Source organism: Lathyrus oleraceus, chromosome 5, assembly GCF_024323335.1.
Source record: "Lathyrus oleraceus cultivar Zhongwan6 chromosome 5, CAAS_Psat_ZW6_1.0, whole genome shotgun sequence".
Lineage (NCBI taxonomy): Eukaryota > Viridiplantae > Streptophyta > Magnoliopsida > Fabales > Fabaceae > Lathyrus > Lathyrus oleraceus.
In genome coordinates, this window is record NC_066583.1 from 220986769 (window position 1) to 221058857 (window position 72089).

Here is a 72089-nt window from a genome sequence, read left to right on the forward strand (position 1 = left end):
TAATCAACTGACAACTAACATTTAATTTCAAGCCATTTACTTTTATGCACTTTAAGTTTAAGTCTTTATTCATTTGCCATTATTCATACCATTTAACTTGTTAACTTTAATGCCACTTTCACTTTACTCACTTGAGCTATACTGTGTGATTATATTGTGATTGTATATACTTGTTTGTGTTTGTGGTCCTTTGACTTTAATGTATATAATAACAACAAAAAATCCTAAAAAAAGATTTGTGTGGACTGTTAGTTTTGATCTGAGCTTTGGACTTAGAATTAGGCAACATTCCCTATGCAAAAGGACTTGGCCAATGCCAACATTTCTGAAACCAAGTTCTTGTGATTTGAATTTTCATCTGAAGAAAATATTGAAGACCCTTTTGAGTTCATCTGCTACATGGTCTTATTGAAGCTGTTACTTTGAACTTGTGCCTAATGCTTATCTCTGATTTCATCTGATACATGGGAGTTATGAAGAAGATCATGGAGTTACTAGGCTTGGATGTGGCTATCTTTATTTTATGCCTTGCTCTTCATCTTGCCATTTGTGTATTGATATTGCTTGATTCTAAAGTCCAAGGGAAATTTGGGTTTCTATATGACATTATTGTCTATTGGATTGCAGCTCATTGGTCAAATCTTTTCAACTCTTAACTTTTAATTTTTGCTTAGGATTAGTCTCTTCATCTCTTCGCCACTTCTTTAATTTCAAATATCTCCTTCCTTTTAAAATCTTTTTTGCTTGTGATTTCTAAACTTAGACCTTTTTGCAAATTAGAAACTTTGGTCTTATGCCATTGCATTTTTAAACTTCTTTTTCTTAATTAAACTTGTAAATAAACTTAACTATACTTGACCTAAAATTTCAAAAGACAAAAAGAACTAACGCTCATTCAAATATTTTTAGGGCTTTTGTGCCTTTGTCAAACTTAAATTTTTGTTAAAAGCAATGCATTCATTTTGAAATTGTTACCACGAACTACGAGGTTTTGATCCCTCATTTTCATGTTGGTACGTAGGCACAAGTCTGAATGTCTTGTCAAACACAAAAGTATAATTAATGAATTCTTTTCTCATCCCTCCACTCCATTTATTGCAAACATCATTTTATACAAAAACACATATGCACACAAGAAAGGGCTCCCTAGGAGTACCTAGGACACTTTGGGTGATAACACCTTCCCTCTGTGTAACCAACCCCCTTACCTGTAATCTCTGGCATTTTATTAGTTTTGATTTGAAAAATCCTTATCTTTGGGTTTTGTTCATACTTTTCCCTTTTCCCTTGGAAACAATAAAAGCGCGGTGGCGACTCTGGTTTAATTGACGTCTAGCTTATCCATATCTTGATGGTCATGAATTTACCGCTACAACCACTTGCCACCGAGCCTTTCTTCCACATCCGTAGGGAACTTCGTGTTCTCGATATCTTATATCGCTTTTAAATTTATATATGATGCTTTCTCTATATTTATGCATGTTTATTCCTTGATTTACAAGTGTGGGCTATGTGAGGGCACTCGTCGTTTATCATCATTGGAGGTAATTTTGTTCCTATCTATTTGAACTATCTTGATCAATTATGTATGTGTATATGTGTTATATGTAATTCTTGATGTTCATTTTCTGGTTTGATCTAAATTTGATTCATTTCTATGCTTGAATTATGTTTGAACTTGCTTAGGTATCATATTTAACATGCATTCATCGTTAGGAGCATTTTTGAATCTCATGCCTTCTAATCATTAACATGAGTCCCAACTGGTCGACCTATGATAATTGATTCATTCAGTGCATTTTCCATTTCTCTATGTTTGCATGTTATTGTATTTACTTATTTGTCTTAAGGTTTATGTTAAACAATTGTGGCAATGTTATTTACTTATTTTCTTTTGCTCCGTGCAATATTTATGCCTATGATTCTTACATTGACTTCATGTTATGTGCATGGTTGTTAATGTCTATCTGTTGCAAAGTAGTTGACTAAGTGCTTATGAATATACTTATTTCCCGTTGACCGTATCCTTGTTTATTTTTGATGTTGTCAAAGGGGGAGAAGCAATGGAAACACACACAGCTTGACTATAATAGCAAATTTATAATAGCAGAATTTTTAAAAGGCATGCATAAAATCAGGGGGAGGATGTCTATCAAAGTACGCAATTGTTCCACGGTTTGCCATCATCAAAAAGGAAGAGTATGTGAGGGCAAATATTCTTAGTCCCTATTTTAATGATGTCAAACCTTTTTAGTTGCTCATAATGTGTGCTTTGGATGGTGTCATCATATCATAGAATGCATTCATCCTTCAACTTGCTCAAAGTATAAGTGTAATGTGTCCATGCATATAAAAGCATCTCATTGATGTGAATAATTCACTTTTTCATCATTCGTACCTTAGGTTAATAAAAGAATGGTTTGAATTGATCAAAATACGTCTCAAAAACCATTTTTTAACAGTCTAAGAACTTTGAGTCGACTCACGCCTTGGAGCGGTCGACTCATTCATACATATTCCAGTACGTGTAACTCTCGAGTCTGAACAGGTCGAGTCATAGGTCGACTAAATCCTGGGAAAACTAAATGCGTCGACTCATCCACATGTTGCGTCGACTCATTGCCTGTTTCATTTGAACCATGTTGCCACGGGTCTGAACAGGTCGAGTCATAGGTCGACTCAACTCTGGAAAAACCCTGTTTAAGTCGACTCATCCCCTGTTTGAGTCGACTCATCGCCTGCTTCACTTGAGTAGTTTTTGCCTCGGGTCTGAACAGGTCGAATGACCTGTGTGAAAAGGTCGAGTGGTCGTTGTTGGCACTCAATTTTCTGTTGTGTATTTTTGCAAAATTATTCTGTTATGTCTGTTACTTGGTTCATGCATCATATATATATATATATATATATATATATATATATATATATATATATATATATATATATATATATATATATATATATATATATATATATATATATATATATATATATATATATATATATATATATATATATATATATTCTAGAGTCTCTTTTTCAACAACAACAAGAAAAGTGAAAGATATACACTAAAGTTCCTCTTCATCTTCATTCTTCATTGCATTTCTCAACAACTACACATAACAATTTTTGTTGATCATTGTGCATTGTTGTGGTGATAACGTCCAAATAGGATTATGTAATCTTAGTTTGGGTAGAGACTTTGAGTGGGTTTTTCTTGAATAAAACCATTGGAGTTTTGTCCTCCAAGAATTGGGTTTTTTTGTACTAATCTTTGCTTCATAGATTCAGCCGAGTGAAAGGTTTGAAAAACAATGGGTTCGTTCAAACAAGTATCGGTAACCAGAGGATTGTGAAGAAAGGTTAGGGTTCAAGCGTCTTGCGATTGAAGTCATCCGAGCTAGAATTTTGGAGAACGTTGAGTTCTTGCAATAAGATAGCTATAACCGGAGATTTGTTTGGAACACTTGAAGGACTTGGTTCAAATCAAATCAAGGGGGGAGAAGTGAATAGGATCTACAACAACATTTGGGGTTGGTTGGTGGTGATCATTTCTTCTCTTATATTAACTTTGCAACTTGTTAATAAATATCTCAATTCTAGATTTAGAATTAGGGGCAGACGTACCCTAAACGAGGACGAAAGAGGAACTGCCTAAACAAATCTGGTGTTGTTCTCTCTTTCTCTAAACTCTTTAAATTCTACATAAATTGAGTCTTGTGTGAAATTAATAGTAAAATTAATCTCGCTTAATTGATGTGCATTGAAGTTGTTCGATAAATTGGTGCAATCACTTTGATTGCAACTAAGTAAAATTTTGCACAGTCAATTTGAGTGAAATTGAGACTTGGTGTGAAGTGCACACCAAGTGTTTGATAAAATTAACCTCACACAAGTCTACCAATATTTTACTTGTTCTCTTATTGTGTTAACTCATAATTAGTGGTAACTATATCAAGGATTAGGGTAATTAATCAATTGATTTAAATAGTGGTTGATTATCTCTATCTTAGTTATTCCATTTGGTTTCACGCATATCCGATCTTTCCATTAACGAATCGTTTAGACGATTGTGGTCTAGGGAGCTTTCGCAACCTTTAAAACAATTTTAAAAAGTGCTAAAATTTAAATACTGATCTATTCAATCCCCCTTCTAGATCGGTACTATTGCCTAACAGGATTTAATTTGGTTCTTAATGGAATATTTCATGTGAAATGACCTTTTTACCCTCAGAGGTTATTTTTGTTATTTTTGGCTTAGAAATGCATGTTCCTTTAGGATTAAATTTAACTTAGAAATTAGCTAGTTTTAATCAATTTGTTTTTTCATGAAGTATCTGATTAATATGATTTCTATCTTGTATGAAGTTTTTTCATGAAGTTTTAATCAATTTGTTTTTTCATGAAGTATCTAATCAATTTGTGAATAATCTTAACTGTTAGATTAGGTTAACCATAATTCTCAAATTAATTCAAACCCTCTGATTCAAGTTGATCAAAAGCAATTTTGATCAACTAAATCCTTTGATCATGTATAATCCCACAGTCTATTCAAGTGATAAAAATTCTCTTAATCACTTGATAAGACTATTTTTAATGTTGTGGATCTCGAAGCTTCAAGTCCAGACTTTCATGCATCCCAGTCAAATCAAGCAGTAAATTATATAAGATACATCAAAGGTCAACACTAGCTAACTATGATTCAAAATTGTATGCCATGAGCCTTAAGTAATGAGGAATTATGAGACAAAGTTTCTCCTACCCTTGTCTAGAGTGACTTTGCGTACAGGGCGTAGGTCCTAGCTATTCAAAGCATTTCCTTCATTCATAGACTTTAATACAATATGAATCAAATAAATTTCCAAGTCTTCTTCACTAAAACAACATCAACTCAAGGAGCTGCAGAGAGGATTGTTCTCCAACAACTTGTCAGTTATGATCAATGTCACATGCCATGAGCCTTAAGTAATGAGGAATGATGAGACGAAGTTTCTCCTATCCTTGTCTAGAGTGACTTTGCGTATGAGGCATGGGCCCTGGCTATTCAAAGCATTCACCCTCATTCATAGACTTTAGTGTGATTCTTATCAAACAACTGTCAAGCACTCTTCTTATTCCATTATCAATCAATCACTTATTTTTCCTCAATCATCTTGTTGTCAGCCTTTTTTGGTTGAACTACAAAAGCTCTAACTTTCTCATTGCACTGGAGAATACGTAGGCACGGGGATTCAGATTCTCCGCGAGCCACCTGTAAGACCCCAATTTTGTCCCTAAGATCCCTCATGGCATCATAAGCATTACATTGCATAGCCTCAAGGATCTTTGAGCATCTTGCCTTCCTTTCCCCTTGGGTTGGGACCTCCTGTGAGTGGTTTGAGATCGCCAGGCATGTTTGTATTGTATATCTTTGCTTTTCTTGTTTTAATCACTAACCAAAAGCACCAAAAATATGTCATCTAACATTTGTTTTGCAGTCTAGGCAAGCACATGTCAAGGCAATTCAAGGATTTTCTTTGTGCATTGAGTGTGTGGTATTTTCTTGGTTTGAGGACCACATGGCATTATATTAAGCTTATATGAGCTATGGTTCCATTTTGAAGCAAATTCTCCAAGTGGCAAAGGCTCAAATTCATCAGGCATTGTCAAGGTCATCTGAGGACCATATGGTCAACTGTACAGTCAATTAAGGGCTTTGAGGTGTGGGAAATGATTTGAGACATCCCATTCATGTTCAAACAAGGCCTATTCATCATGTCAAACATCTATCTTGAAGATTTTGAAGTCAAATCAAAAGTTTCCCAAAATGGAAAGTGACCTGTAATTTTCAAGTTTCCAAAAATGGCAAGTTTTTGGTTCACATTCAACTTCACTTTCCAACATCAGAGAAGCTTAAAATGAATTTTTGGTCAACATTAAAGTTGAATATCTTTCTCTCCCATTTCCAAAAAGTCCAAGATCATGATCATCTGATGAATGGTTAAGAAGTTATGATCAAATGATTGCCAAGTGTACATGGAAGTTCAACATGCCATAACTTTTGATCCAAAACTCCAAATTGGTCCACTCTTTTTGCAACATGCTTCTTGTGACCAACACTTTCCAAATCAATCATTGCATTGCATGAAAAGAGCTCACATGACCATTTGTTCAAACAAGTGCATTTTGGAGGGAAATTGGTAATTCAAATTTGGTGAATCATCCAAGCCAAATACCAATTCCTTCTTGCTTGTTGGATGATTTTAAATGTTTTTGAACCTTGCATGAGCACTGTTCACATGCACTTTAGCCATGCATAGGTGTATTTACCAATTTGGTCATGCACCTCATATCTTCCTAATTTTTAATTAGCCAATGCCTAATTATCATTTCAGCATGATTAGGGAGGAGTATATAAGCTTAATCCTAACTGCATTTGCCAGAACATCACATTCTAGATCTGAAATTGCATTTCCCTCCAAAAACTCTCTCACTTCAAACTTGAAATTTCTTCATATAACTCATGAATTTTCTTGCATAATCTGGTTCATTGAGCATTATTGAGTAGGAATCAAGCATTGGATTGAAGAATTTGGTGCAGCTTCGTGCATATACAAAGCTTGAACATGAAGATGGATCTTGAAAATTAAGCTTCATTCAAGTGGATTCAGCTGATATTTCTTGCATCAAACTTCAAGATACACGTAGAGGAGAAGATCTGGAAGATTTGAGGCCTTGAACACACGATTTCAACTCACTGCTCTTCAAAGAGGTTGGAATTTGAATATCTTGTTTTGCCTTTTTATGCACATGATTAGGTAGAGCTTTTGATGCTGGTGATTCTGATATGATTAGATCATGATTTGGTTAAGAATTGCATGAGATATGTTGACTGGAAGTTTTGTTGTTCATAATGTTTCTGTTCGATCCGCTCGATTCGTTAGGTTTTAGGCTTAATGGATAGGAGATTCGTGTTCCTTATAGCAAGACGGTTCCAATGATGTATATTTTGCTAGGTTCTGGAATTTTTTTTGAAGCATGTCGCCGGTGTATGACCGGAGAAGACGACCGGAATTAATAGTCTGACCGTCTGGTTCGTGACTTAGGGTTTTATTGTGCCCGCGCTTGCAAGCTTCCTATCCTCGGTTCGAATCCTCGCCATGACATTTTGAAATTACTTGTGATTTCCCTTTGCCATGCCAAACGCAGCATTTTGATGCTAAACGCGCCTGTAGCCTCATTGTCCTTGGTTCGATTCTGGCAGGCATACGCTTGGAATTTAATTGTTTTGTTATAAGCGCCTGTGACCTCATGTACCCTGGTTCGAGCCTTGCCTAGCGCATTTTCCATTTTATTTTCCAGCGCATTTTGACTTACATGTCCTGTGTTCAACTCCTGGCTTTTGCATATTTCCAATTTTCATTTCATTATCATTTCCACATGATTTTCAATATTATTTCATTTTTGTTCATTAATTTCAAAAAATCATAAAAAATAGCATACTAATCCAAATTAATTCAAACTTTTTTTTACTTTCTTGTTTGAATGTCTATTATTTTGTGATGTTAATTTCTTGATTTTTACCTTGCTGGAATTTTAAATGTGCTTAATTGTTTGAACATGATACCAAAATGACATATTGTTCTAATTGATTTGTGAAATGCTCATAGTTTGTCCAATTGCCTTGAAATTTGACATGCTTATTCATAACATGTAACATGATCTTTTGGCTTTTGTTTGGCATTTTTACCATTTAATACCACTGTTTTAGACACATGGACATATGTTGTAACATTTGGTGTCACATTCTTGACCTTGCTCTTGTGCATTTTCATTCATATGCCATTTGTTATCTTCTGGACTTTATTTTTGGTATGATGCTTGTTCATGACATGTTAAGTGCACATAAAAATTTTCATGATCATTTGATTCATTTCTGTTTTAATGTGGATTTTCTATTCTTGATGTCCAATTTTGATCACTTTGTTTGCCTTTGCCTTATCTTGATTATATGATAGCTTTGCTTAATGATTTGGCTTTGGTCCTTTTGAGGCTTTCTTATTCTTTGATTGGTTGTGCTTCATATGAAATATGGACTTCTGTTTTGGTCATTTACCTTACCTTTGACCCTAGTCTTTGTACTAGTGGTTTGTACTCACCAATTGTGTTTGTGTTTCAGGCATTTAGCACTAATGATTGGTGTGGCCTCATCATTTGAGATGCCATTTGCTTTGTTTACTAACCCTTGTTGTGTTGTAGGTCCCTTGATGTGATGAACTCACTTGAGTGATTGCATTTGAGACTTACCTTGTGTATAATTGTTGGATGATTCCTCTGTTGTCTGTTTTGGTTTTCTGAATGTAAATATTAACTGTCTGGCTTTTGTACAGGTATATTAGTCGCTTTTAGCTCTTGCTTGAGCTTTGCTTTGGTTTGTGGTTGGTTTACCACTTAGGTAACCTCTCTTTCTCCATGTAGTCTGGAAGTCCTGTCGCCTTTTTGGCAGGCGTTTGGCTGAAGTCCTCCTTAAGAGGCCATGATTGTGTATGTTTATATTTGTGCCAAAGACCTCCTTGTTGAGGCATGTTACTTGTTAAGTCCTCCTAAGTGAAGAGGCAATTGACAGATAGAAGGGATTAGCAATCAATCCCCTGTTAATCGTTGAGTCTTTCATTATGCTCGCACTACGTGCTGATGCTTTTGAATAAACACCCAAGATCTTGTATAGAGTCAGTCATGTGGAATAGGGTCCCTCATTCTGGATCCCCAAGCCTTCTTTATCATAAGCTCACCCAGGCCAGGGTTAAGAGCATGAGGTCTTATCCTCATTTCCATTCATCAGCTTCACCCTAACTCTCAATGTTAGTGGTTAAGAGCTTCAGAACACCCCTACAGTTTTGGCTTGTTTGTCGAGGTTGATATGACCCCTTGACTAAAGCCCAACTCTTGTCTGAGCCTCTTGTTTGTATATAGAGTGTGATGATTGCATTTTGTGTGTTTGCATTTGTTGGGATTAGCAATCAATCCCCTGTTAATCGTTGAGTCTTTCATTATGCTCGCACTACGTGCTGATGCTTTTGAATAAACACCCAAGATCTTGTATAGAGTCAGTCATGTGGAATAGGGTCCCTCATTCTGGATCCCCACGCCTTCTTTATCATAAGCTCACCCAGGCCAGGGTTAAGAGCATGAGGTCTTATCCTCATTTCCATTCATCAGCTTCACCCTAACTCTCAATGTTAGTGGTTAAGAGCTTCAGAACACCCCTACAGTTTTGGCTTGTTTGTCGAGGTTGATATGACCCCTTGACTAAAGCCCAACTCTTGTCTGAGCCTCTTGTTTGTATATAGAGTGTGATGATTGCATTTTGTGTGCTTGCATTTGTTGCTTTGTTTGTTTATGGAGTTAGATGTAAGACCATTCATTGGCTTTTTGTTTCCTGCCTGTTTTGTGGAGTTAGATATAAGACCATATATTGGCATTCTGCATCCATTTGTTTTGTTGTTCAGGAGTTAGATATAAGTCCATATATTGGCATTCCGTTTCCATTTTATTTGTTCAGGAGTTAGATGTAAGTCCATATATTGGCATTCTGTTTCCGTTTTGCTCTTCAGGAGTTGGATGTAAGACCATTGATTGGCATTCCATTTCCTCTTTTTGTGGCTCTTTTATTGAGATTTTTGCTTTTGCCTTGTGCTTATTCCAAAGGAACTTACTTGGATCATCTCTATGATCTCGAGAAAGCAACCATGTTTGTGTGGCTTATCCTTTTTTACCCACCTTTTGCATGCTTAACCTTGATCCATTTTCATCCTTAACTCAAACCAGAAAACTTTTGTGCAAACATTTTGACTTGTTTTCAACATTAGAAACCTAGGCCTTATGCCTTTGATTTTAAAACCTTCTTTTCATAATACTCATTTTGAATTGAACTTTATGTCAACTTTGACCATCTTTGTGAATAGTTTTAATTGGTTAATTCAACCCACTCAATTGCTTTTGTGGCCCTTGTCCACTTCTTAATCAAAATTTTCATGCATTAGCCATAGATCTGAATTATCTTAGTGGTTGATGTAAATCTCACCTTTTGTCTTAGTGATCGAATTGTAAGACTTCCATGCTTATTATAGGGTTAACCCCTCACTAGCATGTCGAAGCTGTTCTCACATGGTGGACTTGTGGTTGTTCAGGTCGAGTTTTCTCCCTTTGATAATGAAATACCTTAAGGCTTTTGTTTAAAATCAATCCACTCACTGTTTTGAAATTTGTTACCCGAACTACGGGGTTTTGATCCTTATCTTTCATGAAAAGGTACGTAGGCAATGGGTTCATCCATCCAAACACAAAAATGTAAATAAACTTGTACATTCTTTTCTCATCTCTTCAATCATGTTTGCACAAAATATTTTCATAAACAATAACCTATACAACAAGCGTGAAAAGGGCTCCCTAGGAGTACCTAGGATGTTATGGGTGCCTAACACCTTCCCATGACATAACCAACCCCCTTACCCAGATCTCTGACCCCTTTTTACTAGTTTTGTTTGTAAAACTTTATAGGTTTTTGTTCGCTTTCTAACCATTCCTTTGGATAAATAGAAGTGCGGTGGCGACTCGACTTTGTATGATTTACCTTGGATCTAGTTAATATTTCCAATGGTGACGAATACACCGCTACACCACCCTATTTATTAATTCTTCATTCACTACCTTATTTATTTCTACTTTATTTATTATTTATTCATTCATTAATCAATACCATCTTTTCCATATCAAATACATATTTCCTTAGATTCCATTCACATCCTTTTAGGACAACCTAATCAAAGTCCGCCTTGTGAACCAAGAGATGTTTGCCTTGATGTCAAAGACTTTATTCCTTCTTTTTTGGCCAATATGCCTTTACTCTTTGGTTCAAAGTTCACTTACCTTTATGGATTCCCATACTACCATTTTATTGGTACAAGTATAATATTCATCACTTCAGCCATACCCTTGAATTTATTTATCTTGTTATTCCTAGTTGCTTAGGTAAACACTTCTTATCTCTCATTTGTTCTCGTAGTTCTCCAAACTACGAATGCTCTGATTTTTTCGTTGCACTATGAGAATACATAGGCACGAGGATGCAAATCCTTGTCGAGCATAATCCTAATTATTCTATCTTCCGCCTTAGGGCACCATCCATATCTTTCATGATCCATTATCTACCTTCAATCATTAAACCATTCACCCCAGTGACATACTATTTCTTTGAAACCAAATATAGTTTTCCTTTGGATATCCATATATACCCTTTTAGTACGCTTAATAGAAAGTCGGTGTTTATACCAAGAGTTGTTTATCTGGCCGACAAACATTTTATTCCTTCTTTTTTGGCCAATATGCATGGTTCCCTCTATGGTACAAATTTCATTCCTCCAATGGATTCCAATACACCATTACCTTTGGTTTCAAATTATACCTTTGGGTTACTGTTACCAAACCCCTCGTTTTTATGACTTTGGTTTCTCTATTCATTTCGTTCATCTCTATGATACATTCATAATTCTACCTTCATTCACTCCATGAGATATACTATTATTTTTGAACCAAATACAATAATCCTTTGAGCTTCATATATACTTTTGGGCTAATAACTGATGCATGCCTCTGAACCAAAAATCTTATTTACTTACCTTGGAGCCTGATATAGGAAATACCCTTTATTTTCCGGCCAATATATCAGTTTTCCTCTAGGGTTCAGTTTTTATCCATTGTCGGAGTTCAAATCATATAATCCTTTGGTTCAAACCATACCTTTATCACAATTCTTTTCACCTCCCACCATTAGTTCTATGAACTACGAAGCTCTGAATTCCTTATTGCACTATAAGGATACGTAGGCATAAGGGCCCTAATCCTCACTGAGCACTATATCTATTCCATTATTTTTCCCTTATTCTTTTGCGAGTAATTCTTAGATATAACACAGATTCGAGCAAGAAAAATCAAAACGGTTCCCATGGAGTACCATATATGTTAGGGGTGCTAATACCTTCCCCTTGCATAATGGACTTCCTTACCCAGTTATCTTTTCTCCCCAGGTTTTATCGATGTTTTCCCTTTTCTTCGGGAATAAGTAAAGTTCAATGGCGACTTTATTGTATGTTCGAGCGTGCGATGCGTTCGGGTATATTTCTGCTAGCTTCACCCATGAGACACATATTTATGTTGGATCCTTATAAGATAATCTTTGTCGCTCACGAGACAACTATTTGTTTTGGATCATCATGGAAGAATCCTTTTTGTTTAAGAGAAAATTATTTATGTTGGATTTGTTAAACAAGTGACTTCAAGAACAAGAGGGAGGTTACTTGTGGTATTCAAAATTCATGATTAATTTGGAGTTTTTGTTACTTAAGAATCAAATTATGTTAGTAATTTTTAAGATAATAATAAAAAGCAACGAAAAATAAAAGTGATAAAGTAAATAGTAGAATTTAAGAGATAAGGGTTAGAGAGATGACACCAGTAAATTATTCAGGTTTAGAAGAACGTTGGTCTACTCTTATTCCCAATAGATCTTCGTGAGATTTGACTATAAAATTGAGTTTTTATAGGTTACACCGATGAACCTTTAATACAATCGGATCAATAGATTTTACATTGACCTATCCCTAACCAAAAAGTGAGTTTTTCACGGGCTGAACTCACGAACCAAGTAGAAATTTTACAAGTTGATCTCAATAACTAAATAGAACTTTTACATGTTGAGTTCTATAACCAAACAAATATTTTCAAATGGTTTATCGCAATAACCAAACTCAATTATTCAAGAGTATCACACTCTTGAAAATAACAACAATGACACGTCACTAGTACAACTCTTTCCTCATCATGAGTTTTCACTCACAATGCACTAAGACAACTTTGGTGAAAGGAAAATATTTAGAGAGAGAGAGTCTAATAAGAATTATAAACATCCCAAATTTTGGTGTGTAATGAAGAGAGAAATCGCCTCCTTTATATAGAAGAAAAATTAACTCAAAAAGGAAACAATCAATGGACCAATTAACTCACGTAATCAATTAGGTCTTAAGTCTAATTGATTAGGTACATGTTATTGTAAGACCCCAATTTTGGCCCTAAGATCCCTCATGGTCCATAACATCTCATATCATTGCCTCAAGGATCATTACATACCCTAGCTGCCCTCCTAGTGGGTGGGATACCTTGTGAATGTGGTTCTTGATCACCAAACATGTATTGCATTTGTATATCATTGCTTTTCATATGTTTACTAACCAAAAGTACAAAAATATTGTCATCTAACCATGTTACTTGCAGCTGAAGCAATCATCAGTCAAACAGTCAAAATCAGCCATTGAGCTGGATAGTGACCATTCTTGAAGAATTTGGACACCATGATCATCCATGAGAGTTCATATAAGTTGTGATATCATTGTGGATCAAGATCTCAAAGGAAAAAGGCTTGGAATTCATCAGAACATGGCCCAGTCCACCAAAACCCTAGAAAAGTCAACTGTGGTCAACTATACATTTAATCAGAGATTGGAAGGTGTGAGATGGTTGGAAATGTCTCATTCATGTCCATATGAGCCGCATTTGGCATTTCAAAGATCAAGGTTGGAGGATTTGATGTCAGACAAAAAGTTTCCAAAATTGGAAATGACCTGTAATTCTCACCTGCCCAAAATGGAAAGTTATGCTCCTCAAAATTACATCATGAACCAAGCTTCAAATCAAAATTTGCCCAACATGAAAGTTAAAGATCTTGTTCTTGCCTTTCCAAAAAGTCCAAGAACACTCAATTCCCATGTGTGGTTGACAAGATATGGTCAGATCAATTTCAGAAAATGCCCGAATTCAAAGTGGCATAACTTGCATATGGAATGTCCAAATTGGATGGTTCTTCTTTGAGCAAACCACATTTGATATGTACTTTCATAATCCATCATCACATTTTGTCAAAAGCCTTCACATAAAAAGGTCATTTTTTAAGTGAACCAATTAAAATGCAAGGGCAAAATGGTCCAAAACTCAAATTACATGGAATTTTGACATGGGACCAATTCCAACAGCTTCTAAATGAAAATTATGACTTGTTTGAAGTGATAAATCACTGTTACATTGCATGGAACTCTCCAAGGGCAAAAAGGCCAAATTGCCATAATGTGCACATTGTGTTAATTATCAAAAATTGCTAATCATGATTATGAGCTGGATTAGTGTGAAGTATATAAGCTTAATTCTAACAGAAACTCAAAGGAATAATCACAATTTTCAGATCTAAGATAAAAAATCTCCAAATTCTCTCACTTTTTCTCCATTTTTTCACATTTTTCACATAAGGATTTTTTCACCATTTCATCAAAATTCACCATTGTTCTTGCAAGTTTTTGTTTGATTCTTCATGTGCAGGTAATCTTTGAGTTCTGTTTTCAAGAATTGAAGGAAAAATCAAGCAGAACACCACTGTTGAAAGCTTCACTCATCAATGGCAATTCACGAATTCTCCACCTCCAAGACTTATTGAGCTGCGAAATCATCATCGTTCATCTCCATAATCAATCTACTACATCTGTTTTCGAGAATTGGATCAAAATACACAAAGATTTCACACTGCCACTCCAAGAAGGTGAAATTTCGAACTCGTTAATTCACGCAATTGTTATATGCATCTTGTAGTGCGTTGAATGTAGAGTGTAATGATGCTTGAACCATGCGATTTCGTCGAGTAATCATCAAGATATCTTGATTTTAAGTTTGTACGTCAAAGCTTCTTTTGATCGAATCTTTTTGTGCGTTAACTTCTGGATGATTTCGTTAGCATATTCATGATCTACGTCGAACACCGGTTCCAACGGTATATGGCTCGTGTATTTTCGTGCAAAAAAGTTCGTAACCGTAGCCGGGAGTGATGAACATGAACGCGTGAGGAAGAACAACGAAAATCTGGAAATATTACCGTGTTCAATCCGTCATTCGCGTGGCACGTTTCGAAAACTTGTTTCCCTCCTAATTCCGGCCAATGGCACACTGACAGCGAATTAATGAGCTACAGTACTGTTTCAGCCTGGCTGCATATAATTACGGGACTGCCACTGCTGTAAATTAATTTCATTAATCCATTAAATAAATATTACCATAAATTAACAAAACTTCTAAAATTCACATAAAATCCAATTTTAGTCCAAATTAGGTGGGACTTTTTTTGATAGACTCCAATTTTTGTCTACTTTTTTTTAGGCATAGAAACTTAAGTTGTGCCTGGTAGAATTTTAGAATGGCTTATTGATTTTTGACATGTGTGCAATAATTGTATGTTTTACCATTTTAATCACCAAATATTCATGCTAGCTCCAAATTAATTGAAAATTCATATGATGATTCTTGACTCATGCCTGGAGATTTTGGTGTATCATTTGTGATTTTTGGACCTCTGGTTTGTTAGATATGATTTATTCAATTTGAGTGTGACAATATGTGTCACACTATGCTATGCTGAGTTCATGAATTATTTTTCCATGCTTCCCCTAGGCCTATGGCCCTGATTTTTTGCATGAGATACAATGTATATGTTAGGTTTCACCCTGATTTTTGTGGATTTAATTGATCCATTTTCTAATTGATTTGGATTTTTGATTGCTGTTTAGCAATTTTGGTTTGTTTTAGGAGTGACAAATGTACATGTGTTGTTAAATGCCCATCCCTTATCCTATGAAAGTGAAAATTGGTGGAGAGTTTCCTAACATGTATAGCTTTAATTTGGCTTTGGTCCCACTCATTTCTAATTTGATCTCACTGTTTTACAATAGATTGAAGTTGGTACTCATTTGGTGACTTGATTTGATTGTGTTTTTGCATGCCTTAACATGTTGATTTAATTCTCATAGTTCCTTTTGTCCAAATGGCATGAAAATTGACATGTAACTCATTGAATGTCTTCTGTTTAGGATATAATTTTTGTAGAATTTATTGAGCTGTTTTGATATTTTTTTGATTGAAATCATTCTGGTTGTTCATATGTGGTTCAACTTTGCTCACTTTGTCTTAATTTGTGCATAAAATGAAATTAGTGCATAGTTTGGATATGAGACCAATTGGGATCTCTTCTTATTTGAATTATCTTGACATTGATTATGTTTAACTTGCTGTTTTAAGTTTTTCCCTCTTTCGGACCCTAGGCTTGTCCTAGTGGTCTTGTTACTTATGTTTGAGCTTGACTTTGACTTTTCAGGTTAAAAAGCTAATGCCTTAAGGAGGTTGATTCATATTTGAGTTGAATTCATTTGACTAACTCTTTGTTTTGTAGGATGCTTAGCTCATTTGAGCTTTGAGCCTTGTGCTTTACACATGTTTGATTGTGATTGACTATTGGTTTATTACCTTGTCTGTTTGATTATGTTGGGATGCTGATTATATTTGATTGATTTCAGGTACCCTTAGTTGCTCAGTTCTCTTAAGAACTTGCATTGCTTTGCTTGTATAGCATTTGCATTGAGGTATAGCACCTTCTTCTCCATGTAGTCTGGAAGACCTGGCTTGTTACTTAGCCAGGCAACTGTCTGAAGTCCTCCTTAAGAGGCAATGTTTGTGATTGTTTATGATTGTCCCAAGCAGGTAAAGTCCTTTAAATAAGGCAATTGGTGGATATAAGAGATATGTAACCTATCTCCCACTATTCTGTGAGTCTTCTCCTTGCTCCCATTACATGGTTGTAGCATTGAGATCCTAACCCAAGATCTATCGAGTCTAAAATGTGGAGAGAGTTCCATCTTTCTGAACTCCCACACCTTCTGATATTCAATACTCTCTCTGACCAGAGATAAGAGTGATGAGGCACACCCCTCATATCCTTTCATCTGCTTCACCTTAGTCCCTCAATGGCAAGGTTAAGAGCAACTTTAACCCTATTACAGTTGGCTTTAATGCCTCACCCTTTTGCTTGAGCCTCATTGAATGGTTATAGTGTGTGCTACTTGAATTTATGTGATTGATTACTTGATTCATTTATACATGATTACTTGATTTTCCATTGTGCATTTACTATCATTGATCGCCATTGTGCATTTATCATCTTTGTTTGCCATTAGTGTATGATCATTTCCTTTGTCCTTGTGACATTGATGTTTTCCCATTGAGGACAATTGTAAGTCCATATTGATTGGCTTTTGTTCCTATGACATGGAAGGGATAGAGTGTAAGACCACTTCATTGGTCACTCATATCCTCTTTGCTCTTTGATTGAGCTTGTTGTTGTATGTGAGGATTCATTGTAAGTCCATGTAATTTGGCATTTATTTTTCCTATGATCATATGTGGAGGTTAACCTAAGTCCAGATAGATTGGCAGTTGACTTCCATGTTTTGTTTTTGTTTTGCTTTGTGAGATTGGAGTAAGACCATTTATTGGCATCCGGTATCATTGTTCACTTTAGGAGGTTGGTGTAAACCCAGTTATTGGTATCCGACATCCGCTTTTGTGAGATTGGTATAAGACCATTGATGGCATCCGGTATCACCTTGCTTTTATTTTGCTTACTTATTTTGTTGCCTCATTCCTAAGAACACACTTGAATCATCTTCTATATGATTTCAAGAGGTGAACTTCTAGGAAGTTTTACACTTCATCCACTCCATTTTTTGTTTCAAACCCTTTTTCACTTGTTGACTTTTCAAACTTGTAAATACATGTTGTGCAAACGTTCTCACCTCTTTTCAAATTAGAAACTTGGACCCTAAGTCCTCGACTTTTCAAACTTCTTTTCATAACACTTCTTTGAATCAATCTAACCATACTTTGACCATCCTTTTGTGAATAAATACAATCCATTAATCCAACTCATTCAATTGTTTTGTGGCTTTGTCCATGCTTGTTAAGTTTTCATACATTAGCCTTAGGTTTGATTTATCCTAGTTGGTTGATGTTAATCTCACCTATTTGTCCTTAGTTGATTGAATTGTAAGTCTTCCTCGCTTATTATAGGGTTAACCCCTCACTAGCGAGTGGAAGCTTTTCTCACATGGTGGACTTGTTGTTTCATAAGGTTGAGTTTTCTCTCGTGGATAACGTAAAACCTTAGTGCTATTGTTTTAAAATGAACTCACAAATGTTTTGGAAATCTTTTAGCCGAACTACGGCGTTTTGATCCTTACCTTTGATGGAAGGTACGTAGGCAACGGGTTCATCCGTTCGAACACAAAAATAATTAACATGTACATTCTTTTCTCATCATCCCATTCGTGTTTGCACAATATGTCAAAAACAAATCAATATTTTTCTTATACAACAAGTGTGAAAAGGGCTCCCTAGGAGTACCTAGGACGTGATGGGTGCCTAACACCTTCCCATTGCGTAATTTACCCCTTACCCGATCTCTGATCTTTTCATTGGTTTTCTACGTGTAAAACTTCTTAGGCTTTTGTTCGCTTTTTAGCCAGTCCTTTGGATAAATAAAAGTGCGGTGGCGACTCTATGTTTATTGTATACTTTGCTTATGATTTAATCAATAGATCATATAGCGACGAATACACCGCTACAGTTATCTCAGATTTTTGACACTAGCATTTGATAAGGGTCATGTAATAATATTTTTGTTTAAGAGTCGAAATGGTCAACTATGGCCATATAGATTTTGATGAATTTGATTTGTCGAAAATGAGTACTAACTTTGATCGAAATTACTATTAGACATACCATGGAGTTCACTAGTTTTTGGACTTAATGAAATTTAGAGTTCACATGATGTTTTCTCGATGCAGTCTAATAAGGTGTAAATGGATAAGGCCAAACAATTACCTAAATACATGTGGGAGTCCGTCGAGTACAAAGGTTGCATGGAGACGAAAACGTGGCATGATATGCTTAGTCGGCCGTTATAGAAAGTTAACTTAGGATTAGTATATAAGTAGGCATTCACTTATGTTTTAAGGGTTCACATTTATACACAAATTCTACAAAACTCAAAGTATTTGTGTTGTTTGTGAGAAAAGAGTCAAGAATGTATGTATGTGTCCCACTTTACAAATTAAAATCTTTATTTCCAAGTCATTTATTGCATTGAATTTAGTTTCAGCCATTCTTTAAGTTTCTTTGCATTTCAAATTTACAGTTTAATTTGTCATTGTTCTCAAACTTTACATTTTTTATTTTTGATGACAAACTTGTTTAAAACCTATCATTCACAGAAATGTATCCTGAGATCTTTTCGAGTTTAATCCCTTAAGTAAATTGAAACTTGTTTTTGTTTACTAAACTTCACAGTAAACAATAGCACAAATAATCGATTATTTGTGCCTAATTTAGAAAGTTTGAATAGAGAGTCGTTGCCAATCTTTAAGACATTGTCATAGTTGATCATGTAATCAATTTTGCTATATCTTATCAATTAGCTTTAGGATCTAATTGATTAGATAGTTCAAACAATTTCTTTTAATGAAGTTGAAAGTTTTCTAATATATTGGCTAAGGTTAAAACACATTTAGGTGTTTTGTTAGTTAAAAGGAGGTTTTGAAAATGTTTTAAGTGTGTGTATGAGTTACCTTAGTATCTTAGGAGTTACTCTTCTTCTTTCAGAAGACTCGAGTCACTTAGACATACACGACTAGTCGAGCTCTTACAATTTCTCTCTTTCACGACACTGAGGCTTTTAAGTTCCTTTGACAAATACATCGATTATATAAGCACTTTAATGAAACCTTGAGTATTATAATTGATGAGGCTTGAGATGCCTTCAAGTTAATCACGATCACCAGAGAGTTGGAAAGTTATTACCACCGACTTCAACAATCATTAGTGTTATTGTCATCAAAACACTTGGGGTGGTTGTCAACCGGATCATTAGCTTCATACCTGCAAGAACATAGATCCATATTCTCCCCCTTTTATGACGACGACAACACGTTCCTTAAGGATATGGTAAAAGAGAAAACATAAAGATAAATTTTGGAGTGGTTAAAATCCCCTTCACATGAGTAAAATGTATACTTTACTCTCTCTGAGAATATACTTCTCACCCTTTTGGCATAATCAAAAAAGGTCAGAAAATAAATAAATCACATAGATCACATGTTTTCTTAAGTAAAAGGAATATGTTACCTTATAAATAGATGGACATAAACAATATAGAGAAAGGCACAGAAAATCAAGACCTATAATCTTACTTCTCCCCATGAAAGGTAGCATCCAGTTTTGTGATCAAACGGTAGATAAGCTTTGGAGAACATCTCCCCCTTGATTATTTCAAAACTTAAATTTTTTTGAAGCTTACTGAACCGAGAGATAATTATAGAATCTACTTCTTTCTTACTCAGATTCCTTCCAAGAGATAATCATTTCCCCTTAGGAAATATTTTGGATAACCTCTTTTCAGCCTCCTTGGGATTTAGACTAATATTGGGCTCTAGGCGTATTGTGTTTGGCACTTTTTTCCACCACAAACACTTAAAACTCAAGCAAAGGCCAGTAGAAAATAAATTTAATTGACTAAGCAATTAATAAATCACTTACTAAAAAGTCAATCCAAGTTTTTCAATTTTTCAATCTCTATTAAATGTACTACCTCAAAACCTCAAGATAACTTGAGAAAACTCCCCATTTCAAGTGACCGATAAACCACCATTGATTTTCCTTATTTAAGAATCGTTTGACACAAGAGTTGGTCCAAATATATAAATAATAAATCCATTACAAATTTATCATCTTAGCCTTATAAGAGGTTCCATGATCACATCCATTGAGATACACCATCATCAAACATACTTAGATCACATTCGTCAACACCAAGTAACCTCTTCTTCTTTTACAACCAAAATGGTACTGAAGCTCTCTCATCCTTTCATTTTAACCTGCAACATATGAGAAACGTCCTTGCACAATGATTTTTTAGTAGCAACGAATTGACAAACACATGTGCGAGAAGAATATGCCCAGTTTGAAAAAAAGTTGTATCATCCTTCCTTTCAGAAACCTATTTTCAAGCAAAACATTGCTCATACTATCAAACCAAACTTTAGGAGCTTATTTCAGATTGTAGAGAGCCTTTTTCAATTTGAAAACATGAGTAAGAAAAGTTTCATGAAATTGGGAGGATGGTCAACATACACTTCCTTCTGGATGTAATTGTTCAAGAACACACTATTTGCATCCATTTTGAAGAGTTTAAGAAAATATAGGGCATGCTAAAGCTAGAAGTATTCTTATGGATTCTAATTGAGCTACAAGGGATAAGTTTCATCAAAAAATATGCTTTCATGTTGATTATATTCTTTCGCAACAAGTCTTGATTTATTTCTTAAAGCATTTCGAGAAGCATAAAATTTGTTGCGAAAGAATCACTTAGGGACCCATCATTAGATTAACTTAAGCTTAGGGAATGAGTTCCCAAATGTTGTTTCTCTCAGATTTATTTAAACTTTCTTGCATAGTAAGATATTGATGGTCTTTGATGATATGTTCATCAATTTCCTTTGACTTAATTTGGGAAACAAAAGCCACAAGTATGCATACATTGCTAAGGGAGTGTTGAGACGTAATTCCCTTAGAAATTTATTCATTAAATTTTTTAATGGGATGATCCTTAGTGATCCTACATTCTTTGGATAAGCATTGACACTCTAAGTTATCTTCTTCAACTTGAGTCTCTCTATTTGGAATTTGGAGTTCCACTAGTTTTTGATATTTTTCTTTCTAATGATCATCATCTTTCAAGGATGTTCTTTCATGGATATTTGCACAATTAACAACCTTTACTTTACCTACTAGGGGTTAGTTCGTCAAAGGTAATATGCATAAGTTCTTCTATAGTCATGGTCTTTTTGAAAAGTAGTTTTAAAAAGGATTTTATTTCAAGGTTTTTAAAGACCGTGTATATGAAAGATACATTATTACCTTTGTCACAAAACTTACTTAAAAGTAAATTGTGATATAAAACTTTATTCAAAATAACAACTTAAAGTAAATATTAAGACTCTTACCAAACAATTTCTCTTTTTGTAGGAGCGAAACAAGAAAACATATTTATTTCTTCAATTGTATGACTCGAAAAGCAATTGTCGGTATCATCTTTTGATTTCAAGTTGTCAAGCACACCTGGATCATAATTTGACTTTTCGACCTTTGGTACCCAAATTTTTTTGGGTCCTTTGATAATAGTGGTATACATTTTACGAGCATACATCTTTCTCTTTTTACGTTCACAATTCTCTTTATAAAAATGTGCGAGAGGATATCCCTATTTATTTTCATAACTCTTTTTGATAAAGTAGAACATAGCAATATGACCATCTTTATTACATTAATTGCTTTTTTAGATTTTGAATTTAGATGTTGGTTGGGCATTTCAAATATTGCTAAAACGTTTACTCCTGTTCTTAGGTTCATAATCAATATCAATCTTACTATAAGACTTCCTTTGATTACTTAACAAAATATTCAAGTTATCTATTCCTTTAGTGAATATATCAAGTGTGTTTTAAAAATTATCAATTTTATTTATCAAAATGTTACATTGACCATACTTGATAGATTCATCTATGACTTTGTGAGAAGAGAATGAGTTTTGAATTAGATCATATTGTCTTTCTTTAAGTCTTTATATTTCTTCCAATAAGTTTTTTTTTATCAATTCGAGGGAATAAATAATCTCTTTGGAGGTAGAGATAATTTGTTCTAATTCACTTGTTTATTTACTTTGGTGGCATGTGGGAATGAAGGAGTATATTTTTTTCATTTTGCTCTTGGAAACTTGAAAATTGTTTTTCATGCTTTAGGAACTCCCTGAATTTTTAAAACATGAGTTTCATGTATTTGTTAATCTCACGTTGACAATCTTCATCTTCTGATTCCTTATCTTTGATGTTATTATCCTTTAGTTCAATACTTTTCCTCTTCTTTTTGTCATATTCTTTGTCATCAACAAGTCTCTAAAGCTTCATCTCATGTTCTTGCAGTTGACCAAAAAGAGCGTGTGTATTCATGGTTACTAAATCCCTAAATTCATAAATCGCAACGATTTTATATTTCCAACTCCGATTTAGGCATCTAAGAACTTTCACAACCAATTTTTCATTTGAAAATGTTTTTCCCAAAGTTCTCATATGACTCATAATATGGGTAAACTATCTTTGCATTTGATTTATGTCCTCTTCATGCTTCATTATAAAAATTTCATATATGTGAGTTAATGTACCCAACCTTGCCCTCTTTACTTCAATAGCCCCTTCATGGGTAATTTGGAGGATGTCCCGTATTTCTTTTGCAGTCTCGCAATGAGAAACTCGCAAAAATTTATCAAGATCGAGAGCGGTAGTGATGACAATTTTCACTTTCAAATTGTGCTTCACATTTTGTTTATCATCTTTGATCCAATCCCTTTCATGTTTGCTTACTACAATACCATAAATTTTGTGTATATGAACAAATGGACCTTCCTTCACAACCTTCCAAATACCACAATCCATCACTTATATGAGAACCTTCATTTTCTCTTTCCATAAACTATATCGTTCTCCATTAAAGGATAGAGGTTTATTTAGTGAATAACTTGAAATCATTTTCCTCATAGACGATTAGTCTTTAACAGGAGTTAGACTCTGATGTCACTTGATGGACAAGCAACTTCAAGCACGATAGGGGTGAATTGTGGTATTAAAAATTTATGATTAATTTAGAGTTTTTGTTACTTAAGAATAAAAATGTGTTACTAATTTCTAAGATCAAAATAAAAAGCATCAGAAAATAAAAGCAATAAAGAAAATAACATAATTTAAAAGATATAGGTTAGAGAGATGGCACCAGCAGATTATCCAGGTTTGGACGAACGTTGGCCTACATCTGTCCTCAAGAGATCTTACTAAGATTTTATAGCTTATGCTCATGAACCTTTAATACAATCAGATCAAGATATTTTACACCGACTTATCCCCAACTAAAAAGTGAGCTTTTCCATAAGCTAAACTCACGAACCAAGTAGAGATTTTACAAGTTGATCTCAATAACCAAACATAAATTTTAAAGGTTGAGTTCTATAACCAAATCGAGATTTTCAAATGGTTTATATCAAGAACCAAACTCAATTCTTCAAGAGTATCGTACTCTTGAAAATAACAACAATGGCACAACACCGTACAACTCTTTCCTCACCAGCAATTTTCACTCACAAGACATTAATGCAACTTTAGTGAAAGAAAAATATTTATAGATGTAGAAAATAGATATAAATAGATAGTAATTATAGAAATCCGAAATTCTGGTGTGTAATGAAGAGACAAGGCACTTCTTTTATATATCAGAAGAATTGACTAAAAAAGGAAACAATCCATGAGCAAATTAACTCACCTACTCGATTAGGTTATAAGTATAATTGATTAGGTACCACAAATAATCGATTATATGTGACCAGTTATGAAAGTTTGGATAGAGATATGTTACCAAACATTAAGACACTCTCATAATTGATTATGTAATCCATTTTTCTTCATTTAATCGATTAGCTTTAAGATCTAATCAATTAGGTAGTTTAAAAAATTTGTTTTAATGAAGCTGACATTTTCCTAATCAACTGGTCAAGGCTTAAAAACATTTTTAGGTATTTTGTTAGTTAAAGGAAGGTTTTTAAAATGTTTTTTTACATGTGAGTTGCCTTAGTATCTTAGGAGTTACTCTCATACTTTCACAAGAATCTGATCACTCAGACAAACACGACCATGTGAGCTTTCACACTTCATCTCTTTCACAACTCTCCTATTCAAAGTATTCTAAAGGAGTTTCACAACTCTGGGGATTTCAACTTTGAGTTTCCTAATTCACGAGGCTTGAGATGTCTTCAATTTAATCACCACCACCAGAGAGTTGTAAAGTTATTACTATCGACTTCAACAATCATTAATGTTATCTTTATCAAACCACTTAGAAAGTTTGTCAACATTATCATTAGCTTCATACTTGCAAGCACATAGGTCCACATGATCCTCAAGAAGTAATTCTTGCTACCCTTTAGGGCCATATAGTGTTGGAAAACCTATTCAAAGTATTCTAAAGGAGTTTAGTCATGAAAAATAAGTAAAATGAGGGCACCTTAAGGCTAGAAATTTCATTAATGAAGCCCTAAAGGAAAAAGTACATGATAAGAGCCCCTAAGGGGACAATTAACCGTTACATAAAACCCATAGGGCCATGGTTATAAAATTCCACCAAGGGAAAAACAACAATGCCACAATCTCACTAACCATCCTCTCAGGGCCACTTTTAATTTGAAGTGATCTCCTGGTAAGCAGAATCCTCTTTGGGAGTTTATTTTACCCCAACCTTGGCACTCTCAGGTTGAACCTAAACGTTCCTATAAGAGATGTATCAGACACCTTAAGGATTTACACCTCTTCTTCATCCACTAGTTGGATGCCCCGAACCACTTTGAATAAGTCCATTTGACTCAACTCTAATTCGGGGATAGAGAAAAGTTATCTGCTCCTTGGCCCACTCAAATTAATGATCAGAAGTGTCCACCAATTCATTCTCGAAAGAGCACAATTCTTCCTCTAGCTTATTCTAATATTGAAATGGAAACATTTAGGGACTCCTTCAAGCTTTTCTCAGAAAAGGCATGCATTTTGGCCTTTGATGCTACCTTTTTAAGGGTGTCTTTCAGCCTGTCCCTCTCTTTAACTAATTTTTTCACTATCATCTTCCCTTTGGCAAAATATTCCTCGGCCATAGAAAGTTTTGCCTTTAGTTTGACCACAACTTTGGGGTGGTTCTCACGGAGGACTCACTGCATCAACAGGCCCCAAGCATGTGATTCTCCACCATGTCGGATAGATTTTTAGGTGCCATGTGAAGGATGGCCTGATAATCACCAAGGAAATATTCATGGAAAAGTAGGAAAATGCAAGTGAAATTTATTGCATTAAACGTTATATCAATCCCCAATGAGGTGTGATGGTGTATATCATCTCGAATTGGTAAGTTATTTGGTTGTTCGCACTCTCCGTCCTCTTCCATGACTACAATTGCATTGTACTTTGGGAGTGAGGAAGAGCTCCCTACTTACTTCAAGGTCTTTGAGGGGCAAGTCTCACTAAGGATGTTGCATTCATAATACCTCTTGCTTCCTTTTGTGATAAGGCCACCATTGTGACTCTTTGGGTTGTCATTCAATTTCTCTTGACCCTTAGATTTCTTCTTGGCCATGCGAGCTTTCCTCTTAGCGTCTGGAATGGACGACATTTTTCTACAAAAAGAAAGATGAAATTTATAAGTAACAAACGAGTAAACAGTCCTAATAAATCAAGGATTACTATAGTCTTAGACTTACGCAAATATTTATCTATCTCACTGTCATTTCCTTGATCTAATTCAATCATGGTACGAGATCTTATAACCTCATATTCATCCATAATTTGAACTATCTTCCTATTAGTAGGGGTAAGGTAATCAAATTTAAAACTAGTGATCAACACTAGGTCCTCAGTCTGAGTCAGAGAAAAGTGAGAGACATCATTCTCCCCATTTGTGACCATGGATGCACCATCTCATCTCGTAACTTTCAAAAACCTATCTTTCCAATTTTTATAATGGTTGGAGTGAGGTTTAAATAGTATTCTCTCAGACATGGCACACAAAGTGACCCAATCATATTTTGTACCAATCTTAGTACCGTAAAAGGATAAGAACATCCCTACGATAGGGTTAGCCTCCAACCGCCTACATATAATATATAATTCCTTGATAAAATCCAGTCGTTGGGTGAAATATGGGAAGGATCCACATTGTCAGTCAGTATGACCTCTACTTAGAACAAGGTAAAAGGAATAAAAAACCCTAAATATGAAATAACGAGAAGGTGCAAACAAAAGTATGGACTAGCGAGTCCGGTAGGGCGACCATGTTAACCCGTTCATCCTCAGCACATGCTTCCAGAATGACATAATTCTCATCGTTGGTGTTGGATAGGTTGATGTGTCACCAAAAGGACGTCACCCTATCCACACTAGTGTAGAGGATCCTGAAGTCTGCAATGCTCTTGTATTTAAAATCGATGGTTGTCATTAGTTATTGGGAGTTTCTTGGAAACGAACAGGAAGAAAAAGAGCCATTATCACTCAATAACTACTAGTTCTCTCATAACTCCTAAATACACCTATTTCTAAGAGCTTATAGTCAATTGAACAATTGGCCTGTTCAACATTCCTCATACAATGCAAATACATTTCAGGCCATTATCTAATGTTTGAAGGCTCTATTAGCTTAACATTATAGTCTAAATCCCTATGATTTCCACTAAATAGGAAAGGGATGAAGGAAGAATATAGGCCTATACACGTGGATAAAGGGATGAAATTTGAGCTCAGTGAAGTTAGAATTTTTTTTGCTCTGAGCTTGATGAAGGTTTTAGATGAAAGCTTTTTAGGAAAATGTATCCGAAAAAGAAAAGGGTGAAAGGATGAACCCATCTTTATTGGAATTTGAAAGGTAGGCCTAGGGATAATGAGTAACCTCTCACTAGGTACCTTAATAGTTGCAAAATATTCCTCACACCTATAACATGTGCAAGTAACCCAAGACTCATCATTAGTTGCATTTTATGTTGTGTATGAATTTCCCTACGACACTTGAGGACTCACCTAAAGTGCCTTTTAAGAGGCTCGCCTCAAGTGACACTTAAGAGACTTCTTCTAAGTTTTTCTTGAGAGACTTACCCTAAGTTTTGCTTAAGGTACTCGCCCCAAGTTTTGCGTTAGGGACTCGCCTCAAGGACGAATTTAACTGCTCTTTGGGGGTAGCCCAACATGAATACTGAAGGTAATCAAACCAAATTATTTCGTCCCTTAAAAGCACGTGTACTTGAGGGACTGTGTACTTATCAATATAATTGTATTGGGCTATGTACTTAGACAAGTTTATTAAATCTAAAGTAAAAGGGTCTTGGAAGCGACACAAAGCTCATTGGGACGGGAGAATAACATAATCCTCCTGGAGGGATGCCAAGTGGTTACCTGTGTATTATTTAGGTTGCTTGTGGCTTATTATAAGATGCTCAGATTGGGCTTGGGATATCCATTATAGTTTCCAAAATCCACTTGTACAAGGAACATGGGTGAGTATGTGACCATCTATCCTAACGTAATAAATGAATCAGTCAAGAAGGAGAACTACATCCCCAATCATTATATGAAGAAAAATAGTTCTGACTTATCTCACGCTCCCGAAGGGAGTGGGAGAATACCCACTCTTGAGTATAAGAATCTAGACCTAAAGGATCTATATAAGTACCTTAAGTGTATGCTTGAGAAAAGGAATGAATATCAATTATTCACCAAAAACCATAGACACAAAGCTTATCACCACTCCGCTTTAGCTAGCTCTATTCACCATTAACATCTCCAAACATCACATATAGACCTCCAAATACAAGGTTACCCTTATTGTACATACTTAGGAAGTACAACATCAAATTAAATTAAATCTTAATTACTTTAATAATTCTTTCCATTGTTAGTACTATATGTGCGTGAATTTGTAGATTCTCATAACATTGACAATAATATGAAATCACATATTTAATATTATAAACAATGAGCGTCTAGCAACACATCACTGCTATCCAAGTAACAAGAATGACGTGCAATTTGACATAACCTTAATATGATAATGAACATATGTATAATTAACCTTTTGCCCTTATATAGTCCAATATTACATTCCTTGATACCCGAGTATACTTGATAGCAACAAATAAATTCAATATCTCACATTGACTTATTTGAACACGATAATTCATTTTATTGTCATACTCAATCAATGGCCTCATAAATACTACTCGTGAATATGTAGGAGAGAAAATAATGTCTAGGTCACTCATATTCATCAACATCAACCATCTTTATGGCCATCAAGATACATATAATGTTTAAAAGGCAATAAAGTACGTGACTACACATCTAGGATCCATAGTGATTTTAGGCCGAAGGGCGGTATAACCATTACCTAAATAGTATGCAATATTCTCATGATGGGCCAATCAAATATAAATATTACTCATAATATTTATACATATGCGAATAATTTATATCTCATATTGATAACCCACGAGATACAATCATTAGTCCACTCACATAATAGTCCCTATACATCAATGTCATCCTAATCGATAGTAAAACTTGACTACAAATATTTTAAGAATAACCCCCTTATGTTTAATGTGGTCTTATAATTAAATCACGCAAGTAGAGTAATTATTCTAAGGACTTTCTTATGTCATACATAATTAACACAATAAATACAGAAACCTAATAAATATGTATATAACAAATAATACATATTGTGGTTATGACACAAAAGCAAATACAACCAATAATGATTGGTTGTTATGACTAACTCTAACAATAAGGTCTTTGGATAATAATTTTGGAACGCAGGCAAACCGAAATCGTAGACAATACAAAACATAAACCCCCAAATCTAACACAATTCCAAAACAACAACCAAACTCTACACCATACTAACCAAAAGTAATGCAAGAAAAAATATGCACATTAAATCAAAGATAAAAAGAAAGGATTATATCTTGCTAACTAGAATTAATGCGAGAAAGATAAGAGATTAAAGTCACCCTTCATCAAATGCCGCAACATAACGTGAAGAATATCCATAATTGCTTAATGAGGTAAGATTGAATGAATGAGGGTTGGGTTTGAAATAATTTAGAGTAATGGGTGATAGTTCTTAAGAAAGTGAGGTTTGAAAGAGTTTTCTCTAGTTTTTTAAAATGTTAATAAATGATGAGGAAAATTTGATTCGTATTATATTAAGTATGTATTGGGAAGTTATTGTATAGATGGTCTGTTCATATGTTAATATTCATACCCACTACTTTGGTCTTATGTTGAATGAGTCCATATGAACAATATTGTACAGATGTGTTCAGAAGTTAACTTTTAGACAAGGATATTTCAAACATTCATAAGATTTAAGACAAATATTTAGAAGGTAATAAGCAACACCTTAAGGAGGACATACATACACCAAAACCAATGTGTTTTATATTATGGTTTGCTTACTCTATTTTTTTTTGTTGAAATAATGGTATGTTATTAGTTTGAGTTTGTAAGAACACTCTCATGAGATCAATGTTTTAAAAATCTGACCGAACATCAAAATGGTGAGGGTACTGAGTCACTGGTTCATTGGTCAAACCACTAGGTCATTTATCGGACCGCATGATCAAACTAGATTAAACTAGATAACTCGGTTGAATAATATGATCTCTATAACAAAATTATATAGTTATTAAATTGATCTAATCATATGACTCAATTTTTAAGAAAATTACGACACCCACCAAACTTCAAAATTTCAAAATATCATAATTTCAGAAAATTCATTCTTTAAATTCAATTTATAAACATAGTCGTCACAAAAAAAAACTATAAAATAGAAATCAAAATAAATTTTGAACAAAGTTTAATCGAAACATAAAATGAATAACAAAATAATTACGATGGCTAATAAATATAATTCTAATAAGGAAAAATTATTTCAAATAAATTTTGAACAAAATCTACTTATATTTTATTTTATTTTTAATTATCAAAATGACGTTGTTTTGTTTGAGGAAAAAAATAAGCATTTAATCCGTTGATTTTTTAAAATTGTCAGTTCCCTAGTTTTTACCGACTTTAATAGGTTCTTACTGGGTCAATAACTGATCTGTATGGTCGTCTTTAAGAGCGTGCAAGGTGGACTACCGCACATGATCTCGAATTTTTCCGGGTTAAACTATAGCTAAATAGAGTATCATAAAATATATGTTAAGTTAAATCATGATTAAATAGCACCTCTATTTATTTTGCCATGATTAAATGGTGGCTAATCCTACACACAAGATCTCCAAAAATTTAAGACGATTTTGTTTAACTGATTCAGCAATCAGACTAATGAACCTTTCAATTTTTAATATTTAGTTCAACCAATTAATTTAGTTTAATTTTTAAAACAATAGTCTATAATCCACGTCCACGCCCAATAATAGTTATTCTTGTGATATATCGTTAACATTTTCTTATAATACTCATTTTTTATTGAATAAAATACATAGTAAAATTTACCATTTAAAAATGTAAAGTAGAAAGACGGATTGAGAATTACTTAAACCCACTTTTTTTAATTAATATATCATTTTATAAATAAAAATATCATAAATTTATCTTAATATTATAATAATAAATGAATTGGGTCACAACTGGAACGAGAAGAATATAAGAAAAATAATAAATATCACTTTCTACTTAATAGGCAATTACCATAAACTAAAACATTAGTTCATACGTACCTTTTAAATAAAATAAATAAATATAAGTAAAACATGGGAAAATAGTAATACAACCTATAACCCTCATTTTTACCAAAATAAATAACAATTTATTGAAATTAATTAAAAATTCCATTATAGAAATAGAAAAGCATCGCCCATTATGGATAATAATTATAGAACACTAGGTCTGATTTGGAATATACGGCACTGAAAGTGAAACCTGATCACAGTTTCAGTTTTTGTTGAGGAAAAAAATCACTACTACAACACTCTACTTCCTATAAGTACTACAAGGTTCTAAGAACAGAGTAGCACCATTAGGATTACATTATATACACGATTAGGTTTCAGCACTTGACAATGAAACGCACTTTGTTAGGAGGATCAGTTTCATCGCGTTTCATGATTTCTTCTACTTCAGGTTATCTTAATTCATCCATCTATATATCATTCTTCTTTCCATTACTCGTTTACTTGCAAGATTCTAAGAATGCATAAAGGAAAGACAAAAAGAAATAGTAATTGAAAACTCAATGTGACACATCACATGGAGAGGATAACATAACATATAGCATATTATATAATCTTTAATCTATCCACGTGGTGTTTTGTGGTCCATAGTCCCAACAATACATCATAGCGAATGGCTTGTCTATGTCATTTTTCTTTTTTTGCTTGTCGGGCCAAAACACGACAATGCACACTGTTGAAATTTTCCTCTTCTTGTTCTTCTCTACCACACTGTTTGATTACCTGCTTTGTAAAATGGTATAATAAAATATTTGTGATTTGTGATTTTCTTTGTGAGAAAGAAAAGAGGGTTTGAATGAGGAACTCTTCTGATTGGTTATATGCAGATGATACAGCATATGGCTCCCCTCATTGGATTGGTAAAGGACTGACCTGTGTTTGTTTCAAGCCTAAGGGAAACTGCCAACCCGTCTGCATTAATTTGACCCCTTTACAGGTCAGGGTTTTGCTAATTACTTGCCTGATTTGTAATTAGCTTCATTAATTAATGGCTTAATTTTGAAGCTTTTTGTGTTATTCTTCTTCTTCTTCTTGAATTGAGTCTGTTGAACTGTTAGTGTTTTTCAAACTGTCTTTTTTGTTTCATATATATATATGCAAAACTTATAGCAGTAGGGAAAAATTGCAGGAGGAAAGGCTTAGAAGATTGAAACGCAGAATGAAAGTTTACTTTGATGCTTCCAAGCTTGATCACCAGGTATATTCTATAACTTTTTTGGTACTGGCATGCGTATGGCCGCTATGGCGAATATATATGACGGTTTTTGGGCTCGCTGCAATGGTAAATATCGGCTGATGTTGCCGATTTTTAAGCCATAATCAGCTATAACGGTTTGTGGCCGGTATGGCGGGATTTAGCTCTTCGCCATGGACCGCCATCCGCCATTGGCAACTGATTTTACTTGCTGTTGAGTGATTTGCTGTAGTCTTATTCTCTGCTAAATTTATACCAGTAGATTGACATGAAAGTGGATATTCAAACTTCAAACTAAGTTCAGCAGTATTGAATTTTTTTTAACATTCATCGCATATTTTTGTAACCTTTATTTTAAGTCACTTATTTAGAAGTTTTTTCAAGGATAGGATGCTTTGAGAGCTCTTTGGTCTGCTTCATTCCCTGGTCATGAGCTCAGAGGTTTGGTTTCTGATCAATGGAAGGAAATGGGGTGGCAAGGAAGAGATCCTTCTACTGATTTCAGGTTATATTTTGGCTCATCGTTTCTTTCTTATGTTTTTATGTTGTTTTTGTTCTCGAGACAGTTTTACTTACGCTACTATTGTGGACCGATTTCTTGTACAGAGGAGCTGGTTTTATATCCTTGGAGAACCTCCTATTCTTTGCTAAGACATTCTCCGTAAGCATCTTAACTAGCCAGAATCTTTTCGAAATGTATCCTTTGTTTTCATTTATCTTGAAGTTTCGCTGTTGATCTTGCAGACTTCTTTTCAGAATCTTTTGATGAAGCAAGGAAGAAAGGGAGTTGTTTTCGAGTATCCCTTTGCTGTTGCTGGTGTAAATATTACTTTCATGATTATGCAAATGTTAGACCTCGATGCAGCAAGTACGTCACGAGGATGAGCCTTTTTGTCACAATGCATTTTGCTCATAAGTTTTTTGTTGTCTATTTGGATTGACAGCGAGTTTGACAAAATTCACTGTCAATTCAAACATGCCCTTAAACATTCATTTTGTTAACATTTTCCCATATAATTAACCACGAGAGTCTCGTTTTACACATATTCATCTTATAGAAAATATATAATGTCATTTAAATGAACACAATATTGCTAATGCTGGGAAGTTTCTGATTGCAGCCAAACCCAGGACTTTCATTAGAACAGTTTTTCTACAAATGCTTTCGGGTAAGAATTAGAACTGTATACAAGTTGAATTGATCGAAATTCCGTAGCATAATTTGAAAACTGATTTCTTAACATTCTTATATATTATTGTCAACATTTGCAGAAAATGAATGGGCATTTGATTTGCTTTATTGCGTTGCATTTGTGGTCATGGACAAACAGTGGTTGGAGACAAACGCTACGTACATGCAATTTAATGTGAGAAAAATTGATATGATCATATGTAAAATAAGATGTTCTTTCATCAAAGGGTCGAAAAATCATAGTTGTGTTTCTTTTCTATTCCTATGATTACAGGATATCTTGAAATCAACGCGAGTTCAGCTGGAGAAAGAGTTGATGATTGATGATGTTCTACGGATTGAAGACATGCCTTCTTATAGTCTTCTTTCTTGATAAAAGGCTCAAGTTGATCATTACTAGCATAACTGTTATTCATCTCCATCATTTCTTACATTATATGATATCTCTGAACTAAAGGAAACTCCTTTAGAAGTGTTTATGAGATTCTTTGTTTGCAAGTTTTGACTAATTAGTGATAGGGAGAGAGTTTAGAAGATGTGGATCAATTAATTGACCAAATTGTTAGACAGGTTTTTCACCCTGTAATGTAATGTTACTGCTATTCTAGAATCATTGATTGGAGCTGATACATTCATTATGTTGATATTTAGACTTGGTTGACCTTAAAAGTCAACATATATTTAGTTAATTTACTAAAAGAGTGCAAAATTTGTTCAACAAAATTTAGTTAATTTGATAGAGAAGTTTAGTTAATTTGATTATTCAACAAAATTCAACATATATTTAGACAAGTTTAGTTAATTTGATTATTCAACAAAATTTTGTGTAATTAATTATGAAGGGAATTCGCTTAATAATCGATTAAGGAAGCTTTCTAATCAATTATAGTTTAGATCTAGCAATAATTTTGAAAGGTCATAATTGATTATGGTCGCAGTCCAATTGATTATGGTGCGGATCCAATTCTAAAAATCTTTTTTTTGCTAAATGTTTTTTTATTATAAAAGGAGAATTTGTGACTATTTGAAAACACACCAGAAATTTGAAAAATCAATTCTTTTCAATTCTTATTCTTATAAATTTCATATTCATTTAAATAATATTTTAGTATTGAAAGAACCCGCACTTAAGTAAAATTATCTTGTATAAACCATGAGAAAGTTGTTTTGTTGACTTTGATATATTGATATAAAGGTTGTAAGTTGAATTTGAGATAAAAAATTGGTATAAAGAAGTTGTGGTTGATCCTATTATAAATGCTATGTGATAGAGAAATTCTCAAGAGCTAATCTTTGGAGAATAAACACATACTTTGTGGTTTTAGGACAAACCAGAATAAAATTCAATGATTTTTTTCTCTGATGTCTTATCTCTTGTATCTTTACATACCGATACTTCTCTTCATCTGTTATTGATTGTTTTTTAAAAATCTCTAAAAATATTTATATAATAATTTGAGAGAGAGACAAAAAGTCTCAAAAAGTATTTATATAATAATTTGACCATGGAAACATACATTTCTTGCTAGTTAATTTCACAAGTCAATTGTTCCATCTGACTTGTACTTTTCACAGAAAACCCAATTATATCTAACTGGTTTTTTTTCTTCTTCTTTTTGAAGATGAACCATCTCCCAAGAGTTCTTTTTTGAAGAGTCTTAATTTTGTCTATCATATGAAATTTGGTTCACTATAATAAATTATATATTTTTTAATGAACTTTTACCTCGATCAATTAATCCACTTAGATAAAATCTATTCCATTAGGCACATTTCTTTAATTTTAATTTTAAAGTCACTTTTGTCTTCGGTTAATGTTACCGACCGTGGAGAAATGATCCCTTGGGAACACGCTTCGAATCTCATCACCAATAATTTTGTATTTTTTTCATTATAAAAATGACATGTTCCTTTTATTTTTATTTTTATATTAAAGTTAAATTACTTTTCTCCTCGGTCATCTTTAACAACTATGTGAAAATGTCCATCAGGGATATGCTTTGAATTTCAACAACAATAATTTTGTTTGGGAGAGAAGCTTGAATGGATGCGAGAGCTCAAAAATTTGAAAGCATGAGAAGTTTTTTTTTAGAAAATGAAGAAGAAAGAGGAAAGACTTGACGCAAGGATATGAAACAAAAGCATTCGAAGATGCATCTTCGGATCACTCATTAATTTTTTCAGACATTATGTAAATGATATTTATATAAATGTATCTTCAGACTCACATTTTACGTATACAAAAATGCACCTCCAGAAATAACTTTAAAAAAATGCGTCCAATATACATTTTCAGACATTATGTATACTCGTGACTTTTCAAAATAATAGAAAAATACACGAAAGACCTACTTGATTCGGAATTTCGTGAATATGTAAACAAGAACATTCAGTTCAAAGTTATCCACATCTTCCAAAAAGACATTCAATGTGTTAGGTTTTGGTCAAACTTAACACCTACTCTAGTCTTGACCTCTTGATTCACACTTCTCCATCTAGACTTAGCCATTTGCCACAAATGTTGGAGGCACCAATTGTAATATGCTGCTTTGTTTTTTTGTTTTGTTTTATACTTGTAAAAAAACGACCTATAATATGGCACGGGGGAGTACCATACATATTTAACTTTTTGTTATCTCTTGCTAGAATAAGGTAGAACGTTTCATTCAACAAATTTCTGTAGGAACTATAAATCATATCTAGTGCTGTTTTCTTTGCACCTAAATAAACTACTTTTGTTTAATTGTTATTATTATTATTCATTTAAAAAAACTCGCAATACACGTGATAATGATGTCCTACTATATTTGATCACACTTCTGAAAACTTAGAAGGAAAATAATCAACCCTATAATTCATTACAAAAAGCAAACAAAATAATTATCTCATACTTATCTTTCCCAATCAAAATCAGAATCATTTGCTTTAGAAAGATAACGTAGGAATCAAGTCTTAAAAAATAAAAAGACATGTATTTTACAAAGCCTGGTGGTGCAAAACAGATATCACATCTGACATATCTAAATAAGGAATTCCATCAATTTTTTAGGTTCCAAAGACAAAGACAGTTATATATGTTAGAAAAATTTAAATGATAAAAAAAGATAAAGTATGAAGGATCAAATAACTGACTGATTCTTGAACCCAAAGTTTGCATTACCCACCTCTGCCACCCTTGTCTTTTAAGCAAAATCCAATACCAAATGGCAAAAATACTACCTCCACTGACACCAAAACTTCTTTTTCGTCGTACTTGAGTTTTGCCTCTTCATCTTCATCATTCAGAATTTCACTCCATAGCATTGTGTATAGTTCCATCTCAAATGGGTTCATTCCAGACACCGATAGGAATGAGAAGCTCCGCATTGCTAGAAACCTCGTGCGGATTCCTGTTACAGGAGCTGCAGGCAAGAAGTGTTATTATTTCACAAGTTAATTATGTCTTTAGATGGTTTTTGTCGCATTTCAATTTTTTTTCTCGTGTTAAATGAATTTAGATAATTTGGGAGGAAATTGGAGAAGACAAGTTCGAGAGGGAAAAGGTTCTACTGGATATGGAGCAAGAGTGCCTTGAGGTTTACAGGAAAAAAGTTGACAGAGCAAATACATCTAGAGCTAGTCTGCATCAGGAGTTGGCTGAAGCTGAGGCGGAATTTACTCACCTTCTTTTGTCCCTTGGCGAACGATCTCTTCCTGGACGGGTACCCCTTCAACTTAGCCATATCGAGTTAGTACTTGGTAGTAAAACAATGATTTATAACATGTCTTATTTTTCAAGGCAGACAAAATATTCTCTGTAATGTGTTAGTGGTGAGAAAGGTAGCATAAAACAGATTAGTTGCTGTGCAGAGATAAACTTAGAAAACAATAAAACTTTGGAAAAGTATCTTAATTCTTAAATGTGAGTCAATAATAGATGTGTATGTTTCGACTAGAAATCGTGAATCCGTATGGATACTAGTCTGATGATTGTAACTGTACAGCCAGAAAAAAGGGCGGGTACGCTAAAAGAGCAGCTAGATTCGATAACTCCAGCACTCCGTGAGATGCGCTTGAGGAAAGAAGAGAGATTAAACCAATTCCGAGTTGTGCAAGGACAAATTCAAAGAATTTCTGCAGAAATTGCAGGTAACTCAGACGATGCACTCTTAACCATTGCAGTGAATGAGAATGATCTTTCACTAAAAAGACTTGAGGATTATCAGAATGAGCTGCAAAGGCTCTACAATGAGAAGGTAGTTAAAATAAATTCATGTTTTTCAACCCACCATTAAGGGGGTAGTATTATTCAAATTTAACATTTTTGTGATTATTGAAGAATGAAAGACTCCAGCAAGTGGAGAAATACATAGACAAAATACATAGCTTGTCAACAATCTTGGGAAAGGATTCATCTGCAATCATCTTGCAAGTTCACCCCAGCTTGAATGATTTGTGTGGCATAACAAAAAATATAAGTGATGCTATCCTACATAAACTCAATATCACGGTGGAGTCCCTTTATGAAGAAAAGCAAAATCGTCTTGACAAGGTGAATTGATACTATTGTTGTTTTATTTTGGGGCTTTATATAAATATGTGAATTTTGAAAAGCTTGTTAAAACATACTCTGTCCCCTTCAAAAGGAGTAATGTGGTTACCAAAGGAACTAGGAGACATATGTTACCTCCAATTCTTGTGACAGTGAGACAACTATTTTTTTCATCAATATAACATTCGGGATACAAAATTATGGAACATTTTGATGCATGAAAGGTAATCAAAATGTATTCTTGATATGTTTTGCAGCTTCACCATTTAGGCAAAGCACTATCAAATCTTTGGAATCTTATGGATACACCTTACCGTGATAGACAACCTTTTTCCCATGTAGTCAATTTGTTGTCAGTCTCATCGGCGGAAGTATCAGATCCAGGAAGTCTTACTCTAGAGATAGTCCAGCAGGTACGTATCTAACTTAAAGATCTAAAAAATATAATATCTCGGGTTTTTAAAAAGCCTCAACTTTTTACAAGACTGAAGCTGAAGTAATAAGACTAGATCAACAAAAAGCAAGCAAGATGAAGGAGCTATTCCAGAAGAAGCAGGAGGAACTGGAGTTCATATGCAAGAAATCACACGTGGAGATTCCTTCACGGACAGAAATGAACAATATAATTAGCCTCATAAACTCAGGTGAATCTAACTGATGTGTGTAATCCATTTGAAAAATGTATTCAAACAGCCTAAAAATTGACTTGCATCTATAAAAGGGGAGATTGACCATTCCGATCTCCTCATGAGCATGGATGAACAGATCTCCAGAGCAAAAGCAGAGGCTTCCAGTAGGAAGGCTATAATGGAAAAAGTTGAGAAGTGGATGCTAGCACGTGATGAGGAGCGCTGGCTAGAAGAATACAGCATGGTTAGAATTTTCATTTGAATCATCCTTCATAAATAGAATTAAATAAGGACTGCATCTGTGATATGCTTCATAATCCAAGTGTGCTATCAGGATGAGAGACGATATTCAGTCAGTAGAGGAGCTCATAAAAACTTGAAACGAGCTGAACGCGCCCGTATAATGGTCAGTAGAATGCCAGGTATGTTTGATAAGATCAAAACTATATAATTTGGATCAACTTGCAGCAATCACACACATGCTTACATTTAGTGGTTGCTATTCTCCAGCTCTGGTAGATTTGCTTATAAAAATGACTAGGAGTTGGGAAGCAGAAAGAAATAAAATTTTCTTGTATGATCAGGTAAGATACTTTAAACTTTGCAACATTTTGAATTCTCTATTAATTTACATTAGAAAATATGAAACAGTCTAAATAATTCTTAAAAAAGGGAACAAGTGAGAAGATTTTACAATTCTTAAAAAATTCAACATGGTAAGAAAGACCAAATAGTAATGATGGTTCACCGATATAATATAGTTATTTTTTGTTATAAAGATCCCAGTCTTAGCTAATCTCTCCAGACACATGCCATAGTATTCTAAGTACCGATGGAACAAAAATTCACAGATTCAGACCTCTTCTCAACAATTATGTAAGGAAAATTTTGGCATAGTATCCATGATAGTGATAAGGAAACTCTAGTTTCTTCTTACAAAATGCATCATATTGCAACCTATATAAATCAAGTAATGTTATGCTATAAACCATTCATACATTATTTTAAAGGGAATAGTTACACCTCAGCATTTTACAAAATAACAAAAAACTGAAAAATTCCAAGAATCAAACTATATAGTTTTACCATTGTTGAAATCTAATAGACTGATAGGGTCTTACACTCTCACAGTTTCTTTTTATGACCCGATATGTATTTTCTCGACTGACCTTTCATAGCATGTTGTGCCTTATTAAGTCAATAACGACAAGACAAAATGACATCTATGTAGGTTCCTCTAATGGAAATATTGGAAGAATACAACATTCTAAGGCAAGAAAAGGAGGAGGATAAGAAAAGACAACAGGTTAGTATTGAATAAACAGTGACAGCTTCACAAATCAATTCAAAGCAAATATTTAATCGCAGCTAACATTATGTTGTTCATGAAAATATTCATGCTGTGTAGATTGTTCTACTCCATAATAATAACCTTATTCGTACTTCCACTTTGTGTTTGGTTCGCAGTCGTGGGAAAAGAAGAAGGTCCAGAGCCAAGTAGTTTTTGAGCGAGATAATACATATGCGTCAAGACCAGGCACCAGCACGAGACGTGTTCCAAATAGAAGCTTGAACGGGAGTCCAGAATGTTCAGCAACCATGAACAAAAGGCTCCCAATGAGTATCCAACAACTAGGATCAAACAACATATATTCAGGAAATCAAGGTATATCCTTCATTAAGGATGGAAGGAAGATACAAAGGAAAAAGATTTTTGGTGAACCTGTCTTTACTTCTCATATGAGAGACGACGCATCTTCAATGGTGCTCACACATTACGGACCATTTTCTCCTTAAATTTCTTTATCAAGAATCGTATATTTTGACTGATGTTTCATATAGCCCGCTTTCCATACTGTTTGTGAACATGCAAAAGAATAAATTCAAACTCTACTTATTGTTTGTTCTTAAGCTGCCCAATCGATTAATTTGTACTAGATATCAACCACAAAAATTTCACTGACATTACAAAAACCTAAACTTCACTAAGCCACAGTATAAATGTAGAGTTTAAGGATTATCGATAGGCCAAGCCCAGTTTAACTAGTTTAAGGATTATCGACAGGCCAAATCCAGTTTAACCGTCTTAACGGCTAACTAAATTAGTTTCAATTTCATGGGAGACATATCAAAAAGAGAAATTGCAAAATAATCACCACATACAATATTTGCAAAATTGAAATTAGTAAAGGATTGCAATTAGCAACATTAATAGATCATAGATTCATAATTGAATAGATCAAAGACTAAGCAAAAAGAAACATAACATATTTTTAACGAGGTGCTTACAATTAGATTCTCATCGTTTCCCTAATCAGTTTGCTAATCATGAACATAAGAAGCAAATCTCATTTACAGAGAGTATAGTTGAACACAACCTATGACTCTTCCATGGGTTCGGGCACCGGTTCAGGCGCCGGTTCAGGTGCCTCAGCCTCAACTTGAGCTTCCGACTTTCGGAATATATGATCAATGCGGCGAGTACCAACCGGAACAGATTTATCTTTATCAACAACAACCACCGCGGGATTATCAGATTTAGTTCCTTCAGAAGGCAACGGAAGCGAATCGAGAAGAAAATCACTTACATGCCGATTTCTCTTCACCGCGATTCTTATATGTTCAAGCTTTACAGTCTTGCGCTTCTTCTCAGTTGCGACCTGCGCAGACTTTTCAGCAAGTAACTGTAAAAAAAGCTCCGTAGATCGCGACACCAGAAACAACGCTTCTGAACTCACTCTCTTCACGTCTTTGTCCAGTGTTATTATCTTCTTCACTCGACTCTTCGGAAACTCTGGTTCACCCGATAACGCGTTCTCTTCTTCCTCTGCCATAACCGTAACCACTACCAATTCATTTCTCTTCTTTGCGCTCTTTTTACAATTATTAGGGTTTTAATTTGGCGGGAAAACATAAGAGGTATTATCGTCATACTAAATTAACTCTTCCCGCGTTTTTTTAAATTGGGCTTTTATTTTAGGCCCAATATTTAAATTTATGTCCAAGGCCCAAATCCTTCTCCTTCTCGGTACTACTGCGTTTGCGGCGTAGTTGCGGTGGCAGAATCACTTTTTTTTCCGACGATCACAAGAACTGAAAATGGAGTTTTCTCAAGATGATTTTGAGCGTTTACTGTTATCGGAGCAGAGTCGTAAAACCGCTGAAGAAAACTACGCTATAAATCCTCTTGACGCTGATGTTCGTATCGTTCTTCATTGTTAACCTAATAATCTTTTTCTTTTTGTTACTTTACTCATACGTATGCTATTTCTGAAGTTTCTGTTGCTAGTTTGTGCTCTATGAAACTGTTTCTCTCTGTTTTTCTAGCTCAGATTTATTAGAATTGATTGTGTTTGTAGAATTGATTCTAACTGTAATTTTACAGTCAAGATTATTGTTGAAGTGACTTTAACAGAATCATATTCAAAAGTAAATTATTTTATCTTAAATTCATTGTAAGTTGGAAATCAATTTTAAAAAATCAATTTAGTTCTTGTTATGATCCACTTTTCACTAGTTTGCTTCACATTCCAAAGTTGTAGTGTGTGAGAAGTAGGAACTTGGAGCTTTTTCTTAAGTGTGTTTAGGTCCTTTCCAATGTAGAAACGAATGTATGCTCAATCAAAATCATTTTTCGTTGCTGTAGAGTTAAACACTAGATAAATGTTTATGAATGTGTGTGTATATATTTTTATTTATATAGAATCTTACCAAGTGGGGAGAAGCTTTGATAGAGTTGTCATCATTCCAAAATCCTGCGGATTCCAAGAAGATGATTGAAGGTATATCTATCATGACTAAAATCAGGGACAATTTTTATTTGAACTTTCAAGAGATTAATTATTTTGAGTTTTGATGGGAACTGAACTTACCAACTAATTCCAGACGCACTTGCTAAGTTGGAGGAGGCTTTACTAATCAATCCAACAAAGCACTACACTCTTTGGTGCTTGGGGAACGGCCTCACATCTTGTGCATTTCTAACTCCTGATTTTAGTGATGCAAAGGTTTATTTTGACAAGGCCTATGGGTATTTCCAGAAAGCTGTTGACGTGGTAATGTATTTGCTGTTATCTTCTTAACATATGATGACAGGCTGGGATTGTAGTTGGTGAAGTTTATTAATGGTGGATTCTGAAATTGTAGGATCCTGAAAATGGTCTCTACAGACAATCCTTGAAAGTTGCTCTTAAGGTAATGTAAATAATAGATGTATGACCGTTCATTATTTTCATGTTGTTTCTGCCTGTGATTTTATTCTTGTGTTAAAAAATTCTTTAAAAAAGATTAGCAAATCAGCTAAAACTACCTTGTCTACTCTGGTTTTTAGCTGAAAAATGTGATTGTTGTATGGAAAAGATAAATTATGCATTACTTTACAATATTGTTCTTCATCTACTATAGATGTGAGAGAAATTTAAAGAATTGGAAGAAGATATAGTAATAATTGATAGAGGGTATGTTGAAAAAAAAAGTCATTAATGTTGTATTGGAATTGTAAAGTGGTTCATAATTTGGGACAAATATTTTTGGCAAAGTGACTTATAATTTGGGACAGAGAATATATCTTAGTATAAAGTTGTTCACTACTGTAATGTTTAATTTATCTGCTATTTACAATATGGTTTATTTGAGGTTGTAATGGTTTAGTTTATTATTGACTGGTTCAGATTATGGTGTTTTAATATTGAGCAAGACTTATGTAAAATTAAATAAATTGTTTGAAGTGTTTGTTCTGTGAATCACAATGCCCGCTTATACCAGATATTGTGGGTTTTATGTATGGTTAATGTGTTTGTATGGAGATAATGTTAAGTGATATTAACGCAATCAGATTAGATTGGAGACACCAAATGTGTATTTTTACTTTGTGCCCATCCATCTGCGTTGTTGGAATTTATATGGTTCACAAAGGATGGTAAAAATGGTTGTGACGTTTACCTTTTTCACATGCTTGTAAGTTTTACTGGTAGAGTAACTTTACAAAAAAAAATCATTGACAGCTTGCTATTATTTTTGTATGCATTTTGGGCAATTACTTTTTCGATTCCTTGTACTATATATTAATATCATATGGAACTTGTTTGCCATTGTATCTTTTCTACTCTGATGAATGTCTGTAAACCATGTCTCGTAGGCCCCAGAACTACACATGGAGATTCACAAAAGTGGGCTTGGGCTTGGTCAGATGAATCATGGTGGATCCTCTGCTTCAAAAGGACAGGTTGGATTTGCCAAAATTTTAATTTAATTTTTGCCATGTTCTCATTCTCACAAATACTAACTGTAACCGGTAATGTCGAATGTAAAAAGATGGCTTTTGATAATTTTAAAATGCTAAAGCTCAAATGCAGTTCTTATTCTACGATAAATGCTTGTTGAGAACCATCAGGCCTCAAATATGAAGATACAAATCCTCTTACATGCAAAAGCCATTTTCAAGAAAGTTTTGTGGGATGCCTGAAGTAATGCAAAATTGGAAAAGAAACACAAATCTCTTGCATTCCCGTATGGAATAGCATTTGGTACTTTGTATCTTGGAGTTAAATTTAAATGCATGTTTAGGATTCTAAGGGACACGCTCTTCTGGATTGTGCTAATGTTTTACCTTGGGATGCAGCCTGTTATTCCTGCCTTTGATATCTCTCTATCATCACTCTGTAAAGCTTGTTTGCATTGTGTTAATTGCAGATATAGTTTAATTTCTTCAAAACTAGTAATTTGACATGTCCGCCCCGTTTTGATTCGTCACGCAAAAGCCTACAGAAAAACGGGACAGGCCGGGCATAATTGAGGGTGTGGGTCTAAAACGTTGTTTCACCCCGTAAAAATGAGGACGGGGCGGGCCCGCGGGCGTTGCACTTTTAAATCTAAAACTGCAAAAATTATGTAAATGCCCGCGCCCGAAAAAAACGGTGTAGGACGAGGTGGACATATTAGTGGGTGCGGATCTAAAACATTGTCCTGCCCCGCAAAACAGGCATGCCCAATGGGTCGGGCCTGTTTTGCCACCATTGGGTAAAATGATGTTAGGTTGTTGTATTGTCAATTTATTTGTGCCGTGTTGTGTCTTTGTATGTGTGCATATACTATTTGCAGGTCCAGGTGCCTTTCAAAGTACTATCGCAATATTGTTTGCCATCTAGCTGCCTATGATAATGCTCTTAGAATGGGTTAAAACTTAGAATGGGGTTTGTATTGGCAATTGGCAAACAAGGATCTTATTTGATCAACTTTATATGGATATGTGCAGCATTATGTTTTACCCTAATAATTTTTCTCCTTCTGTTACTTAGATTGCAAATACTGAATCTGACCTCTTTCATATTGAAGATAAAATTTCTGTCAAAAAAATATCAAAGACATATATATATGTAGATTATAAAGCTTTTTATCCTTGGAACTATTCGTCTTCTACTCTTGCTTGCCATATTTCTGATGTTGGGAAGCGGCAAAAGTAGCCTTGCAGGATTAAATTGTTTAAAATGTTATTCATGATTTTTTGAGATTGTGTCCAATCATCCATCTATAAATATAGACTATTTTTCTTGTATACTTGTTTGTATATAATTGAGGAATATCTGTTTTGCTTTGTTTGTACATGAATTTAATAGGGCATTGTTTGGTACATTTCAGGTATCCAAAAAGCAGAAGAGCAATGACTTTAAATATGACATGTTTGGATGGATTATTCTTGCAGTAGGTCTAGTAGCATGGGTGGGAATGGCCAAATCTCACATTCCATCACCACCTCCAAGTTAAACAAATTTAGTCATTCCTTTTATGATATCAAAACTATCGGGTGAAAGAATGTTCAATTTAGGTATTGCATATTGATGTTTGGTTATTCCAGCACTGAGCCTCTAAGATGAAAATGGTCTATTGTATTTTGACCTATATGTGACTCGATCAAGATGATCCAATTTCATTTCATGTATATCTTTTTGATGATTCAAATACAAAGCTACTCAATACAACCATCAATAACTAACCATCTTAATATTGTGTAATTATAAGTGTTGTATTCAACATATTTTTTATGATATATCTACTAGTATAATGGTAAATAGAAATTTTGATTGATTCGTGAGTGGGTTAATACTACTTTCTTAGGGGTTAGTTACAAATTTTTTTAAGATTGTTTATTGATTGGTAGTTAGTTTTTTTTCTATTATCTATTAGTTCTATGTATAGAGTATGGTAATGACTTCAGTTACCAACTTTTATAATCAATAACTCTTGAATTTTTTTTGTCTGTAACAATTTTTTCTATTAAAAAGTTTTCAAACTTATGTTTCCCTATGAGATGTCCATCTCTTAATCCTGATATCTTTAACAATGGTCTGCAATGGCCATCGCTTTCTTATAAGAAGAATTCTTGCCACCTCCCAAATGCATTCTCCTATTTTTATATTGTCCAAATTGACTCTGACTGAGAATTGAATGAAATTTTTGATAGTCTTAACCAAATTTTTGGTACAGTTCAAAATTTTCAATAGTGCATTTTAAATTTTTATATATTTGATATTTTAAAAAAATTGATTTGTTTTATTAATTTCCGAAAATTTGATTGCATGTGGCTTTCGGAAATTTCAACCTAAATTAAATTTTTGATAGGGTTATTTTTTTATTTTTTTGTGGACGTTCAGGATTTTGTCGATAGTTTTGGATGACTGTGATTGCACCAACAATTTTGTGTGGTCCAAAGTAAATGCAAAGTTGTATAGGTAGGGGGTCACATGTTTGATAAAAACATCTCGAAAAATACATCTTTCTCAATTTTTTATTAAGGCAGAAGTGTACTTTAACGGAGTTTCACCTCTCGAGAGTTCCGGCTTTCGGATGACACCACATCTCTCGTCAGTCTAACGTCCAAGTTGAATGAATTATTGTCTGATACCGAAACTAGAAAGGTGAGAAAGATCGAGTTTCGTGAATATTGGATTGATACTGACGGGAATGTGAAATACAACCTTATTGAGTTGAAGACCGACGAAGATGTGAATGAAACGTGAATATCATTTCGTCGTAGGATAACAAAAGGACATATCGAGATAGATGTTAGGCTTTCAAGATCTGTTGACGACATAATGGAGATGCTTAAACGTCCAGAATAATCTGGCAGTGTTTAGGTTTTTCTTATTCATTATTGTTTTTTTAAGTTATGTTTAAGTTAATGTTGATGTTGCATTTATATTTCAGTTAATGTTGATGTTTAAGTTATGTCATCAAAAATATTATGCAATAAAAAATTATGATGAAAAAATCTGAATAGTATACAAATAATACATAATATACGAAATTCATGATATACAAAAGATGTCTAAATAGGCACCCCACATGCTATGTTTGCAGCCCGAGATAATCCAGTATAAACCTCGTCATCTGGGTTTGTCAAATCCATAAGGCTATCCACAATAACTGCAATCATTTGGAGGCGTTGTTAGGCATTAACGTCAGTTGCAGGAGGCGGCACATCATCAACAGGTACCCCAACACCAGAAGGTCCCATATCAACAGCAGGTGGGATGATGTGAGGGTGTGATATAGTGTGGTACCACTCTAAGTAACCATCCTCACACTACGATGGGTGTTGAACCCTAACTGCCTGGTCTCTAATGGCACGACCAAAGTTGATGAAGTTACTCTGAAACCACCAATGAATGCTCACAAATGGTATACTTGGAACTGGTCGTGGGATATACTCTGAACATAATCATACTTTCGCAGACACCTCTCGGGAAAGTGTCTAGCAACCATGGTCTCCCACCGCATATAACCTGAATATAATGATGACTCATCGAACTCACGGTGAACTCTATGACTAGTGTATGGTATCCATATGACACCATCTATAGTGAGCGCATCGAGTTTTCTCTTGTACTCAACAACACTAGTGGGATGTGTCTTCTTGGCCTTCCATCTCTTTGCTAGTTGGGACCCCACTAGGCAATGTTGCACCCTTCTGTCATAAATGTTGGGAAAATACTCGTATATCCAAGGTTGATATTAAAACAGAGACAAAAAACATAATAAATAAGAAACGTTATTCGTAACATGGACATGGAGCAATGGGCATCTTTCAACAAAAACACTAAGTAGTGGAGTGTCAAGCATGGTGATGGAGCAGTGGAAAAAATCAAGCAGCTGGAAGTCTTGTATAATACGGCTGACCTGCTCAGGCATCAGAATCTTCAGGAAGTCTTTCATCTTCGACCCGTGCGATGTCACCCTCAGTATGGGATACTCCTATGACAAACAAATATAAACGAATTAGCATTTAGCTTTCATAGCACAATAATAAACAAATTAGAGTTAAACATAAAAGATATATACTGCTCCCTACCATAGTTGTAACACCACATGGTCAGCATACTCGGTAAGCAATAATCGATCAATGGGTCCTCCAAGGAATCCTCCATCAGTGTGCATAGAGGGCTCAGTCAAAGGAGTTCTAACCTTCGTGTCAACAGTAACAAATGGATCGGATCAGCACCATCAACATTTGGCTGGAGCACCTGAGCAACCTCCTTCAAACCAGTCTCCTTAACAACCTCATCATCAACAACAACAATAGTATCTACAACATCCTAAACCACCAAATCAATCACCGAATTAGCCATTTCATCAACAACAACAACATTTGGCACCACCTCATCTCTAGGTTGCTCTACTGACTGTATCGATCGGCGTCAAGTGCTACAAGGTGTCCGAAACTGACCCTGCTCAACCAACCGCTTCCGGTATGAATCGGTTGGGGCCACTCGTCCAGCCTGTATATGGGAAGACTTAGCCTCAGCACCCATGGCAGCCTTAGCTTGGTCTACTGCTCGATCAGCAACTCTTCCTGCAATAATGTTGTCTCTGCCTCTGTATTTCACTACAAAAGAAGGAAAAAAATTTAAAATATATCATGAAATATCAGAAATTTCATAATTTCCGGTGTAAAACAAAGTTTTTGGTACATGTCATTAGCTACCGGAAATTACAAAAAATTTGGTATATTCAATGGGATTTTGTACCGAAAATATTGAAATTTTCGGTAAACATTTCATGAAAATACCGGGAACTTTAAAATTTATGGTACAAAATACCGAAAACTTAAAAAAATGGTATAAAATACCGAAAATTTTGAAAATTCCGATATAATTACTCACTATTTTTGAAATTTTCGATATCACCCCAGCAATTTCAAATTCGCGCCTCTGGACTATATCGTCTTTTACATGTGATAGGAGGGTGTCAAATCTAAATGGATGGTGTCAAGTTAAATGCTCCTTACCTATCGTCGTAGTAAGAATTAGATTAAGAATTCATTAAGTTCATATTCATCTATGGGTATTTTGGGGGAAAACACTAACTCTTGCCATTAAAGCATCTACAAATTCAATATTTAACACTTAAGTAACTCTTCCCATTAAAGCATCTCCAAACTCAATATATGTATCTTAAGTGTGTTCACAATGCCAATACATATTTAAACAGCGTATGTATATTTTGTTTCGATGATAAAAACATCAGACTCTTTACCAAAAAATAAACATCAAACAAATTACATGAGGATGTATATATCTTAAATAAGGTGTGCTTTATTATTCTATCAAACTCATCATGTCACATAGATATGCCCCATTGAAAAGAATAAAGAAAATAGCTATCAAACGGCATCTTAATCTATAAAACTTAATTATGATATTATTGTTGGAGATGTCGGTATTAATATTGAGGATTATTCAATACACATTATATGTTATTCATAAGTGAAATTTCAAATATATTCTTAGATTATGAATTTTAAAATCTCAACGTGTTTGAAATACACAACATATCTTAAAATACGCCAAAGCAAATGTTAAAAATATATTCGGATTCTTCCTTGATACTACTACTTAACCACGCCACAAAGTCATCCTAAGACTGTTTCTGGATTTTGAAATTTGAAATATGCCATGTTATCAGACAATCAAAATAAGTTTCAAACATGAATGCAAACTCATCCCATAAGTTTTTTTTCGAATTTTGAAATCTGGAATATATCCGGTTATCAGAAATCCATGAGCAATTTCAGATAAGCGATGAAGAAAACACAAATTAACATAAATATTTGTTATCACATACACAAAATACGTAATATTACATAGATATTTGTTAATAGAAAATCTAACATCACATTTCATGATCTAGAAATGGTTGAGAATGTTTCAACATCTTTAGAATGTATCGATCTCATACTTGTTGCATCAACTTCGATCAGACACTTTGTTGCATATAACAATGAAATGTATTTCACATAACTCTTAAATTTCATCTGTCTTCAACTCAAAGTTGTTGAATTACACATTTTCTTTGTTATCAATTGAGGGTGATTAGTACCCGATCTTAACCACCTTTCAATTTTGTGGGTAGTGCAAGAGTTTATTCAGTTTGGATTTCATAATTTCAAGATAGATGTCCTTTGTGACCATAAATTCAATAGGGGGTTCATGTTGTTGTAGTAAACAAATGTGAGATACCAACAATGAGAGATTGTTAGGTGTTTTTGATAGTTACATAATTACTTTCTTAGCAAGTGCATTAATACGGTCAAAGTAATTGTTAGATAATTAATTGATAATCCTGGATAATCTTCGAAGAATCGTGTTCGTTCACTTTCCGAACAAAGTATTTCGACCCTATTTATGCCTGGGTTCACGAAATCTTTGTGGGGATAATTCTTGAAGAAAGAATGTTTCTGGCAAAAGAAAGATTCTGGAACGTAGAATGGTTTTTTGTGTGTAACCCTAAACCGAGGCCAGATTTCCCCCTTTTATAGGAGAACGAAAACTGAAAACGAAAAGTCATACCTTTTCAAGAAAAACGGTAATAACGGCTCTGCCCCTTGGACCCCGGCAGGGCGCTGCCCCGCACCCCGCCAGGGGCTTCGCCCCTTGGAACCCCAGCGGGGCGCTGCCCCGCACCCCGCCAGGGGCTACGCCCCTTGGAACCCCGTTTTCAATTACTTGCAGTCAATTACACGTTGGCTCTACGAGCGTGCACTCCGCACTACTCCTAACTCGTTTCCAAGCTTTAACGCATAATTGCATCGGCCTATAGTAAATCTCATTACTACTAAAATCATGGGTGATACTAAAATCACCAACAGTAATCAAATTAAACTCATTTCCTAAGGGATTGCAAATTTTAAAAAAAAGGTTTTAATTGTGTAATTTAAAGTAACTATGGGGGGTTTTCATATTGTTTTTGCATAAAATAATTACGCGAATAAAACTCGAGAACAATTAAGATAATGAGAAGGTGATTAGTTCTTATTTGAATCCCTTGATTTTTTTCCTGTTAGTGATTGTGCATTATTCGAATAGATTCGATTATAATTTTACAGCGAATTAACAATACTATTGCACCCAATTCATTGGCGTACAACTCACTAACTTAGACAACAACTCCCTAATTCCTTAGGCGAATTCGAAGTAAAACTAGGCGATTTATGTGCGCTAATTATCTAGCCACAAATTATAATTATATGTTCCTAGTTAATTACTAAGTTGAATAACTGCTTAATTTCTAATCGATATACTTATGGTCAATAATCCATATTCATCCATATTCACTTTGTGCGTTTGTCAACACACAAAGAGCATTAAGAATAAAAGCAATTGAATAGAAATTATAAACTCAAAGCATTCAAATAACATCAAACAATCACATGATCTAACAGAGTAAAATAAAGTTCATCTTCTAAGACCTAATCAAAAGAAATCTAGCTACTCATAATTAAACACTGAAATACCATGATTTGATATGAGGATTACATGAAAATCAATGAAGAAATATGTCTCCAATGGCTCCAAAACTCACTAAATTTCCACATGAAACTTCCTTGTTGTCACTTTCTCGCATAAGAGTTCAGAACCCTAAAAAAGTAGTCTTCCTTTTCTATTTAAAGCTACCAAAAACGTGTCATATTTTTGCTCCATCGCGATCACGATACTTTATCAACTCACCCACGATGAGGCCATCGTGGTCGCAAGAATTTCAGTAGTTTTTCTTCCCTTTTTCCTTGATTTTTCTTCAAAATATTTATAACTCCCCAATATTTACTCACTTGGTTATTTTACTCAATTTTTCATCATTTTAGCTCCTTTTTTACTCGAAAGTTCACCGATTTGATCAAAGATACTCCCAAATATTATGTAATTACAAAATGTCATCACAATACTAAACTTACTTTGTTGCTTGTCCTCAAGTATCTTTCATGTAAACTGAAATTTTCAACATAATAAAATACTTACTTTTACCAATGAACATCATCTTTCTTTTCTTCATTTTTTTTCCGATCAACATGTTTGTTCCCTACTTCCAACCAAATAACTTTGAAAATCTCTTCCAACATCACAAGTACTTAACTTGCCTCTCATATCACATTTGTTCACTCAATTTGACAAGTTAATCACACTTTAGCATACAAGAGCTTTTTAAGGTTTTAATGTGTCTCATGTCAAAGTATGATATTTTGGGATAATAGGCTTAAACCTTTGGAGTTAGGTACCTAGTTTTGCTTATGTTACCTGGTTCCTTTCATATCAATATTTTGCATGGTCAATCGGTACTAGAGAATGCATTTTGTTGATCCTATTCACATTTCTTTTCTTTTTCACACAAAAAAATTGAATAAGTCATTTCTACTTCTTATTTACTTTATTTCTCTTTTCTTTTTCTTTATTGTGACCATTCTTTTCTCTAGTATCCCAACCCTAAACTTAAACGTTGCTAATTTCCAAGAGTAACCCCAAACTTATTCTTTTGCATAAAACAAGGAAACTAAACTTTCTACCTAACTCCAAAGAGGGTGGAAAGATTTAATCTTTCAAGTCAAATGGCTATATAATAGGTTATGTCATTGAAAGAAGGGCACAAACTCAAAGTGGTTTAATAACGAATATAAACACTTCATATGGGTTGGCTTAAAAAAGCTAAGATTTTTCACAAGTAAATGCCTCAATGTGTAATTTATCAGACCAATAGACTAACTAGAAATAAAACAAATCTTAGAAAATAACAATTGTATGGATACTCTAATAAGAAGGAAAAGTAAATAGTGTATTTTTTTACTCAAACATTAATAGCTGAGGTATTTTAAGATTGAGTACAATTCAGTCGGTAGTCTCTTTTCTTTATTAAATGTCAATCTGCATCAGGAACTTCTATGTTGATCAACTTTTTTTCATTCTTTTATGGTGATTTGTTTCTCTTTTCTTTTCATATTGTCAGTGATAAGGTATCAAATCATTAGCTGAAAGAAAAAATAACAACAAACTTGTTCATTAAGTAAAGCATAGAAAAGTAGTATAAAAGGGAAGAAGTATTCATAAACTATATATTACTTTTGATCATGTAAACATACAAAAATGGAAATAATAAAAACAAACTAAAAATGAAACTCCTAAGTCACATGTTGTCGGAGTTGAAGTAGTTCTGCACATCATCCATGATATTTCAGAATTCTTGGTTTTGTCTGGTCCAAGTTGCCCTCATCTCAGTTCTTCGGTGTGCTAAGGTTTGGTCTTACTCTATAAAGTATGTTGTAACACCTCAAAATTTGCCCTCCTCTCTTGGGACTAGCATTAACATATTACATATCATTTTTAGGTCATTAGGCATTGCATATTGCATATCATGTGGTTACATTGTGCAAGTCATCCTCCCAAGTCTTGATCAGAAGATAAGAGGTCATGTGCAAGCCAGGGTTTCAGTGGATTAGATCATTAATCATCTGAGGATGTGGTAGTTCAAATTAGGGTTTCATGATTCTCAAAGGATATTGGTCTTCATCTTGATTACAATGATTCATCATCATCATCATGGTTTGTTATCATCAGCAGAATCAAGTGTTGGATCAGGATTCCTTGAGATTAGGGTTTTGACCACTGGTCAACCCTAATCAGTTGCATTGGGCCAATCAGGGCATAATCAGGAGATGGGGTCTACAATGGAGATGGGGATCATCCCATGGTTATATGGAGCTTATTGAGGCTAGGGTTTCACCCTTGGGCCATTTCATCAGAAGATTGGGGCTCAGATTGATCTATGCATTGCCAGATTCATCTATCAGTTGAAAAGTCAATTGTGGTCAACTGTGCATGATTTAATGGATTTGGAGGTGGAATTGAGTTGGATATACTTCATTCATGATTGGAACAAGTGTTATTTGACATTTCAAAGCTTAAGAATGGAGAAAATCGAGTCAGACAAGAAACTGCCAAAAATAGAAAGTGACTTGTAATGGAAGTTTCCAAAAATGGAAAGTTTTGACCTCAAGACCACGTGTCCAAGGAAGCTTCAAATGAAAATTTGTTCAACATGAAAGTTGTAGATCTTGTTCTCACCTTTCCAAAAAGTCCAAGAACTTGAAAATCCCATGTATGGTTGGCAAGTTATGGTCCAGTCAATTTCAAAAATGACCCATAATCAGGAGGGCATAACTTCCACATGGAGTGTCCAAATTGAGTGATCTTTTTATGCACAAACTCCATTTGACATGTACTTTCATGGTGCATAATTGGATTTCTTCAAAAATGGTCAATGCAAAAAGTCAAATTTCAACTGTACAGTTAAAAGTCCAGGGGCAAAATTGTCCAACTTGAGAAATAATGAGAATTTTGGAATGGGGATTTTTGCAACACTTCACAAATGACATTTGAAAGTTGTTGGAATCATCATAACATGCCAAGGCCTTGTGGTTTGAGAATTGGCTTTTGAAATGAGCTTGGAAAAGTGAACACATAGCCATCACATGTGGAAAATGCAAAATACTCATCCAATGAACATGAAACAGGTGGCAACAGCTCATGACAGGTGTTTAGGGTTTGTGTGAGCTGGCATTGAGCTGTCAATGAGCTGGCATATGCAATTACCATTTTGCCCCTAGTTTGGAAAGTGACATTTTACTAATCATTGGCATTTGGTTAATTAAGGTGATTAGAGTGTGGATTAAGATGAGATACAAAAGCCTAATCATAACTAACTTGTAACAGAATCACAATTTCACAAATCACAATCAAAAATTCCCTCCAAATTCATCAATTCCTCTCAAGAACACAAAAGGCAAAAATCACTCAATCTCTTCGAATTCTTCATCAAACTCGAAAATTCTTTTTGGTTTGATCTTCATTCAACTTCTTCTTGGACTGTTTTTGGAATTCAACATCAAATACACACCAAATCGCGACTGTCCATACAAGGTCCATCAATGGTGAATCAAGATTTCTTCTTCTAGAAGCCATTGCAATTGATACTGAGCATTCCAGTCAACTTCTTGAAGCTTGTTCTCCATCTGTTTCGCATCAAAACACCTTGAAAGCTCCAGTTTCAACACTGCCTTCAAATTAAGGTCAGAATTCGAATCTCACTATTGCCTTAATGCTTATGTGCGTTTTGTTGTGTGTTTCATGTGGATTTCAATGATGCTTTTGGTTTGTGAAATGGATTAGTGTAGAGGAAGTAATGTTGATTAGAAGTTATGTTGCAAAACCCTAAGCTCTTCGATCTGTAGAATATATGAACAATTAGGTGAAATCATGATGATATTTGGACTCCACGTGTTTGGACCTTTCCAACGCCTATCTGATTGTGAGTTTTGGTGAAAGTTGGATGTTCTTCGTGTTCTTGGATTTCTGGGGAAGAGGATGCGATTTCTGGGCGCAGAGAGGCGTTTGATCCGTTCTTGCGTTTGAATTTTTGATTTCGCTGTTTACCGCGCCTTGCCTTTGGTAATTACGAAATTGCCATTCGTTACTTTAATTAATTAATATTAATTCCAAATAATTATTTAAAAATCACCAACACCTTAAAAAATTCATAAAAAATATTTTAATAATCAGAAAAATGTGAGGATTTTTTCTATAGCTTCCATTTTCCCTGTAGAATTTTATGGACATGATTTTAGAAATTGTGCTTGGTGGAAAATTGGTTTGACCTAGGGTTGTTTGACTTGTGGTATATTTGTGCACATTTTGCCATTTTTGATGTGAAATTCTCATGCCTTAAAAGAAATGTCTGAAATTTTTTGTGGTGATTGTAGACATGTTTCTGGTGATTTACATGTAAATTTTGTGAATTTTGGATACCTGTGGAGTGAGATATGATTTTTGGAACTTAGGTGTGACAATTTGTGTCACACCTAATTAGGGCAACTTCATGAAATTATTTGCCTAGCCTATGCTTGTTAGAATGGCTTGAAATTTTATATGTATGATCATTGATATGTTGAGATGCTATGTGAATTTTTCTGGATTTTTATGTGGCATTTTCAATTTGATTGATATTTTTCATCTCTGTTGGTCAAATGTGCAAGTTCATGTGGTACATGTTGGTATTATCCTTGTGAAATCCTCATATGGTATTGGATGATGATGAAATTTGGTATGCTGGTTATAGACACATTGTAGGACATCCCTGTTTTGGTCCCATTCATTTATTAACTGTTTTCATTGATTTATGAATTTTTGAAGTGAATGCATGTGTTGATGATATGGTTTGGCTTGAATATTTGTGTCTGTTTTTCTTGATTTTCATTGACATAGTTCCTTTTGTCCAATTGAGCTAAAAATTGACATGTTATATCTTGAATAGGTCCTGTTTAGGTGTGAATTATTTGAGGATTTTTGGAATTGTTTTGATATGCTTTTTAGTGAAGTTTTTCTGTTTGAACATTGGATGTTGCATTTGACCTAGTTTGTGATGTTTTGGTCATGAAATGAATATGGTAAATGATATAAACATGGGATCAATTGCCTTGGCTTTCTATTTGTGTTAATTTGAGTTTGGTTGGAGATTGCTTGCTGTTTAGATTTTTTTCTCACTTTTGGACCCTAGGCTTGGCCTAGTGGTCTTGTCTCTCACATTTGCTTGATTTTTCAGGATGAAAAGCACAACGCTTAAGGAGATTGAACCAAGTGGATTAAATTGACATTGTTTGATGTTGAGAACTAACATAAATTTGTTTTGTAGGTTGTGAAGCTTGAGCTTGAGCTTATAGCTTGCCTTGATTGTGTGTTATCTGTATAGTCTGACTGGTTAACATTTGCTGTTTATGATTGTCTGTCTGAGCACTGATGATACTTGATTGTTTTCAGGTACCTTTAGTCGCTTACAGTTCTTTAAGAACTTGCTTGCTGCTGCTTGGTTTTTAAACCACTTGAGGTAGGACTTCTATTCTTCATGTAGTCTGGAGACCCGGTCTGTTATTTGGCCGGGCAAAATGTCTGAAGTCCTCCTTAAGAGGCGATGCTTGTGATTGTTTAATATTGTGCCTAAGCAGGTGAAGTCCTCTATGAGGCAATTGGTGGAAGCCAAGGGATATGCAATCTATCCCCCACTATTCTGTGAGTCGTCCCTCTGCTCACACGGCTGTGTGTTAATGCATTGGGACACAAACCCAAGATCTGTGCTGTTGCACAATCGAGTCAGAGTCTTTGAGCGTAGAAGGGTCCCTCCATTCTGGACCCACGCTCCTTTGTCTAAAAGCTCTCCCTGGTTAGGGATAAGAGCTGTGAGGTCTAATCCTCACTTCACCTCTCATCTGCTTCACCTTAGCCTCGTAATGGCAAGGTTAAGAGCGACTAACACCCATGTACAGATGAATTGCTTCGGCAGTTACACCTATTGATTGAGCCCATTGGTTTGGTTATAGTGTGTGCTTTGTGAATATTTGTTTGGCATGTTTGTTTGAGATGCTTGAATTGCTTGTATGCTTGTATGCTTGCTTCTTTCCTGGATAGGATTAGTTTGCACTGGTGCAAGTAGGTAGAAACCTGAACGTAGGGTAATGATGCATGACAACACTAGGCTCGAGTCCAGCTCCCTGGTAGTGTGTCTTCCCTTGGTTTCTGGCTAGATTTTCTTTCCCTTGAGGGGGAACTACATCGCCCTGATCCTTGTTCCAGACGAGGTATGTAGGCAGGTGGTCGTGCGAGACCACTCCGGGCAACCTTTTTTTCTTTTTGTGTGTGTTTACTTGTTATCTGATTGTGTGTTTTGGTTCGGATGCCGACGTAAGTCCATTGATTGGCGGTCGGGCTCCACGTTTGCCGTTTTGAGCGTGTTTTGGTTCGGATGCTGACGTAATTCCATCAAGTGGTTGTCGGGCTCCAGGTTTGCCATCTGTTTGTGTGTTTTGTGTTGTTTGGCGTGCGTAAGCCGAACTACAGTGGCTCTGATTCTCGTTCCAGACGAGATATGTAGGCATAGGATGCGACGTCCTATCGAGCTCCCTTCTCTTAACCCCACCTGCGTTCCCTGTGTGTGTGTGTGTGATGTTTTAAGCAACCTTTTCTTTCTTTTAGAACGTGGATCCCGTCGAGTACGACGGGCGTGAGGGGTGCTAATACCTTCCCCTCGCGTAACCGACTCCCTTACCCTTTCTCTTTGGTCGCAAGACCATTTCCTTTCCAGGTTTCTCTGAGCGTTTCCTTTCCCTATCTTGGGATAAATAACGCGCAGTGGCGGCTCTGTGTTGTGTTTTTTATTTGAGTCCCGCCGGTTGTTTTTTCGCAGGATGCGACAGCTGGCGACTCTGCTGGGGACTTCATAGATGTAGACCTGTGCTGGTCCATCTTCCTTGAGCGAGTCTCTCCTAGCGTTCTAGGATAGTTTAGGTTGCTTGTTTTGTTTTATTTATTGCATTTATTATTCTAACCAGTGTATATATTTGCATAAATATTTGCATGCATCATACTATCATGTTGTTGCCGTCCTCTGTGCAGGTGGTTCCTCTGTTTGGGGTGGGTGTTCTGAGTGGGGCTAAAACCCAGACCCGAGTATACACCTAGGACTAGTGTGGTCTCATGTCGCCTCTTTCGTGTTAGGTCAACATGTGCTTGGCGGCGTGATGTACCACAAGCCGGACGAGGTTCATTTGATAGTGCTTTCCTCTGTGGAGTATCCACTTTGGCTTAGTTACTTCATCTGAGCTGTTGACTCTGGTGACCGAGCGTTTCCCGGATTTTTGGTTTAGACGATCTCAGGAGAGCTACAATGGCACACCCGAAAGGGCAAACCCATTGAGTATCTCTGCCCGATTGTCGAGACTATTATCCGCCTTAGGATGACCTGTTTAGAATTTACCTGTGAGGGGAGGGTGATTCTTTCAGATGCATGTTCAGATGGTGACTTTTGTTCCGTGGGTCCTATTTATGAGTCAGATTTATGGCCGTTTATTTCTGAGACGCCGGAGTGCTGTCCGTGATTTATCAGCGGGGATCCGTTTATTTCAGGATTCCCCGGGCCGAGTTGTTTATCAGTGGAGATCCGTTTATTTCAGGATTCCCCGGGCCGATTCAGAGGTTATGGTACCTGATCAGAGATTGATGATGATGATGATGATGATGTATCTCCCGTTTATTTCGGAACCCGTGGGTCAGATTGGTGCTTACTTATCCCTTAGATGGTTATGATCAGTTCAGAGACCGGTTTCAGTGCAGAGGATCAGATGGCTTGGAGGATGGCAACGCATTGCATTCATTCATCAGCATCATTACATCTTGCATTTACCTGCATCTAACACATGTTTATCCATATGCAGGGACACTTTTGATTGAGATTCTGGTTGAGAGACTTTCTGCTCAGATATGAGGACCGGTTTGAAGCATGATGTGGTCTACAGTTTCTTCGACCCTGAGATTGGTGTGTTGAAGGAGATGATAGCATTGATTACTCCCGACCATGTGGGGATGTTCAGAGAGTCATACGGTAGTATCCTGAAGATAGTTTTCAGACTCACTGACAGTGACAGAAGTGCCATCCATACTCTTCTTCAATTTTATGACCCGGGGCTGAGATGCTTCGTGTTTCCAGATTATTTGTTGGGACCTCTGATAGAAGATTATGCTAGCATTTTGGGTATACAGATCCGTGATCAGATTCCTTTCCATGTCACTAGGGCAGAGCCTGATGTCCTTGGGATTTCCCGTGCTATTTATTTGAGTCCGGAAATGGTCAAGGAGGGTTTGAAGGAGAGAGGAAAATTACCTGGATTTCATTTGAGTTTCTTGGAGGCTAATGCCAAGGAATATGCTGCTATGGGTAACTGGAAGACGGTTTGCGCATTGATTGCTGTGAGCATTTATGGGATTGTTTTGTTTCCTAACCAGAAGAATTTTGTGGACCATAATGCTATTAGGTTGTTCATGCAGAGAAACCCTATTCCTACTCTGATCGGGGATGTTTATTACTCGGTGCATAACAGGAATGAGAAGCGGCGTGGTGGTTTGATCAGGTGCTGTTCTTAGTTGCTCTTCAGGTGGTTTATGGGGTATTTGCCTTCCCGAGGTGCCTTTGCTCATATTGATCCCACTGTCAAGTGGTCATTCAGGTTGATGGGTTTGCGGGCTGATGATATTGCTTGGACTCACAATGGTTTGGCTGGACGGGATTTTATATGCAGTTGTGGGAGCTTACCTAATGTGCCTTTGGTGGGAGTTCAGGGTTGCATTAATTACAACCCAACGCTTCTCAGGAGACAGATGGGGTTTGCTGTAGAGGGTCCTCCTCTCGGGCGAGAGATCCAGGAGTCCTTCTATTTCCCGATTGATGGTAACCAGACCAAGATGAGACAGGTATTGGATGAGTGGCGTGATATCCAGAGGAAGGGTAAGGTTCCGTTTGGCAAAGTCAACAGTCAGTATTTTCCTTTGTTTGAGGATTGGTTGCGAAAGAGGATAGAGCTCACATTCTTACCATTTCCTGGAGGTGATCCTGTGTGTCCTATGATTGAGGGTCCAAGTTCTTCTGTCAGTATGGAAGAGTTCCTTGAGATGAAGAGGGCCAGAGATCAGCTACTTGCAGAGAAAGCTGAATTGGAGAGAAGTGTTGCTCGGTTTCAGACAGCTAATCAGGAGATCAAAGTGAAGATGGAAGATCAAGACAAGCGGCATGCCCTGGAAGCAAAGCGCTTTGAGATGGATACTGCCTATTATGGGAAGGTCAGTCAGGCCTTGGCATCTTCAGCAAAGGAGCATGACATCACCAAAGAGAGATTGGCTAGAGCTTCAAAAGTTATTGAAGATGAGAAGAGGAGGCAAATCCTTGTCAGAAATCAGAGGGATGACCGAGTCCGAGTCCTCATTGCTGAGTGGGAGACCAAGCTGAAGGCAAAGGAAGCAGAGAATCTGAAGATCATCGCCGAGAGAGATCATTATATGGCAGAGAGAGATCACTACTTCAGACAGATGAAGATTCATCAGAAGGAGGTTGGGAGACTACAGCAGGAGAACACCGAGCTCAGGTTCGCCGTGGAGTTCGCGAAGATGGAAGATGAGATAGGGCCATCTGTGGGGCCCTCATCCAGCTAGTTCTTTCATTTGTATGGATTACCGTCAGGCTTGTTGACGGATCTACTTGCTTGTATTTCTTTCCTGATTTCGGAGGATTGTATTTGAATTCTATCTGATTTGATGTATGACTATGGCACTTATTGTGCACTTTTGGCTATGTGATGGTTATTTTTCATTCAGTGATTGATCTTCAAGTTTTATTTGCTTTACCGTATGCACTCACACAAGCACACACATGGTTGGGGGTATCATGCTAAATCACATATCTCCGATCTGCACAATGAAATCAAACACTGTATATCAGAATATTGATGCCGGATTATTGTTTGTCTCGATGATACCAGGATCGAGAGACAAAGTGTCCTTCATATGGATAGACACTGCATTCATGCATAATCATAATAACTTGTGTTTTATTTTGCAGGTATCTGTTGCTAACATGCTTGATTGTTTCAGGAATCATTGCTCGTGCTCGCAGAACCGTACCTTTGCACTCAACACGCCCTCACATATATTATACCAGACGCAATACTCCTAGACTCATGGAGCTTCCCAGTGCAGATATTCTCGAGCTGAAAGACAAAATGACTGAGCTGATCAACATCATGCAAGGCTTTGCAGTTGGTCAGAAGGCGTTGGCAGATAAAGTTGAAAAGCTCGAGCGGGCCTCTGCAGCAAACAGCGGAGTTAACCTGGATGGAGTCTCCAACCAGGGGCAGGGGTCTCGAGATGGTGGAAAGAGGACCACTGTTGGTATTGTGAATAATGCTGGTGGGTTCGGTGGTGCTGGTGGCCAACCGGGGCAGAATCAGAAAGATAATTTTGTGCCTCCGTTTTATGGGTTTGATGAAGACCAGGAGGAAGACAGGGAGGCTGACCAGTTCTCAATGCAGAATGAACCGTTTGTGCCTTATAGTGCTCCACCTCAGAACAAGGAAATTCAGTTGCTGGCTGAGAAGATCAAGGTCTTGGAGAGTTATGCCACGCCTGGGGTGGTAAATATGTCTAATATGGGGCTCGTTGAGGGGATTGTGATCCCACGGAAGTTCAAGGCGCCCATTTTTGACAGATATAATGGGAGTTCTTGCCCAGAGACCCATCTTCAAGCCTTCGTCCGCAAAATCTCTGCATATACCATGGACCAGAAACTGTGGATGTACTTTTTCCAGGACAGCCTGTCCGGAGGCTCCTTGGAATGGTATACCAAACTCAAATCTTCTGATATTAAGAACTGGCAGGATCTTGGGGACGCTTTCTTCAAGCAGTATCAGTTCAACGCTGACATGGCTCCGAGTCGTACCCAGCTGCAGGGTATGTCTCAGAAAAACAACGAAGGATTTAAGGAGTATGCTCAGCGGTGGAGGGAATTGGCTGCAAGGGTGCAACCTCCTCTTGTTGATCGTGAAATGTCAGATCTGTTTATGGGGACCCTGCAGGGGCCGTTTGCTGAAAGGATGGTGGGATGTCCTGTCACAAATTTCTCTGATATTGTGGTAGCTGGAGAGCGAATAGAGAGTTGGTTGAAGCTTGGCAAGATTCAGGGTACTGCTTCTTCCTCTTCTTCCGGTTCAAAGAAGCCATTTGGTAATAATGATGGGCAGAGAAAGAAGGAAGGAGACACCAGTGCAGTGTATTCACAACGAGGACCCAATAGGGACCGTTACTTCCAGCACACTGCTGCAGTAACTATTCCTGCTGAGTCTCATCCTATACCACCGCAACAACAGCAGCAACAGCAACAGAGACAACCCTTTCAGCAGAGGCCGCAGAGGGCTGGATATCAGGTCAGGGGTAGAGCTATGGATCGTCAATTTGATAGACCTCCGGTGATTTATGCTTTCCTGTTCAAAAAGTTGCAAGATTTGGGGCTTGTGCAAACCAGAACCCTGGCACCTTTGAGACCTGATCAAAGGCCAGCCAGCTATGACGAAAATGCAAAGTGTGAATTCCACTCAGGTGCGCCTGGGCATAATATTGAGAACTGTAAAGCTTTTAAGCACACGGTTCAGGACTTAGTGGATTCAAAGGCAATCAATTTCGCACCATCTCCTAATGTTAATGCCAATCCCATGCCTACGCATGGTCAAAGGGGGGTGAATGCCATTTCTATAGAAGATAGAGTTGGGTTGTCTGCTGTGCATCAGTTGAAGACGCCTTTGGCTGAGTTGAAAAGACAGTTGATGATGAGTGGGGTTTATCCGGGCTGCGGCCACGAGTGTGCTGAGTGCACTATCTCTGTTAATGGGTGTGAGCTTCTGAGGAAGTGTGTCCAGGGTCTGATGGACGAGGGGATTATCATGATGAAGAAGGTTGATAAAGGAAAAGAAGAGGTCTCTACCATAACAATTTATTATGATCCGGTGGATTTGTCTGATCTTGCTGAAGCGGCTCCAGTTACCATCACGGTACCTGGGCCAATTCCCTACGACAAAGATGATGCCGTGCCGTGGCATTATGGTGGGGAAGTGTACTGCAATGGGGAGAAGATAGAAGAACAATCTGCAAGTGAAGCCACTATTTCAAAGGTGGATAATGCCGGTACCAGCGGTTTCACTCGCAGTGGAAGGTTATTTGCTCCTGATGCGTTGAGGAGGGGAGAAGAAGGAAAAGATAAATAAGAAAAGGCTGAGGCTTTAGCCAGGGCAAAAGGGAAAGCTGTGGTGGATAATGGAAGTACTCCTGTGGTGACACCGGCGCCTGCGGGGTCGGATAATAAACTTGATGATGATGTTGAAGAATTTTTACGAATCATCAAGAAGTCTGAGTATAAATTGGTGGATCATCTGCAGCAAACTCCTTCCAAGATCTCAATTCTTTCATTGCTGCTGAGCTCAGAGGGGCATAGGGAAGCTTTGTTGAAAATTCTGAAGAAAGCTTATGTCCCGCAAGAGATAACCATCAATCAACTGGAGACGGTCGTATCCAATGTGCATGCTAGCCATGGGTTGGGCTTTACGGATATGGACCTGACAGTGGATGGAAGGAATCACAATAGGGCGCTACACATTGCTATGGAATGCAAAGGAGCCGTGCTTTCGCATGTGCTGGTTGATACCGGCTCCTCCTTGAATGTGTTGCCAAAGAAGGCCTTGGCGAAGTTGAATTGTGAAGGGCTGATTCTCACTCCGACGGATTTGATTGTACGGGCTTTTGATGGGTCTAAGCGGGCCGTGTTTGGAGAGGTGGAGCTGCCAGTGAAGATTGGGCCTGAGGTGTTCAAGTCGACATTCTATGTCATGGACATTCAGCCGGCATACAGTTGCCTGTTGGGTCGCCCATGGATTCATGCTGCGGGAGCAGTTACCTCGACTTTGCACCAGAAACTGAAATACATCTGGGAAGGTCAAGTTGTCACTGTTTGTGGAGAAGAGGACATTTTTGTCAGCCACCTGTCCTCGTTTAAATATGTGGAGATGGATGGAGAAATATGGGAGACACCCAGTCAGGCTTTCGAAACCGTTAAGGTGGAGAATGCTCTGTTTGCTAAGCAGGAGGAAGAGAAACCGTCCATTGCTTCGTACAAGCAGGCCGCTGAGGTGGTTAAAAGTGGAGAGGCTCCTGGTTGGGGGAGAATGATGGAGATCCCTGAGAAGAAGGATAGATTTGGGGTTGGATATCAGCCGGGTCAAGGCTCAGGGCAAGGAAGAGGACGTCGTACGTCGGTAACCTTCACAAGCGCCGGAATGCTGGATCCGGATCACATCTGCATGATGGGTGAAGATACTGATAGTGACTGTGACATGGATCAATGGATAAGGCCGTGCGCACCAGGGATGGGAATCCAGAACTGGAAGGCTGAAGAGATCATCCGGGTCACTCTCCTTGAAGAGTAATATTTTTCTTGTCTTCATTTTATATGCATGAAAGCCTTACGTGTTGCCCGACACGTAATGATCCATTGTAAGGGCCACCTCATGTTTAAATTTGCAAGATTTTGCATCATGAATAAAAGGATGTTTTTCAGTTAAAAGCGGTATTCCCTGTTTTTCATTTATTTTTGCAGTTTAAAAATAAAAACAAAATAAAAATGGCAATGTTTTCATTTTTCTTTTTCAATTTCTCACACCGGTTCTAAAGCAATGCATGAATCAACATTCATGCAGATGCGATTCCGCTCCGGATCTCATTGATAACAACCCTGTTACACCCTTGTATGACTTTAACAATCCGATCTATCTTGCTGAAGAAGAAGACGAAGAAGATTGTGAACTGCCAGGGGAATTAGCCAGGTTGTTAAAACAAGAGGAGAAGGTGATTCAGCCGCACGAAGAGCCGATTGAGGTTGTGAATTTGGGTACCGACGAGGTTAAGAAAGAAGTGAAAATCGGGGCTGCTTTGGAGGAAAGTGTCAAGAGCAGAATGGTGGCATTGTTGAAAGAGTATGTCGACATCTTTGCCTGGTCTTATCAAGATATGCCAGGGTTGGATACCGATATTGTTGTGCACAAGCTACCGTTGAGAGCCGATTGTCCTCCAGTGAAGCAGAAGTTGCGCAGAACTTGACCTAACATGGCAATGAAGATTAAAGAAGAGGTGCAGAAGCAATGGGATGCAGGTTTCCTTGCTGTCACTAACTATCCGCCATGGGTCGCGAATATTGTGCCGGTCCCGAAGAAAGATGGTAAGGTAAGAATGTGTGTGGACTACCGGGATCTGAATAGAGCTAGTCCGAAAGATGATTTTCCATTACCTCACATTGATGTGTTGGTAGACAATACAGCTCAATTCTCGGTGTTTTCCTTCATGGATGGCTTTTCTGGCTATAATCAAATCAAGATGTCGCCAGATGATATGGAGAAAACAACGTTCATCACACCGTGGGGTACTTTTTGTTACAAGGTGATGCCATTCGGTCTCAAGAACGCCGGTGCTACTTATCAGAGAGCCATGGTGACTTTGTTTCATGATATGATTCATCATGAAATCGAATGCTATGTTGATGACATGATAGCAAAGTCCCAAACAGAAGAAGGGCATTTGGTAGATCTGGCCAAGTTGTTCGACCGGCTGAGACAGTTCAGACTGAGGATGAACCCGAACAAGTGCACGTTCGGAGTGCGGTCCGGTAAATTGCTGGGGTTCATTGTAAGTGAGAAAGGAATCGAGGTTGATCCTGCAAAGGTAAAAGCAATAAGAGAAATGCCTGAACCGAGAACAGAGAAGGAGGTTCGTGGTTTCTTAGGTAGATTGAACTACATTTCACGGTTCATATCTCATCTAACAGTCACGTGTGAACCGATATTCAAATTGTTAAGAAAAGATCAAACGGTCAGGTGGAATGAGGATTGCCAAGCGGCATTTGAAAAAATAAAAGAGTATTTGCAGGAGCCTCCGATTTTGATGCCTCCTGTGGAGGGAAGACCGTTAATTTTGTACCTGACAGTCCTTGAGGGGTCTATGGGGTGTGTATTGGGGCAGCATGACGAGTCTGGTCGAAAAGAGCATGCCATATACTACCTTAGCAAAAAGTTTACCGACTGTGAAACAAGATATTCACTGCTCGAGAAAACTTGTTGTGCTTTGGTCTGGGCTGCTCGCCGACTAAGGCAGTACATGCTGGTTCATACCACTTTGTTGATTTCCAAGATGGATCCAATCAAGTACATTTTTGAGAAGCCAGCATTGACCGGACGGGTTGCGAGGTGGCAAATGATTTTGACTGAATATGATATACAGTATACCTCTCAGAAGGCAATTAAGGGGAGTGTATTGTCTGATTATCTCGCCCAGCACCTATTGATGATTATCAATCGATGAAGTTTGAATTCCCTGATGAGGACATCATGTTTCTCAAATCGAAAGATTGCGAGGAATCAATCCCGGAGGAGGGGCCTGACCCTGAATCCGAATGGATTCTGATGTTTGATGGGGCCGTTAACGTGAATGGAAGCGGTGTTGGTGCTGTTTTGGTTACGCCGAAAGGATCCCATATTCCTTTTGCTGCCCGGCTAACATTTGAGTGCACCAACAACGTAGCTGAATATGAAGCTTGCATATTGGGGATTGAGGAGGCGATTGATTTGAGGATCAAGAACCTTGTCATATATGGAGATTCAGCTCTGGTGATAAATCAGGTTAACGGGAAATGGTATACGCATCAATCTCATTTGGTTCCATATCGAGATTATACGAGGAGATTGTTGATGTTTTTCACCAAGGTGAAGTTGCATCATGTGCCCAGAGAGGAGAATCCTTTGGCAGATGCTTTGGCTACTCTGGCCGCCTTGATTAAGGTGCAGTGGTGGAATCAATTCCCTAGTGTTGAAGTAGGTCGTCTGGATAGACCGGCTTATGTGTTTGCTGTTGATACGGCGCCTGATGATGAGAAGCCGTGGTATTTTGATATCAAGCGCTATCTAGAGACTCAAGAGTATCCTGAGGGAGCATCGAAGAAAGATAGAAAGACTCTGCGGAGGTTAGCCATGGTATTCTACCTGAATAAGGATGGGGTTTTGTACAAGCGGAATTTTGATTGGGTCTTGCTCAGATGTGTTGATGATGCAGAAGCAAGCCAGTTGATGAAAGAAGTTCACGAGGGATCGTTTGGTACCCATGCCAGTGGGAATGCAATGGTGAAGAAGCTGCTGAGAGCAGGTTATTACTGGATGACAATGGAGGCCCAATGTTTTAATTTCGTGCGGAAGTGTCATAAATGCCAGATTTATGCTGACAAGGTGCACGTGCCTCCAAATCCGTTGAGTTTAATGTCGTCTCCATGGCCGTTTGCTATGTGGGGCATTGATATGATCGGAAAGATTGAGCCTACAGCTTCGAATGGGCATCGGTTCATATTAGTGGCTATCGATTACTTCACCAAGTGGGTTGAAGCAGCCTCTTATACGAATGTGACGAAGCAGGTCGTTGCCCGATTTCTCAAGAGAGACATCATTTGCAGATATGGGGTTCCCGAGAGAATCATTACTGATAATGGTTCTAATTTGAATAATAAGATGATGGCAGAATTGTGCCGGGAATTCAAGATTGAGCATCACAATTCTTCTCCCTATCGTCCGAAGATGAATGGGGCGGTTGAGGCAGCCAACAAGAACATAAAGAAGATTGTGCAGAAAATGGTGGTAACCTATAAAGACTGGCATGAGATGTTGCCGTTTGCGTTGCATGGGTATCGAACGTCGGTGCGTACATCTACTGGGGCAAGTCCTTTCTCATTGGTATATGGGATGGAAGCCGTGTTACCTGTTGAAGTTCAGATTCCCTCTTTGAGAGTCCTGATGGACGTGAAGTTGCAAGAGGCTGAATGGGTAAGGACCCGGTACGAAGAGTTGAGCCTGATTGAGGAAAAGAGGCTGGCAGCCATCTGTCATGGGCAGTTATACCAGCAGCGGATGAAGCGTGCTTTTGACAAGAAGGTGCGACCTCGGGTATATCACGTGGGTGATATGGTGCTGAAAAGGATCCTTCCTCCTCAGAACGATCGAAGGGGCAAATGGACACCGAATTATGAAGGTCCATTCGTGGTCAAGAAGGTTTTCTCTGGCGGAGCCTTGTTGTTAACGACCATGGATGGCGAGGATTTTCCATCCCCTGTGAATGCGGACGCAGTTAAAAAATACTTCGTATAAAAAGACCCGCTGGACGAAAAGAACAAAATAGTCCAGGCAAAAATGGGCATCCCGGCGAACCAAAAAACAGAAAGAAAGGTTCGGGCAAAAATTAGGGATAAAAGGAAAAACCGTACACCCGGCAAGTCGAAAACCTGGAAAGGCGACTTGGGCAAAAAAGGGTATCCCGGTGGACTGAAAACCCGAAAGGGCGGTCCAGGCAAAAGAGGGATTGAAACGAACAACTGCGTCAGGCATGATCGTTTGCGCTTTGGTTAAAGCATCATGGATAATACCCGGTAGGGATCAGTTGGAATCGTCTTGTTCAAGAGGCAAAAAGCCAGGAGAGTCTGAGGACATATGGGGTGTAACCGAGTTGGAACTCGATGAGATCACGAGTTTCACATTGCCATTAGGATAGATTTTTCCTTTTCTGCGCAATTACCTCTTTTCAGGAATTGCTTCCTTTTGTATTGCTCCATTTGAGCCACACACTTTTCCAATCAATAAAATGCATATTCAGTCAAATAATTTTGTTTTTTGTTTTCATTACCGCTTTGATTGCAAAAACATCCAATTATTTTTGATAAAGAATCTTGCATTTTAATACATACAGGTTCCTTCCAATGCATGTTTATGAGATTGAAACTGGAAATCTTATTTGGAAGATTGAGTGACCCAAGTGTTGAAATCTTGACACGCCTGGGGCACGGTTTTATCTGACGGTCCGTTTTGCAGGTACTGTTAGATATTCTTCACTCACTTGCAGGTTGTGATGTGGAAGCTTTGTAACAGATCCCCAGAGATTTCGCTCAGGGACGGATATATGAAGGGATGACGAAGACGTTGAGACGTACGACGATCCTTGATGGTAATCAAGAAGACTCTTCAAAGTCGGAAGACTTGGAAGTATGTAATTCCCCGCAGAGCCCGATCAGGGACGAGTGCATGAAGAAAGGACGGAGAGATGACGAGACGTCCGACGACCTTTGGAATTAATCAAGAAGACTCTTCAAAGTCGGAAGACTTGGAAGTAGGTAATTCCCCGCAGAGTCCAATCAGGGACGAGTGCATGAAGAAAGGATGGAAAGAAACGACGAGGGACGTCCGACGACCTTTGGAATTAACCAAGAAGACTCTTCAAAGTCGGAAAATTGAAATTTCTGTATAAATCCCAGGAGTACGTTTCTCGTCGAGCGCGGGACGATTGGGAATACAAGATGATGGAGCAGAAAAGGTCCAGACGAGTCTGGGAGTTCTCAAAAGTGGAAAGCTGATACGAGATTGGGAGGTGGATACCGTGGTTCGACGAGTCGACGGGTGTTCTGTACCAATTTTTCTCATTTCCCCAGCGGGATCCCCAAACAGAATTAAAGGACCAAATCCCCAGCAGATTCCAGATCTGTGACTTCCCCGGCCGAGTCAGGATGGTTATCCCGGCAGGTTTAAAATGATGTTTCCTCAGCAGACATGCCAAAAGGTTGCCAATCCCCGAGTGGAGCGGGTTTCAATGAAATATATCTCCAGCAGTGTTCATCCTACCAGTGGATTGGACAAGTTTCCGTAGCAGGCCGATATCTGCATCCCCAGCTGAGTATCCTACGTGTGGATTGCATGGGTTGTCCCCAGCGGAGTAGTATTCGCTTCCTTAGCAGGGTCAGGATGGTTATCCCCAGCAGGTGTCATATCGATGTTTCCCCAGTCGCCAGGCCTGGAGGTTGCTGTTTCCCAGCGGGGCTCTTTGTGAGCATTTCCCCAGTAAAGTCGTCAGGTATCTGTGAGGGTTCTCCAAGCAGAGTCGGGATTGATATCCCCAGCAAGTCAAAGATTGTTATATCCCCACAGAGTGTTGGTGGTTCTTATCCCCAACAGTTTCTCGAGTGGATCGGGTGCAAAGGAGGTTCTTCCCCAGCAAGGGTTGCCTTATTCCCAGCAGTAGTGCTATTCCCCAGCAGGGTGGGGATTGGAGTATTGACGAGTTCCTCAGCAGAGAGTCTCGAGCTCCTCAGCAGAGTCCCTTGAGGGGGATACTTTTTATGCATTCATCATGTAGAATAGCATAGCATGTTGCATAGAAAAATAATAAATCGCGTGGCATTTCCATAGTTATGGAGCATTACGCAGAAAAATCAATCATGCATCATTGCAAGCATCAGCTAGTCTCCAACCGTGGTTACTGTTCGAGAAATGGTTTTGCCCAAAGGTGAAGAGGTGTTACTCCGAGGAGTTTAGCCTCGTGATTGAATCAAAGATATTCCCCAGTAGTGCGATACTGGAGTAATTGTTTTCAGCACAATTCGAGCCGTGGTTACCGCTTGAAGTTTTGGTGCACCGGATGGTGAAGATGTTACTCTGAGGAGTCTAGTATCATGACGTCAGATCAGCAGTGTTCCCCAGTAGTGCGATATTGGAGGAAATGTTTCCGTCGGACGGAGATGGAAATAATATCAGAAGACGTTACGCGATCAGCGCGGTTCCGGGGTTCAAATGGAGAAAAGGAGATGTTGAGGCATTTTCTGGAGATGGGGTTCAAATGAAGCAAGGGAAGTGTTGCGACATTTTCTGGAGATCGGGGTTCAATCAGAGAAGAGTATATGCTGAGGCATTTTCTGGGGTTAAAATAGAGATTGGAATTGAAGATTGTATCCGGGATGAGGTCCTCAGGATTATCTTCTGTGCATGTGTTACCTTAGACTCTGGCTGAGGCCAATGGAGGTCGTTATGGGTGTCTTCTGAGGAAGAGATACACATGCTACCTTCTTTTGTGAAGGTATACCCTCTGACATGTTGCCCTCAGAGTGGTTTGGTGTTATTTCCGACGTTGCCAGCGGGATTATCACGAGAGATTGGAGAACGGGGTTCAAATGGAGAAAAGGAAATGTTGAGGCATTTTCTGGAGATGGGGTTCAAACGGAGAAAGGGAGATGTTGCGGCATCTTCTGGAGAACGGGGTTCATATTGGCGATCGCGAGTTATCGTCAGGCGACTGGGGTTCAAATCGGAGAATGGGGTTCATTATTTGGCAAACAGGAGAGCGGGGTTCAAATGCAAAGATCCGAGGATCATTTGCGCAAGAGAAAATTTTGGGGTTCAAGAAAATGGAAAAAAATAGAGAAAATTTCGGGGTTCAAGAGAAGCATAAAAAGGGAGAGAAGAGAATAATAATCCCGAGCGGATGGGTGGTGTTCAGGCCATGGTTATCCCTGTGTTACCATTTATTTTGGTATCCAGGTCGATGTTGTTGTTTCGGTGATCAAGCCGACTTTCTCCGTTCCAGACGGATTTTCTTTCAAGATTGTTTTCTTCGCCGATTCTGACAAGCGTTGTT

General features: G+C 36.8%; 4 protein-coding genes across 5 annotated transcripts; 3 read left to right on the plus strand and 1 right to left on the minus strand.

Moving 5' to 3' along the window:
• The first annotated feature begins 31486 nt into the window (after window positions 1–31486).
• Window positions 31487–34355, plus strand: LOC127083100 (uncharacterized). Of its 2 annotated transcripts, none has more exons than XM_051023337.1 (9): window positions 31487–31715; window positions 32152–32261; window positions 32454–32522; window positions 32909–33024; window positions 33126–33180; window positions 33264–33387; window positions 33641–33688; window positions 33792–33886; window positions 33986–34355. In XM_051023337.1, the coding sequence occupies exons 1-9, from the start codon at window positions 31655–31657 to the stop codon at window positions 34082–34084; spliced, it is 777 nt and encodes a 258-aa protein (XP_050879294.1). In that variant the 5' UTR covers window positions 31487–31654; the 3' UTR covers window positions 34085–34355. The 2 variants fall into 2 exon arrangements, with proteins under 2 accessions (XP_050879294.1, XP_050879295.1); XM_051023338.1 differs by lacking the exon at window positions 31487–31715 and adding an exon at window positions 31961–32062.
• A 2456-nt stretch (window positions 34356–36811) lies between these two features.
• On the plus strand, window positions 36812–40782 carry LOC127083101 (65-kDa microtubule-associated protein 8). Its single transcript, XM_051023340.1, has 11 exons — window positions 36812–37118; window positions 37209–37412; window positions 37695–37946; window positions 38030–38242; window positions 38500–38655; window positions 38727–38886; window positions 38964–39115; window positions 39206–39293; window positions 39382–39455; window positions 40103–40177; window positions 40339–40782. The coding sequence occupies exons 1-11, from the start codon at window positions 37035–37037 to the stop codon at window positions 40666–40668; spliced, it is 1788 nt and encodes a 595-aa protein (XP_050879297.1). The 5' UTR covers window positions 36812–37034; the 3' UTR covers window positions 40669–40782.
• A 271-nt stretch (window positions 40783–41053) lies between these two features.
• LOC127083103 (DNA polymerase epsilon subunit C) lies at window positions 41054–41767 on the minus strand. The gene has a single exon (XM_051023342.1). It carries the CDS (start codon window positions 41703–41705, stop codon window positions 41250–41252), a length of 456 nt encoding a protein of 151 aa, XP_050879299.1. The 5' UTR covers window positions 41706–41767; the 3' UTR covers window positions 41054–41249.
• Window positions 41768–41872: 105 nt separating this feature from the next.
• LOC127083102 (mitochondrial import receptor subunit TOM20) lies at window positions 41873–45916 on the plus strand. The gene is made up of 6 exons (XM_051023341.1): window positions 41873–42069; window positions 42575–42653; window positions 42757–42926; window positions 43018–43065; window positions 44009–44095; window positions 45508–45916. The coding sequence occupies exons 1-6, from the start codon at window positions 41971–41973 to the stop codon at window positions 45631–45633; spliced, it is 609 nt and encodes a 202-aa protein (XP_050879298.1). The 5' UTR covers window positions 41873–41970; the 3' UTR covers window positions 45634–45916.
• The last annotated feature ends 26173 nt before the right edge of the window (window positions 45917–72089 follow it).

Bases quoted from the DNA above. Each gene is read 5' to 3' on its own strand.
- LOC127083100 (XM_051023337.1), top strand. From the start codon at position 31,655: ATGAAACGCACTTTGTTAGGAGGATCAGTTTCATCGCGTTTCATGATT. The intron at 31,716-32,151 runs GTTATCTTAATT...GGTTATATGCAG, and splicing joins CATGATTTCTTCTACTTCAG to ATGATACAGCATATGGCTCC. The intron at 32,523-32,908 runs GTATATTCTATA...TTTCAAGGATAG, and splicing joins CTTCCAAGCTTGATCACCAG to GATGCTTTGAGAGCTCTTTG.
- LOC127083101 (XM_051023340.1), top strand. From the start codon at position 37,035: ATGGGTTCATTCCAGACACCGATAGGAATGAGAAGCTCCGCATTGCTA. The intron at 39,116-39,205 runs GTTAGAATTTTC...GTGTGCTATCAG, and splicing joins GGCTAGAAGAATACAGCATG to GATGAGAGACGATATTCAGT. The intron at 40,178-40,338 runs GTTAGTATTGAA...TTTGGTTCGCAG, and splicing joins AGGATAAGAAAAGACAACAG to TCGTGGGAAAAGAAGAAGGT.
- LOC127083102 (XM_051023341.1), top strand. From the start codon at position 41,971: ATGGAGTTTTCTCAAGATGATTTTGAGCGTTTACTGTTATCGGAGCAG. The intron at 43,066-44,008 runs GTAATGTAAATA...CATGTCTCGTAG, and splicing joins CCTTGAAAGTTGCTCTTAAG to GCCCCAGAACTACACATGGA. The intron at 44,096-45,507 runs GTTGGATTTGCC...GGTACATTTCAG, and splicing joins CCTCTGCTTCAAAAGGACAG to GTATCCAAAAAGCAGAAGAG.
- LOC127083103 (XM_051023342.1), bottom strand. From the start codon at position 41,705: ATGGCAGAGGAAGAAGAGAACGCGTTATCGGGTGAACCAGAGTTTCCG.